This window comes from Leptopilina heterotoma, unplaced genomic scaffold (assembly GCF_015476425.1).
Source record: "Leptopilina heterotoma isolate Lh14 unplaced genomic scaffold, ASM1547642v1 Lhet_405, whole genome shotgun sequence".
In the NCBI taxonomy this organism is placed as follows: Eukaryota; Metazoa; Arthropoda; class Insecta; order Hymenoptera; family Figitidae; genus Leptopilina; species Leptopilina heterotoma.
Window position 1 is genome coordinate 16,896 of NW_025111068.1, and position 72,089 is coordinate 88,984.

At 33.4% G+C, this 72,089-nt stretch overlaps 1 protein-coding gene and 1 long non-coding RNA gene across 7 annotated transcripts in view; both read right to left on the minus strand.

The window, feature by feature from the left end:
- Positions 1–33,410: 33,410 nt before the first annotated feature.
- On the minus strand, positions 33,411–35,782 carry LOC122506304. The gene is made up of 3 exons (XR_006301992.1): positions 35,680–35,782; positions 35,292–35,447; positions 33,411–33,683 (listed from the first exon to the last, which is right to left on the minus strand). It is a non-coding gene; the product is annotated as an uncharacterized LOC122506304 (long non-coding RNA).
- A 32,066-nt stretch (positions 35,783–67,848) lies between these two features.
- The window catches only part of LOC122506302, a 16,960-nt gene continuing 12,719 nt past the window's right edge, over positions 67,849–72,089 (minus strand). For all 6 annotated transcript variants that reach the window (XM_043618415.1, XM_043618416.1, XM_043618413.1 and 3 more), the window contains 7 exons: positions 71,712–71,915; positions 71,523–71,621; positions 70,252–70,455; positions 69,264–69,482; positions 68,595–68,790; positions 68,354–68,513; positions 67,849–68,233 (listed from right to left, as the gene is read on the minus strand). In XM_043618415.1, coding sequence (XP_043474350.1) covers positions 68,121–68,233; positions 68,354–68,513; positions 68,595–68,790; positions 69,264–69,482; positions 70,252–70,455; positions 71,523–71,621; positions 71,712–71,915 — 1,195 coding nt within the window. In that variant the 3' untranslated portion in view covers positions 67,849–68,120. The remainder of the gene's footprint in view (positions 68,234–68,353; positions 68,514–68,594; positions 68,791–69,263; positions 69,483–70,251; positions 70,456–71,522; positions 71,622–71,711; positions 71,916–72,089) is intronic.

The following is a 72,089-nucleotide window of genomic DNA, read 5'->3' on the forward strand; positions in this document are numbered from 1 at the left end:
ATATATTAAAATGTGTAATTCTAGCTTTGTGTATAAAATTATTTATAACATTTATTGAAATAATTCTTTTTTATTTTGTACAAAATCAGAATAAGAAATCTTAGAATAATAATCTAATAATTTAATACAGGCAAACCTCTCTAAGGCGGACTTCTATACAGCGGAAACTCGCCAGGTAGAAATTCAGGGCCGAAAAGTTTCGAATTGTAATTTTTATACGGATTTTTTATTTAAATTATTTAATTTATATTTTATATTTATTATAAATTTATATTTATTTTTGTTTATTTTGTGATATATTTTATATATTATAAAAAATAAACATAAAAAATTATAAAATAAATAGAAAAACAAATCAAAGTATTTTTTAAAAAAATGAATATATTTAAAATTCATCGCAAAAATTAAATTATTTTTTATAAATAATAAAATTCTCCTGAGGAATTCAATTATTTTCGATACAATTTTAATAAACTTTAATAATCAAATATTTAAAATTATAAACAGACACGATTATTTTAAAAAGTTTAAAAAATTCTTTGTATTTTTTATTTATTTATTTATTTAATATTACAGTGTTATAGACCTGATCGGTCTTTACAGGGGAGTATCACAAATTTTACATATTTTTCTTCATTCATCATTTCTTTTTTTTTTATATTTTTATTTTTAACAATCAAACAAAATCCACTGAGGTCTAACCTGCAGCATTTCTAGTATAATATTTACAAATTTCCTGATAAGAGAGGGTTCATTGGAATTCAATTTAGATAACCATAATTCTATATTATTTGATTCGTCTTGAAACATAGTTGGGTGTTTATATCGTATTGCATTGTAAGCCGGGCAAACAGAGAGCATATGAATAATATCTTCTGGTCCCAGTCTGCAAATCGGGCAAATATCACCGGTTGGCATCGCCCATCTGTTTTTTCCAACCTTAATTCTAGGATTGTAAATGTTTAAAAGTCTTGTTTGTACAAATATACGTCTATAAAATAAAGGTAATCGGGCGCAGATGTGCAATCCACCCAGTGACTGCACCTTAACGTTTTCACGAAAGTATAAGCTACTTGAGGTATGAATATACTCTCCGTCTTGCTCTCTCATTGACTTCTCAAAAGTAGAACGAAGAGAGTCAGAGTTTTTCGCTATATAACTAAGTGAAAACGAATTCCATATCCTCAGACAGTTTTCAGAGTTAAAAGTTTTCCTAATTTGGGTATACCAATTATGTTTTGTGTTAAGTGAGTTTGATTTTGCTAAATTTAATAATTCGTTTGCACATACCTTAGGATAGCGTGACTCTTCCATCTCATCTAATTTTTCAATCCAAGATAAAATTAATTTGAGAATAGTACATGACACTGGCAGAATATTTGCTTCTAGTCTAATTATTTTATGGGGAGTATTCCATGGTAAGCACAGCAACCTTTTAAAGAAGGTCGATTGAATTTGATCGAATTTTTCCAAGAATTCAAGCCCCCATATATGAATCCCATATAAAAAAATACTTTTAACTAAACTTTGAAAGAGTTTCTCATATGTTGGCCACGTGTCTGCCTTAGATCTATTTATGATTTTTATACAAGAATCCATGGCAACATTTGCCAAACTGTCAACCCTGTCAAGCATATTCGTGAATTTGAGAGAGTCAGAAAGAACAAGACCGAGGTAACTGAATTCCTTAACCACTTCGATACTCTTATCCTCGTATTTGAATGCCTTTAAACCGATATTATCTTTTTTAGAGATTTTGAATAACATTATTTTTGTTTTTTCAGTATCTAATACTAATTTATTTAGTTTGCAGTATAAAGAAAGGGACCTTAGCGCTTGAGCGCATTCCATTGGGGTGTCAGCTAAAATCACTAAATCATCCGCGTATGCCAGCAAGAATATTTGTAAAACTTTATTAATAATAATACCTCTACATCCCTCTCTTTTCAAGAAATCTTCTATATCACTTATAAATAATAAAAACAAAATTGGGCTAAGGACCTCTCCCTGCATAACTCCTCTAGAGACAGGCACTTCCTCTGTATTACCCTTATTAGTTTTAATACTTATTCTTGCTTTAGAATAAAAATCTCGCATTATATTTAAAACTTTCGTGCTCATACCCAGTGCGTACAATTTTTGCCATAACAATTTGTGATCTATCGATGGAAAAGCACACTTGAAATCAACAAATATTGCATATAAAATCTTATTACCCCTACATGCATGAATCTGTATTATTTACAGCAGAGTGAATAAATTGTCTATGCAGCCCCTTCCTTTTCTAAAACCGGACTGGTGTTCTGGGAGTAAATTATTTTTATTAGCCAAAAGAGTTATTCTTTCGTTTATAATTTATGTAAATATCTTAACTATTGTTTTTACCAGACTAATAGGACGATAGTTAGCTGGGACTAAAGAGTCGCCCTTTTTATGCAACATAAACATTTCAAATTCTCCCCAATTGTCTGGGACTATTTCTTTCTCCATAATTTTATTAAAAAACCATCCCAAATATCCCACCCAATCCGGTGGGAGATTTTTATAAAAGCTACCCTTTATTTTATCTTTTCCCGGTGCCTTATTGTTTTTACATTTCCGAAGGCTCTCTATTACCTCATTTATACATATCGGAGCGTCTAAAGTCTCATCAGTCTGGTATACAAATTCTAAAGGTGTAATTTTCTGAGGGGGGAAACTATCCATTAAATAACGGGTCGATACAGATAAATCAATATTATTTGATTTAAATTCTTTTGGTCTAGATTCATTAATAATTTTCCAGAACTCATTAGAAACTTTTGCCCTTGATAATTTTAATATTTTATCGAGTTCGTAAGATTTTTTCTTTTTTAATAATAGCTTTTTATAATATTTTTTAGCTTCTATAAACTGTATTTTATTGTTTTCCTGAAATGAATCCTTTTTAAATTGTAGTAAAGAACTTTTTACCTGCTCTTTTGCTTCTTTGCACTTACCATCAAACCAACAGTTTTTTAAATTAAAAGATTTATGTTTTATTTTTTTCATATTTAAAGAAGTGGCTGCATTTACAATTGCTAAATTTAAGACATTATCAAGTTGATTTACATCATTTACAGTTTTTGATATATCGAAAAGTTCTGTCAACAAATGGTAGTAATCATTAGCTTTATTTACATCGAATATAAATGTGAAGTCTCTAACGTTTTTATCATCATTCACAAAGTGGGATTTATTTTGATTCGAAATCATATCTGAGAAATACACACATACCGGGAAATGGTCTGACTGTGTGATTATGTGACACACTTCTAAATCTTTAATTAAATTTACACCATTTAGTCCGATCCAAACTGAGTCAATCACACTTACTCCTACCGAGCTAACAAACGTAAAATTTCCGGGCGAATCGCTTATACTTCTACCATTCAACAAAACAAATCCATGTAATTCTAATTGTCGTACCAAAATGCTGCCGTTATTATTATTAACTTTATCCAACGATGATCTGCTTTTTGTAAAATTGGAGTCATTTAGTATAAAATCATTACATAGCTGATTAAGACGAGACACTCTACAATTAAAATCGCCTCCTAATAAAATCACAAGGTCCGGAAATAGTTCAATTACAGCTTCCAAGGCATGTATAAAATTTTTCAAGAAGTTCATAAAATTTGCAATAGGCGAGCGATATACTACACCAATTATAAACTTAGCATTCTTTGAATTGATTTTAACAAATATAAAGCTATCGGAATCTAAAATTCTTTCTATAGTATAAAAAGCTGCGTTATATAAAATTATTAAGCCACCACTGGCTCTACCAAAATTATAATTTTTTTTCGCAGGGATATTAATATAATTATAGTTCCAAACATTATGTGGAATATTTACCTTTTCGGTTTGTATCCAGGTTTCATATAAACACACAATGTCACTGTCTTTTAATACACAACTAACATCTTTAAAATTTCTGAAACCATAACAGTTCCAGAAAATACATTTCGGAGGTGTCTGGGTGATGTCTCCTCTCCGCTTCTTATCTAGTGCAGGCTTCCTATGTTTTTTTAAAAACGATTGCTGCTATTGACTTTCTGACCCTGGAGAGTTCAAAGTTTTTCCGTCCTCGATTCTTTTCCGTTTTGGTGTCTTGAAGAAGTCTGTCGGTAATTGTTTATTTATTTCCTTGGACTCCTTCCTAGGACGACCCCTCTCTTTTTTCTTTGATGACGTAGATGGTGATGTTGTAAACACATTTGTTTCCTCGTTATTCATTGAACGTTTATTGTTTTTCTTTAGCATAGCGTCGACTTCATTCATAGAAACAAATTTGTTATCAATGAGGATTTTGTTGTTTTTAATGGTTGCATTGATGTTCAAAGCTTTCAGTAGGCGTATTCTTTCATTTAACAGTTTCCATGTAGATCTTTCTTCGGTTGATCGGTCCTTTGCGATGATTTAATTCCGTTTTTTAAAATCCATTGCTTTTGCGAGAACCATTTTTGACCTATAAATTTGATAAGAACAGGCCGGGATAAATTTAAGGCATTTTTCTATACATATCCTCCACTGCATAATCAGGAATTTGAAGATCGAGATTTGTAAAAATCTCTGCCACCATTTTAAAAACCTCAGAGTTTTGAGTTTCTTTTTCCGGTAATTTATATAAAACGACGTTTTTTGATCTTATTTGATTGTCGATAAAGGAAATTCTTGTTTTGATGAGATTTAGATCATTTTCAAGCACTACCTGTTTATTAATTGCTGCCAAGTTATCCACACGTATGGAATGAACCTCTTTTTTTAACTCTTTTTGAGCCTCCGTAAGTTTTGCTATTAAAGAAACTCCATTATTTTTAAAAATTTTAAAGATATTCTTCAAAGAATTTAATTAGGATTTTTATAAATTTTAATTAAATTTTTCGCGAGAGTTCGATTATTTTCATAAATAATAACATTCTGTGAAGGAATTCAATGATTTTTAATACATGTTTTAAAATAAGGTTATTAATAAATTATCATAACTTCTATAGCTATTTCATATTTAAAGATCATATGATTTAAAATGGTTGATACATCCCTGAACGTTCACTCACTAATAGTATGTTAACGAACCTCTCTACGGCGGAATCGTAGAAAGGTTTGTCTGTAATTAAATTAAGTAATTTTAAATTAATAATATACTGTCGTTAATTATTATTGATGTTTATATTTTAATTCAGTAACTTATCTAAATAAATAAAATGTATGATTCACTTTATCAAAAACCCATGTAGCACGTAATGTTACAGTAACATTATAGTAATATTACAGTAATATTACAGAAACATTACAGTAATATTATTGTAATATTTTAGTAAAATTTCAGTATAATGTTAAAGTAAATGTTTCAAAGCAAAATTAATTTAAAATTACAGTAATATTACACGAGAATGTAAAGTATATGAAAATGGCTGTGAAATGCATAAGTATCTAATGAATAAACAAGAAATTTTTTTCTTATTTTATCATTAGAAAATAAACTTTTTGTAATTTTTTCTCAAGTGTGTAATGTTACAGTAATATTACCGCATGATATTATTGTAATATTACTGTAATATTGATGGGTAATATTACTATCAGGCGGACATTTTAATATATAGCCATAATATTACAGTAATTTTACCGGGTAATATTATTGTCATGTTATGTGCTACATGGGAAAGGGATATATGCGGGTAATCAAAATGTTTGTCCATAGCGATTGCGTAGCCGATAGGCTTAGTGTAAATGCGTGCGATTTTAGGTTGCGTTAGATATAAGTTAGGTAGGGTTCGAATCTGTACACAGAAAGAAAAAGTCTTGAATAAAGTCTACAAACGAGCTAATTTTAAGATGTAACAATGTTAGAATATTAGTCCTTTAAAAAGAGTTATTTGGCAACCATGTAGAATAAATATTAATTCTAAATTAATCCAAGCATATAAAAACGTCGCAACCCTATGTTTGAAGATATTTGATACCCTGATAACGTCAAATATCTTCCCAGGAGAATGCCTTTAACTAAGAAATGCTTACAACATAGTTGTAAAGACAAAGGAAATTATTATTTCTTTTCTCTTTTACTAAATAATAAATACAATAATTAATTATTAATAATCGTACAGGCGCAATAAATGCTGCCCATATCCAAACATTATGGTAGTATCATGTATCAAATAATGAATATAAAACTTTTTCTTCAACTCTGTAAAACATAAAAGAAGGCGCAATGTTGCAGCCAAAATACGTAGGGTAGAGTGGGGTAAAAAAGCCATGATGTAAAAAAGCCATTTGAGTTTTATTTAAAAACTATTAAGCCGATTTATCAGCTGTTTAGAATATAAATACTATTAGGTAATACGCAACTTTTGAATCTAATTTGAATGTTGTACCTAGATTAATATTGTTTTTATTGTAATTTTAATTTTTTGTTGCTTTTTTGAAAACATTTTGGTGAACTTTTCAAACATATTACAATTTGATTAAGTGAACGAATAATAAAAGTAAATGTTTGTAGAAAAGTATACCGAAAACGTATACAATGTTAATTTTTGGAAATTGAACTGAATTAACAATTTATTTTTGCTTTTTTTAATAACTGGTCTTGGGTGTGAAAAAGCCAGGGCAAAAAATCCATTGAATATTTTGTGAAATTCACTTGTTTTCTATTTAAACTAACCTTCTTATTTTACAAAATGTCTCGTGTTTATTTAATAAAATAAATTAAACACGACGAAAAAGTAGTTCAAAGTGCATTTAAAAAATAAACAATGAATAAACGGTTGCAACGAAATATGTTATCTGTGGTAAAACTTAAAGAGAACTTCTAAAAAAGGTACGAAAAATTGGCAGTGCAAATGGAAAACAGGTAAACTTAATATAATTTTCAATTTTGCTTGCTAAAAACTCTTTCATAATTATTAGAATATTTTTCAAATAAGACTATTTGTCATATAAATAAAGGGAAACTATAAAAATACCTAAATTGATAACATGTTTTGCTAAAATCGTAGGGTGGCTTTTTCACCCCACCAGGTGGTGCAAAAAAGCCACTTACAGTGCTTTCGTAAAACTCTTATAACTTAGTCCTTTCATGAGATAAAAAATATTTCCGTCAAGAATTTTCAAGCTTAATAACTAAACTTTCAATAACAATTGGAAATTTGAGAAAAAAATTTTAAATACAGATTTTACAACATCAAAAGTAAAAATGTGGCTTTTTTACCCCACTCTACCCTACATAAACCTGAATAATTAAATTTAAAATTTTATGTTAACAACCGAAAGCGCAAGCGTAATTCTAAAATATTGAAACATCAACTAAAAATTGCATTGAGAGATTGTACGTGTGTGTGGAGGGACGACGACAACACACACAATAAAGCAACGCGCATGTGTCTGTGCGTCCGGAGGTTATAAGCACCAACACAAGCAACGACTCCCCCGGCTACAGTACTAATACTGTCACAGCTTCCATGCTACGGGCACCAACATAAGCGCGCTATGCTTGCCTTCAATCGCTACCTTGTTGTGCGTAGAACATTCCTCTCCCCTCAGGGCCCATAAGCTGTAGACTACAGCTTCAAAACAATATAATTATTATTTAAATACTAAGTTATTTCAAATAATATCTCAAAAAGTATCATGTTAACAGACTGCTTCCGTTCTCACGGACCTACCGTGAGATCCAAAACGTCAGCAAAAATGCATAGACCAATGGGCCCATGACTTACTCCTACTGTTTACTCCTACCCCCAGGTAAGGGTTGGAGGCTTGTCGCGAAATTTCAATCATCGCAGTACGAATTCTCGCTTCTTCTCCAAGACACCTCTCCTGGGTCTAACCTAGTAAGTGTTTTGAGACAGAAAAATTTCGCGATTCGCCCGTCCGCGACCCGGAACAAAAAATTTCTCGTTGAAATTTAGGGCAGACGTTAACTTCTTAAATCCTCTAAGTCGGTGGAGTCCAGTGCGGGCTGATTTTGGTGAGATTTTTGGAATTGTTAATCTATTAAACAGTTCTAAAATCTTGTTATTTATAACCGGCCGGTTGCATAGATATTGCCCGCGTCCGTCTCAAATATCGGTGGCCCACGAGCGCGATCAAAACTAATTATCGAATTATCGGTTGCATAGATATTGCCCGGACTAATTCGGTAAAAAGTAGATCCGCAGTGAGTTCTACACAGTTGTGTGAGACGGCCGGTTGCATAGATATTGCCTGCGTCCACTCACCACAAGTGCAATCTCGCAAACAAAAGAAAATTGCGCGAATCAGACGTCGCGATTTTCAGTTTTTTTTTTTTTGTTTTTTTTTTTTTTTTGTTTTTACAAAAGCAAAAGAATTTTTGCCCGACGGATGTTTTGTGATTCGAAAGAGGAATAGCTCCGCCGGTAGTTTGTAAGTAAATAAGTATCGTTTCAATCACATATTCTAACACACACACACTTTCTATTTGTAACACACTATAACCATCCTGTATTCAAAAGGTATTTTGTTATTTAAAAATAAATCATGTATTCATAAAATCAATTTCTTTACTTACCTAACTAAACCTAAAATTCAAAATCATTTCAAAAATACTGCATTTAACGAATCAGAAAAGCAACTTTTAAAAGTAGGATAACGGTCCCGCAAATTAAACAAGGTCCTTCAGACCTTGGCAGCTTGGAGCCTCCCCAAATAAGAATTTAGAGCCATCTCAAAAGCTCAATATTTAAAACAATAAATTCTCGTTTGTAACAAGCTGATGGTGGCAGCGGTGGGATTTACCTACGCGTTACCACCCTGCTTCGTTACCTGGTAACATTTGTTACCAGTGGCACCCTTTTCCTTTTTTTTAAATTTAACATTTTAACAAAAAATCGCTAAATCAAGGGTCGCTGTTTCCTCTCTCATATCTTGCCTTTCTTTCCTTTATTAAAACAGTAACATCAAAACAAAACTACTAAATATAGTTTTCTAAGCTATATTTAATTCAAATTTTATAATTTATTAAACACAAGAATAATAAATATAAAATATATAAAGGATCACTGTCTTAGAGAAACTACGAATTTGGCTCTCCAACCGAAAGGTTGTTGATGATGACTTTTTCTATTTTTTCGATTTTGGCTCTCCAACTGAGAAGTTGTTGATGACGACTTAATCAATTAAGACATTGACTTTTAGTATTTTATCTATTTTATTACTCCTAATTCCGATCAGAAAATTAAGGCTTCTTGCTTTAAACGAAATTGGAAATTTAGCTCTCCGACTAGTCGTTGATGATGACTTAATTCTAATTTATTCCTGAAGCATTAAGTGTAAACAATTGATCGAAAATAGAAACGAGTTAAACTAAAGTAGAAATAAATTTCTCTTGTGATCATGAGTCGGGTTTGGAATGCCTAGCAAGTTTAAACGGCGCGGTAATCGTTCAAAAAAACGAAGTCACGTTACTAAACCTCTAGTTAATAATCCAGAAGTAGTAATTTCCGAAAAATCGGTCCAGGAAAGCGGAATTGAGAGTGTTCTTGGTAATTTACAAGAATACTTAAAGAAACCTTTAACTTTAAACTTTGAAGTTTCTCAGACAATTACATCTGGACGTCTCCTTGCTCGAACAAATATTTCCCACCAAAACAACCCGAGTTCTGAAGGAGAATTTCCAAAGAAATTACATTATTTTGTAGTGTTTAACCCAAAATTCCCGTTTCATAAGTGTTCAGTTGTGAATAATCACGACTTGAAAAGGCTCTCCTTAACGTTAGTACAATCTGCTGACCTTCTTACGGATACCCCCACCTTACAATTGAGGGTTAGACGTATTGAGAATGTTAACAATGAAAAAATAACGTTGAGGCAAGCCCCACGAGAACAAGAGAAGAAAGTTAAAAATTAGCCCTAGAGCTACGCGAATCAAATAATTGAATTTTGCTTGTGTATTGTTAGTTTATTTTACATCCGTATGACAATCCTGCAAAATTCTAATGACTTCGGAGTCATCGTTATTAATTCCGAGTTCTAACAAAACGAAGTAGTGAATGTATCACTAAACAGTTTCTACAAACATAACTACATTTGTCAAACTACTTTAAAACTAGACTGCTCCATTTTAGGATACCCGACTGCAGACTATGTTAAAGACAACTACGTAGACATTTTAGGCGTGGTATATTTTCACATTGAAAATCAAGAAGTTTGTTTCTTTGTCGTGGACTCATTCTATTCAGATACCTGGCAAATCGCCCCGGCTATCCTTGGGCGCACTAGTTGCGTCGATTTGGGTTTCTTCTAAAATAATCCCTAAAAAGAAAAGTCCACCACCTACTACACCCTAATTCCTAAATATCCATCAGAATTAACTACTGACAGTGTTTTGAAAGCGTAATCGTTGGGACTAGTTTCGACTAATCTTAACGACTAGCAATACAACCTCGCCGTTTTGTGGGTACAGGGCCGCAGGATTGGAAAAACTTCTGGTCGAATCCTGGTGAGTTCCAATTGGAATTCGGAAAGCAGGAAATTTATTTTCTTCTTTCCCTTACACTAGGAAGCGCCGTTGTGAGTACTGATCGTCCCGCCTAGGAGAGCATCTCTGGCTGAACTTGTATTTTATCGCACTATTATAGTATAATCCAAATAAAATCAACCAAAATGACGTCTTAAATGTCTTCCGATCCAAAGAAAACAAAAAGAGGAAAACGTACCGGTAAGCGACGCATTTTGATCAAACAAGGAACGACTAGGGCACCAGAATCTGAAATCTATTACAGTCTCACGAAACCTTTAATGAAGTTCAGACCTACGTGCAAGGTTGCACCTACCCCTAGACAACCAGAGCCGGACCAACCACCTCCGGTACAATTAGCACAAATTCAAATTATCGAAATCGACCTCGATATCGAGGAGGCGTTAGCACAGAGACAGATCGCTCGCGCACAAGAGAATCTTGTGAGACTTGTCCCCGTACAGCAACAAAACGTCCATCAACCTGACGGTGACTCTGACAGCACACTCGATTACGACAGCGATGTCATGATTATTGGCTAAATAAATTAACGAAATTCAATTTAATAAATTTTAAAGTAAATGTAACCTTTTTTTGAATAACTCATGTTTCCTCGAAGGAGCGCAATTGTTACTGGGTTCTCCCAGGACCAATGGTCCGAGTTAATCGAGGGAGTTGAGTTGATCGAAGAAAGATATAGGTTTCTTGTTTTAGAAAATTCGAGATTGTCCAAACAAGAGTCCGAGTTAGAGACTCAGGTAACATTCCTTAATAGTTCCTTAGCCGCGTGTACACAGGCTACTTTTGCACAATCCTTACTAGTTTCTAGCTTCGAAAAAAGAGCAAGAAAAATGAAACCTATCATAGATCTCTTAACTAAAAAACTTGAGGATCTAAAAATCGAGTAGGTTTTAGCGATGACGCCTGAATGGAAGAATATACTCTTTAACAATTCCGAAGAACAAGTACAACGCATAAACAGATTCCTAACATTCCATTTTCATGAAAGTAGAAATTTGAGAAGATCAAACTCTGAATTGAGAACTAAGATAGAGTCACTCAAAACTAGGATCGTACTTCTGAAATCCCAAATAATACAAGCAAAACGTAGGCAATTAGACTTTTGTAAATCCTTAAGCGAATTAGAACAACTAACGCAGAATTTAAATTTGGAACCTTAGAATGTGGATCTAAATACAAGAATTACAGGCCGTTCCCCTTTTTCTATACCCTTAGTTAAAGTTGTTAAAAAAGAAAACGGTAGATTGATTGTCGATTTCACGGAAGTTAATCCTGAATTTAGCAAAGTACATTTCTTGGTCAGAAACCGCATCCTTAATGAGAAAAAATCTAATTCCTAAAAGGCTCAAGTTGCAGGAATTTTCTGCGGTGGCGAATTTTCTGCTCTTTTAAAAGTTGCAATCACAGTTACTTTTAATACATACATATAACCACTCACACTTTTCGTATAAATATAGAAATCGTAAGTATAAAAATCTGTATATATATATGACGGGTTCCACGTCAAGTGACCCAGGTCAAAAATTTACATGGAATATTTGAAAAATTTGTAGTTTCTTTAAAACAAAACGAAAATACGTTTTCTATTTTGGGTTTTGCTGCTGTTTTTCAACACTTTCTAATAGTGTGAACAAATGTAGAGAAAAAAAATTGTTTGACCTTGAAAAATTAAATTAAAAAATAAAATTTCATTTTTTTATCAAATGGGCAGTTTGTATTTTTTTAAAAAAAATTTTATCATAAAGGTGAGGTTTTTTCCTAAAAAAATGTATAGGTCAAAACGTGGGACAACAACTTTTAACTAGTCAAATTAAGCATTTACTTCTGCCGTGCACCGTCCCACAGTGGAATTTTTTTTATAATTTACTATTAAAAAATGTCTATAGCTTACAATTTTTAACCGATTTGAGTGTTCTTTGTCTTAAGTTAAAGGGAAATAAATTCTTAAGACATCCCTCGAGGCAGATTTTGGAGATTTTAATTATTTATAATTTTTTTTAAATCAAAGTTAACAAATTAATACACTTTTTTAAAAAAAGGAGGTTTATTTTCTTATTTCGTTGATGCACATGATCTAAATCAATTTAAATTCATCCAATATGACCACCAGATAATTAATATAGCATAAAATAATTTATTTCAATTGTTATAAACAATATATAGCCCAACAACGAGCAGGGGCGGTGGATTGCAGAAGTAAATGTTTATTTTGACCAGTTAAAAGTTCTTGTCCCACGTTTTGACCTATACATTTTTTTAGGAAAAAACCTCACCTTTATGATAAAAATTTTTTTTTAAAAATAAAAACTGTCCATTTGATGAAAAAATGAAATTTTATTTTTTAATTTAATTTTTCAAGGTCAAACATTTTTTTCTCTACATTTGTTTACACCATTAGAGAGTGTTCAAAAACAGCAGAAAAACCCAAAATAGAAAACGTATTTTCGTTTTGTTTTAAAGAAACTACAATTTTTTCAAATATTCCATGTTAGACCAAAAATTTAAACTTTGACCCCCTCCAGTTTTAATATTTGTTTGAATAAATTAATAATATTTGGTATTTTTAATTGTATCTAATAGGACTACTATTTCTGCAAAATTTTAACCCGATCCCAAACATTTAAAATTTTGACCTGGGTCACTTAACGTGGAACCCGTCATATATCTAGTTATAACACTTTTATGCACCTGAAATATCCTTGCATAGACATGGCAAACCAAAACCCTAACGGTCAGCAACCTGCGGCGAACCTTGACGTTAGTGTGGCAAACGCTTTAGATTGATTAAATCTACGAACAAGCGCAAGTGACATCCCTCTGTTCGACGGTCGAAACCCCTCGCTAAAAGAATTCCTGCAAGCCGTACAACGTGCGGGAATTTTCGTTACGAATACTGCCGAACCCGAATTACTTAGGGCCGTTTTAAGTAGATTGCATGGAGCAGCATGGGACAGCTGTAAAAACAAAGATTTTGATCAACTAGACGACCTACTTGATCACCTAAGGAAGCGATTTGCCCCAAATAAAAAATACCAGTGGTATTTCGAAAGCATAATAACCCTTAGGCAAAAATAGACAGAAACTGCGAGTGATTATTATGATCGTTTGCAGGGCCTAATCGCAGGCGCCCGTCATGCCCTAGAACCAAAATATAATAGGACGTTCAGGGAAGTTAGAGAGGGTAACAACGGTGTAGAACTCACAGAGTTCAATATCATCTTGCAACCTATTCGCGAATGCGCCCTGGATTCGTTCGTAAGAGGGCTTTTCACGGAAGTATCAAAATTCGTCGATGCCAGAAATCCACGCGACCTGGACGAAGCCCTAGAATTTGCGAAACATGCTGAAGATCGCAAAAGCTACAGCGAAAGATCGCGTTCGTCATCTTATCATATATCCAAGATCGAGGAACGAACAAGATCACCAAGCCCGTATTGGCGACAAATTGAGAAACTTAACATGGCGACGAGACGTAGAACGGACTCTGACAGAGAGCCAAATAATGCTAACCATTCCTCTAAGCCTACTTCCTCTGACATGTTGCACCTCACCCCAGAGCAGCTTGGGAATTTCTATCGATCCATCATGCCCCGTATCCTCCTCCTTTAACATATCCTACACCATCTCACATGATCCCACCTCAAAACCCGCAATATCCAACACCATTTGCATATCCGCAAATGATGCCCCACCTCCTCTTAATCCCACACCTATTTAGAACCAATATCCTAGACCGACTCAGAACTATCGGACTAGTACAACCCCACCACGGGCTGTGTCTCCAGCACCTGCTAGTAACAGAGATGCCATTGGGCGGAGGAATTTCATCCCCACTCTTGCACCATTTTACATTTAAGTCAATGTAAAATGGCGCAAGAGTGGGGATGAAATTCCTCCGCCCAATGGCATCTCTGGCTAGTAATTTAAACTACCAGCAGACTCGCCGTCCGGACGCACCAGCCTTGAGATTACTGGAATAACTAATCACGCTGTTAGAACAATGGGAACACCCTTGTGACCATATCTTCCCCAGTGACCCCTATCAATTTTGTTGATAAGGAATTACTGGAGGCTAAAAAAACCTTAAGGTCTGAAATCAAACCGTTTGCTCGAGTCCTACGCATCAAATCTCGCACAAAAACCCCAGTCGCGATAATAAACACAGGGTTAAAAGAAGGATATTTTCCTCGAATCGAAACCCCAGAAGGACTTTACATGGGTGAGGCCATTGTCACAAATAAGGATGGTGTATGCCACGCCATGGCAATTAACACTACCGAAAATGACATTGACATAACCCTTAATCCTCAGGAGTTAATCCCGTTCGATTTCTGTAAATTCCCCGGTGAAGAATTTACAGATTCTGAGGCAGAAGGCACCCAATTCGATTCGCAACAAACCTATTCTGAGAGAGCCATCAAGGTCAAGAATGCGTTATACTTAGCTCATTTGGCCCCAGACGAGCGAAAAATCGTATTCGGATGGGCGGAAGACTATGCTGACTTTTTTCATTTAAATGGTGAACTACTATCGTGCACTAACCTTATCCAGCATAGAATTCTGACCAACGACGATAAAGTCATTCACAAGAAACAATATAGGTCCCCTGTCGAGGCCCTTGAACAAATTGACGTTCAGTTATTAAAGCAGTTTAATAGCGGAATTATAGGACATTCTAATTCCCCATTCAACTCGCCACTACTGATCGTCCCAAAGAAACTTGACGCGTCGGGTGAGAAAAAGTGGCGGGTTGTGGTAGACTACAGAGTCCTAAACGAAAACATCATAGGAGACGCTTTTCCACTGCCCAACATAACCTCAATATTCGACCGGTTGGGCACCGCACGCTACTTCACCGTTTTTGACCTTGCCAGTGGTTTCCATCAAGTGGAAACTCACCCAGACGATAGGCACAAAACTGCCTTTTCATCTCGCAATGGTCACTATGAGTACAAGCGGATACCCATGGGCATAAAGAACGCCCCGCCTACATTACAACGACTACTAAATAATGTTTTAAGTACTATGCTCGATGATGAAGCGTTTGTGTACTTAGACGACATTATAATTTACTCTGACACTCTTGAAGAACACGACATACGAGCACGTAGACTCTCCAACCGACTTAGGGATGCCAATTTAAAACTACAGCCAGATAAATGCGAGTTCTTAAAAACCGAAGTCGCGTATCTTAGACATGTAATAAGTGAAAAAGGAATAAAGCCGAATCCAAATAAAATCACAGCAATTCGAAAATTCCCTCTCCCAAAAGCCCCTAGGGACATTAAAAGTTTTCTTGGTCTTTCTGGATACTATAGACGGTTTATCGAAAACTACGCTAAGTGGGCTAAACCTTTGACTGAACTCTTAAAGAAGGACACCGAGTGGAAATGGGAAAAACCCCAGAAGAAAAGTTTTCGTTATCAAAGACGATATTTGTGCCGTGAATCTATTCTGCAGTATCCGAACTTTAGAGAAACCTTCAAATTAACGTGCGACGCTTCGGAACACGCTGTAGGCGCAATTCTAACGCAAGCAATGGACGGAAATAATTTGCCTGTGGCATATTACTCTAAAGTGCTGAACAATGCGGAACAATCTTACCCCAAAGCTGAAAAGGAGTGCTTAGCCATACTGTACGCGACCGAACATTTTAAACCCTATTTATATGGTCGCGAGTTCGTTCTAGCCTGTGATTTTGAGCCGGTACACTGGATGACCTATATCGATAATCCGGGACCACGAATTCAAAGATGGAGAATTCGTCTTCAGAATTATCAATATAAGTTCGAATATAAGCCCGGAAAAATCAATAGGATTGTTGAAGCGCTATCAACAAATCCTGTTGACGAAGAAAACGGGTCGAATTCAGATTCCAGTTGGTCAGAATCATTCTCCTCGGATCTCGAAAAGCCCAAATCTCGGAAAAGGGCAATCACTCGAAAAAGGGAATCCAGTGATGTCGAGCCAACCGAAAAGGTGAAGACATGTCGGGCATTACCTATAACGCGTTCCTCAACCAGCGAAGCGAAAGAAAGTGCGCGAGTGAACCCAAAGGATAAAGAAGGAAAGTCCGATGGAACTGAAAAAGCCAGCGCGTCAACAACCCGACAGCGATTTGGTAGTTTACAAGAAAAACTCAAACGTTGATGGAGCCTGCTGCGAAAATGGAGGATCCAGTCCAAAAGCAGGAATTGGCGTGTGGTTTGGTCCAGACCATCCTTTAAACATTTCTCGACGTTATAACGGGCGTCAAACGAATAACGCTTCCGAAATCGAAGCAGCCACTACGGCAGCTCGACAGGCCAAAAAGGTGGGCATCAAGAAACTAAGAATCAAAACAGATTCCCGATACTTGGTGCAGAGCGTTGAGGAATGGATACCGAAATGGAAACAGAACGATTGGAGGACAACAGAGAACAAACCAGTAAAGAATAGGAAGCCTTACGAACGATTAATTAAGGCTATTGAACCTCTTGACGTTGTTTGGGAGCACATTCCTGGACATGAGGGCATCATTGGCAACGAGAACGCAGATCGTCTTGCTAGAGAAGGAGCTCTGAAAAACCCAGAACCGGATTCATCGCCATCATCGGAATCGGAACCTGAGGAGTTACCTCTAGAAAAAATGATCATCGAAGGTCGACGCAAAATTGATAACAGCGATGACGAAACCAGCGAATCAGATGATCAGAACACAGGACAACGATCACCGTCCAACGCTAAACAGCTGATTCAGGGTGTATCAGAATCTGTCAATAGATTTGATCGATCGATTGCAAACGCCGAATTAAATCTCTCCAATCCAACAAACAATACTCTACTTTGGGATTATGAAGGCCTAGACCGTAGTCCACAAAGACAATAAGTTTCTGATGGTGAAGAAGATCAAAAAAATCTGGACTATTTAGAAACTCTTGATCCTGCCGTTGGAACCGATGATGAACTCTCCAAAAGAGTAAAGAAATTTCTGGACGACTTCGATCGGAGTAGAGCGAAAAAATTAACTGAATCGGAAGAGTTTTCAAGTGAGCAACCTGAATTGCCCACCACGGTGGAAGGATCACAAAAGGAAACTCCTCTAACTAGCAAATCCACCAAACCAAGGAGACAAAGTACGGTAAGATTCAAGGATATCCCAGAAGTCTTTGAACATTCTATAGATGATCAAACGCTCCGAATGGAAACCGAACTATCTACTCCAGGGCCATCAACTATCCCATGTGCACAATCCACCCCATTCACGAAATTCAAGGATGAAAGTGTCAACACTAACCAGGAGATCACTGCGAGGAACCAGGGCATGAAACCCAGACGAATACAGGATACAGACAATGATGTAGCAAAGAAGTGCGCGCCTCTTAGCTCTTCGTTCCTAAACTTCAAGAATTCATATTTTGATCCTCCATCATCTTCCGGGACATCCTGTGAAAGTGATCGTGATTGTGATAGTAGTGGTGTGTAACAAATCAATGGACAGAACCTTTGACGTACAGACGAGACAACTATGCCCATTTCCTTTCAGAAGATTGTGAACCGGTCGACCCAATCTCGAAATTATTAGTCGCCACAGAAAATATTGACTTGCAGGATATTAGGGACAATAGACCCGTCAAAGGACAAATTTTCATTTCCCCTAACGGTAAATACAAAGTCTTTTCGATCATTGTTAAAAGACGTCATTTTGATGAAATTTGTTGGAAAGATGTTATAATCGGACTAAAAAATTTAAGAAAAGCCTTAGCATCTAACAATCAAAATTCTTGTCGAATGGCAAATTCCGGAGACCTGCTAGGTACACTTCCTCAAAATAAAATGTCGGAACTTGTCGCAGGAATTTTCCGCGGTGGCGACGCAACCATCACCCTGTGCCACGTAAAAATCGAAGTACCTCCTGTTGAATTACGCGGTAAAATCGTTTCCGAATTTCATTCCAGTTTGATAGGTGGACACAAAGGTATAGGCAAGACCTACCGACGAATAAGGGAAAGATACTATTGGCCCCGGATGCGTGACGACGTTACCCAATTTATTCGAGGATGTAAGAGTTGTTTCGAAAACAAACTTGCTAGGGCCCGTACAAGAGAACCAATGATAATTACCGATACTCCGGCAATGCCTTTTGACAAGGTGTCTCTAGACACCGTCGGGAAATTGCGAACCACCCCCAACGGAAATTGGCACATCCTCACAATGCAGGATAGTTTCTCTAAATACTGTATCGCGGTCCCCATTCCGAATATAGAAACAAAAACAATTGCCCATGCGGTAGCTACGAACTTATTCTCAGTGTTTGGAGCACCCCGTTGCATTCTAACGGATAGAGGAGCAAGTTTTGTTAGCACCCTGATGCGTAAGTTAGAAAAAATCTTTGGCGTTAAACAACTTACGACATCTGGTTACCGCCCACAAACTAACGGGGCACTTGAGAGAAGTCACATCGAACTGACGGATTATATTAAACATTACGCGAAGGATTTTGACGATTGGGATCGTTTGCTTCCGTTCGCGATGTTTAATTATAATACGTCCGTTGATGAGGCAACCAATCTTACCCCATACGAACTCGTGTTTGGACATTTGGCTAAAGCACCTAGTTCGTTACCTCAAGGACCCGAAGTCGAAACGTATGGATCCTATCTGAAGGACTTAATTACACGGATGAACGAACTACAAAATTTAGCTGCTAAATATTTAGTTGGATCAAAACAACGGTCAAAAGAAATCTACGATCGTAAGGCACGACCTTTGAATGCCAAAATAGGCGACCAGGTGTATGTCTTTAAAGAAGTCCGGTCTAATAAGTTCGACAAGCGAGCAGAAGGACCATACACCCTTGCAGGATTCACAGAAAATAACAATGTGATCCTTGAAACCAAAAACGGTGAAAGATTCGCGAAGCATAGGGACAAGGTCAGAGCCACCAGATTATAAGACCTAGACCCTAGCTCTAGATTCGCTATTAACTTATTTTCTCATTTTAGACTAACTCAAGGAAAGATGACGACTACTGCCATAACCATGGTATGCCTATTCTCCATCCTAGTGATGACAACGAAGCAGACCTATTTCCACGATGTGGAGATGACTACCGCCAGTGATCGTTACCAGATCACTCCTTTCAAGTCCAGCAGCGGGATATATTTCGAATATATCGGAGAAGTCCAGATCGAAGAATTGAAAAATACTAAAAAGACCTTACCAACCAAGATGACCACCCAACTACGAGCAAGGCGTTCAGTCCCACTATTGGAATTCCTGGGAAAGATTGCAGGACCAATCGTCGGCGTTTTGACCTATGATGACGGAGAAAAATATAGTGCTGCCATCCAAGATCTCAACGAAGCCCAGGCCAACTTGTCACACCTGGTGGGAAAACAAACCCACGTAATGAGATCACAACTCGATTCGCTGCACTCCCAGGTACAACAACATAGATTCTTGCTGAAGGATCTACAGGAACAACTCCAAGTCCTGATTGCCGTAGGGAGTACTAAGTCGAAGGCCGAAATGGAGAGAAGAAATCTAACATATGCCATCGCCAAGGCATTAAGATTAGGCTTCGATCACAACATGCAGGTCACTACCACTATGTTAAAAGCAGTTCATGAAGCCAGGAAAGGATTTCTACACCCCGGCCTTATAACATCCGAACAACTGGAACCAATTCTGCGAGAAGTGCAGGATAACCTCAAGGATGTTCAGTTTCCATTGACCGGACCTAGGATCAGCATCGACGAACTGATGCGAATCTCCACCATCACCATCTTGTGCGAAAATCACCAACTTAAGGTCCTCATCGACATACCACTCCTAGAAAAATATAATTATCAAGCCTTCAAATTACTCTCACTTCCGACCACTCAAGAAATGCTCGAGAATGGTACCGGAAGAGCATACATAAAATCTGAATATGATTACCTTATTATTGACGAGGATCAGCGAACATACCTCTTGTTAAAGGAGCAGGAATGGAATTTGTGTAAAACAACAACATGTTTTCATGCCTGCCTTCAAGGCGCCCCAATCTACGATCTTCGTGAACGATCATCCTGTGAAGCCTTATTATTGATCAAACCCAACGTGGAAGCCTTAAGGTTTTGCGATGTCAGAGTAACCAGCGAATCCAAGTCTTACTGGAAGCCTTTGACCACCATAGGCGGGTGGATCTATTCCTTTGCTGCACCAGAAAAAGCGACAATAGCATGCCATTCCATGAGTCCAATCAAGATAATGCTGAGCGAAGTTGGGATCCTAAAATTGGGTCCAGGGTGTTCCCTCAAAACCAAGGACGCCATAATTTCAGCAACCACCTCACAAGCTGGTCAATCAGAATTTATTTTTGAATCAGATCTACATTTAAACTTAACAAAACTTTCCCCAACACTACTAAAGTATAATCACCTGCTTGAGAATACCAGAGTCCTAACGAAGTCTATCCTCGAGATTAACCTGAAGTTATCAGCATTCGAGTTGAATTCCAAAACCCTAGACGAACTAGAACAACAGCTTCAAGAGTTCGCCTTACAACAACATAATCAAGGAAGACACTCGACCTTGATTTACGGATCATATGGAGAAATTATTCTCCTATGTGCATTTTTGCTTATGTACATGTGTCGATCACCGCTGAAAACTGGGACATACAAATTGTCTCAATCAATTTTCTCAAGGCCAAGAGATGAGAATATTCAAACGCCACAGCGAAGGAAACCGTTAACTAAAACTCCAACATCTAAAGATATTGCTGGATTATACGAGGATATCCCTTCTACTAGTAAAACCGCTGCTAACAAGGAGGTGACCGTACAATCAAGCACAACTTTAACCGAACCAACAACTACTCCAAAAAAGGAGATAAAGTCTGCAACGCCCGAAGATAGACCATCAGTGAAGATCAGATGACTAACCGAAGGGTTAGGTTCCAAGCTGCGTGGGATCCAGGTAGAGGAGACTACATTGGGAAAGAATCACCAACCACCTTTTCGCCAGTAGTTCCCGCCAAATATAACCCCGCAAGACAACACGGAAGATCTTCAACTTGAAGAGGTTAGTGCTTACAACGACCCTAACAGACGTTCAAAATCGCCACCCAAAATAACCCGATTTCGCAGGTTTATCATGAAAAGAAAATATATATAGAGTTTTTTTACACATACACGGAGAGAAATCTGTTAGGATTAATGCTCGAAACTTTTCATATACTTTTTCCATAGATTCTTTGATGCTAAAATCCTAACAGAGAGCCTATTTATTGCTCGAGTCCGCCTGAATATTAGGCGGAGTCAACTGATATTCAGGCGGACCTCTTATACTTTTCGCTAGTAAGTGCTTATTCTATATTCATAACTTCTACTCTATGCATTATTCGCAACAGAATTCTCTCCGTGTATATATCCAAAGAAAATTTTTTTTTTCTAATTCAAATTCAAAAAAATTATGCCTGATATAAATCCAATATTGAAATCTTTTCTCATTCTAATAATATAAAGATTTTGTTTTAATTTTATTACTACTTGACTAAGAAAATTCCTATTTTATATAAAAGAAGATAGTTTAAAGAACTTATTTATTTAAAAAAAAATTAATTAAAACTTTAATTATGTCAGATTTATTTTTATTTTATGTGTTTGTGCAATTACAAAAAAGGGGAGAAGCGTATCCTAAGTAGTCGTATAGTTAATCGACTATTTAACTTTAATCCACAAAGGTTTCACGCAACGCTTTTGCCCCCTTATGCAATGGCCACTCTTTAATCCAGGCTTCCGAGAGTCAGTCATCCGTAGAATGTATTTACAGCTCTTGCACTTCCACACGTACAGACGCAATTGGTTGATCACCTTCCGCGGAAGGTTGTGATAAGCGACCACCTAAAAAGGAAATTTTATGCATGTTTAACACCTAATAACTCTTGATAAAATACTGGAAACAACCTAGGTAGTTAATATCATACCCGGTAGGGTCCAATTTCGTTAATGCGTTTCATCTCCTTCCGAAATTCGCCGATGTGACGGAAACTATCAACGTCGTTCCTGTGATAGAACAGTTTAACATGAATCATCTCATGAAGTATTGTTCCAATCAGTTCTTTCTGAGGAAGAAGCCTATGGATCTCCCAACTTATCCGAACTATGCGTAAGGGCAAGTCGGTATACCCAGAGGTCTCTTTCATTTTCCGTCCCCATGCTATCGTATATCCTGCAGCTGACAGTTTTCCATCAAAATATTCTTGATCCAATTGACCGTATAGACCTATTAGGTCAGGCCGTCAATTAGTCGTGCGCGAACGCTCGAAAAAGACTAATCCCTCCTCTAATGGTAATTGTTAGGATCGGGTTGATCTGCCACTCATTTTGAAAACACCTGCGTATAAGTTAATGTTATATTAAAAAAAATATTTTCTTTAAATTTATACATTGTTTTAATCTTGCAAAGATGCCTGATTGAGATCCCAAGAAAAGGCTGAGAAAACAGAATTTTACTTCTAATACCATTAAGGTCAATTTCAGGAGTGCCCTACTTTAAAGCCAATTTTGGGGTATTTGCGATAAAAATTCGTAACAATTGACCTTACAGAGAAAATTGTAGCTTTTGCTCTAGAGAACAATTACACAGGCCTGCAAATTTTTGGCTTAGTTCTGTTACAGAAAAAGTGGTAGGTGATTCTTATAGCTTTTTTGACGTAGAATACGAATCCGATTTCCAAAATGGCCCATCACGTCAGGATTTCTTGTAATATTGCCTTAAATAGCCAAAAAATGGCTATTTTGGCCACTTTTCGGAATTTTTTTTGGTTAACCAAAATTTTTTTGTTCAATTTGCAAAATTGCATCATATAGTACTATATATAAGCTTTAAAACCCATTTTTCAAAATTGCTTTACGATTTAAAAAAAAAAAATTATGTAGATTTGAAATTTTTTTATTTAGGAAAATGTAGGTATAAAGAAGTTCAAAATAGCATTTAATTTCAAATCTAAATAACTTTTTTTTAAAAAATCGTAAAGCAATTTTGAAAAATGGGTTTTAAAGCTTAGATATAGTACTATAGGATGCAATTTTGCAAATTAAACAGAAAAATTTTGGTTAACCAAAAAAAATTCGGAAAAGTGGCCAAAATAGCCATTTTTTGGCTATTTAAGGCAATATTACAAGAAATCCTGACGTGATGGGCCATTTTGGAAATCGGATTCGTATTCTACGTCAAAAAACCTATAAGAATCACCTACTACTTTTTCTGTAACAGAACTAAGCCAAAATTTGCAGGCTTGTGTTATCTATGTCCTAAAAAAATTGCATTTATTTTGGGGGATTTATTAACAATTTTCTCAGTAGCACCACTCTCCGAGCGCACGAATACTCAACGAAGGTAGCCGCCGCCTGACGAACGGCCTTCGCGTGGTGACTGAAAACATAAACTTGTAGACTTTATTAATTTTACACAGGGGCCTCATTCAAAACTAATTCAACTAAAAGAAAAAGGGGGTTACGTTTACAATTTCCATAAACAAATTAACTTCAAGCGGATTCAATTTGAAATTTTTATCAAACTTTAATTTTGAATTAATTTAATTTCAAACTGATTAAATTCTCAGAACATATTTAATTAATTATTAATTATAATGGATTTATGGAACAGTTTTATAATTGAAAACACTAAATATATTGAATTTGTAGAAGTTACAAAATAATTGCAAGAATTTAATTGTTTTATAAATGATTAAATTCTCTTACAAGAACAAAAAAAGAAGGAAAGTAAATATTTTGTTTTTGTCCATTAAACTAACCAATTTCCCTCAGGCTGAGCAATTCCTGAAGTATGCTGCTCCATTAGCTTTAAGGACGTGTCAGCGACTAATAACGGATGTTTGAAATGTTTCTAAAAGAAAGAAAAGAAGAAATTTTGAGATACCCCGGAATGATTGAATTTTCGTGAATTATTTTCTGGTTTGTTGACATGGTTGAACTCTTGGAAAGATTAGTTAAACTTGTACTTAAAACAATTGAATTTAAATAATTATTCAATCCATTCTAAAGTTATTAAAACGTTAAAAAAACAAAAGAAGGGGGCCTGAATCAAAATTTACGCAAAATAAGCACGATCATGCTACTCACGGTGGCCCAGAATCCGCGCACATAATACTTTCGTTCGGACCCATTCCAAAAATACTCCTGGTGCCAGCATCCTCTGGAATAGGGCTTGGATTCAACAGTATTCTGTATGAATTTACTGAAATACCAAGCATCGTCCTGATTTTTCCTAAAAGGAGCCTCCTTCCACGGTCCAAATCTAATCATAAAACTAAAAAAAAGGGGAAGCTGAATTTATAACCAAATTCGAAAATTTGCTTAAGTCCAAAGTTTAAAAAAGGGCGAAGAATAGAAAATCTTTCTTTCGAATGATAAGGTGAAGTGGGGTGAAAAGCCACATTTTTACTCTTGATGCTGTAAAATCTGTATTCAAATTTTGGGGTGGCCACTACTTTAAAAAAAAAATAACTATAAAAATGATTGAAACTCCAAAATATGTTTAAAATACATTTTTTTATATCTTTAATACTAAAAATAATTTTGAATTTAAATGGATTTTTTAAACAAATATTTAATTATTATCCATTATTTTTCCGTATAATTGTTCAAATTTCAAATCCTGTAAATTCGAATCATTTTGAGAATTGCTACTGTCACTTATTAAATATTATTTTCAAAATTTTAATTCAATTACCTTCTAGAAATTTTAACTGAAATATTTCTAAAATCCACTTGTTTACAGGACAATTTCATGAAATTTTAAATAATTTGAAAATGTTTAATTAAATATATAATTTGGGTATTTTTTTATAATTTTCCTTTATTTATATGACAAATGGTCTCATTTAAACAATATTTTAATAATTATGAAAAAGTTTTAGCAAGCAAAATTGAAATTTATATTGAGTTTACCTGTTTTCGATTTGCACTGTCAATTTTCGTACCTTTTAGAAGCCTTCTTTAAGTTTCACCACAGATAACATATTTTAGTAGCAATCGTTTATTCATTATCTATTTTTTTTATGCACTTTAAACTACTAAAATATTAAATGTGTTTAATTAATTTTACTAAATAAACACGAGAAATCTTGTAAAATAAGAAAGTTAGTCTAAGTGGAGGACAGGTGAATTTCACAAAAATATTCAATGGAATTTTGCCCTGGCTTTTCATCCCACTCTACCCTGATAACCGAGAATTTTGTTAAATGAGAACAGTAGGCACCCTGTTAGCAAGAACTTTAATCCTACTTACCCTCTCTCCGATCCGAGTTGCTGGAAATGAATTTTGTTCCGAAAGTATTTTTTGACCTTTTCAACAAAGGATATAGAATACTCCTTCGTTTCGCCAACAAGCAACCTTGTCAAAAGATGACCCCGTATAGCAACATTCCGGTAACCCGGGATTAGGCTGCAAATTTCCCTTCCCCTTCTAACCAGGTCAATAGCCTCTTCATCTATACCCTCAGAGGTCCAGGATGACCAGGAATAGGAGCACGAGGAAGAGTAGTGACCTGGCTCCTTGCTATCGTCTAACACGACACTATTTGAAGCCATTTTTATTTTTTTGTGAAACGAAAAAAGAGAACCTACACTTTATTGTATAGCTTAGTTGCGCAAACTAATTCTTCATATGCACTCAAATCACAATTTGAACTGTCAACCGCACTAATCGTCGCGAAGATCGAAAGAACACTGAACTACTGGAGTAAGGTACTGGACCGCTACGCACTGACACTACGTGACTAATCTGACGGTTCCCAATTGCGTTTGTACTACTTGAAGATGTGCGGGCGCAGCGTTACAAATACAAATGCCTTATTAAATTAAGCACCACTGAGACGGTTTGAAAAAATGTACAATGCTGCGATCAAAATGCCACGTATTTCAAAAAAAAAAAAAGAGTTTCGGCAGTAAGACGGAAAACTAGATTTTGGCTCATATTTTAGTTGAAATTACCGAGAGCCATTTTTGCGCTCCTTAAAATCTTGTGTAATAGCAGAAAATTAAGAACACAAAAGTTATCATATTAATTGCTCGAGAAATTTTCTAGAAAATATTTCTTTGAAAATTTCCCAAAAAAAACAAAAAAAAAACAAAACAAGAAAAACAAAAAAAAATAATATATATAATAATAATGATTAAACAAATAAGGCATGCTACCTGTAAAACAGTTTTCAAAATATATGCTTTCTGCCTTGCATTTGAAATTGAATTTTGAAAGCTGTTTTATGTTTTGTATTCAATTCTCTACGAAAATATTTAGTATTTAGTAGATAATCGGGTTCGATGACCAATATATTATTGCTGTATTCTAATCTTAATTATATAATCAAAATTTTAATTGATAATTTGACAATAATGATAACCATGGAATTAAGACTATTACCAAAGCCACTACTACTTTTACTCATATTATATATACAGTTGTATAATTCTTTTCGAAATATTGAAGAAATTTTGTTAACACATCGTCCTACTACATGCATCTCTAAGTTCAAGGCATCAGGGTTTTCGGGGACGAAAACTGGAATTTTCACGGTAGATTGTTAGAATATTAGTCCTTTAAAAAGAGTTATTTGGCAACCATGTAGAATAAATATTAATTCTAAATTAATCCAAGCATATAAAAACGTCGCAACCCTATGTTTGAAGATATTTGATACCCTGATAACGTCAAATATCTTCCCAGGAGAATGCCTTTAACTAAGAAATGCTTACAACATAGTTGTAAAGACAAAGGAAATTATTATTTCTTTTCTCTTTTACTAAATAATAAATACAATAATTAATTATTAATAATCGTACAGGCGCAATAAATGCTGCCCATATCCAAACATTATGGTAGTATCATGTATCAAATAATGAATATAAAACTTTTTCTTCAACTCTGTAAAACATAAAAGAAGGCGCAATGTTGCAGCCAAAATACTTACATAAACCTGAATAATTAAATTTAAAATTTTATGTAAACAACCGAAAGCGCAAGCGTAATTCTAAAATATTGAAACATCAACTAAAAATTGCATTGAGAGATTGTACGTGTGTGTGGAGGGACGACGACAACACACACACAATAAAGCAACGCGCATGTGTCTGTGCGTCCGGAGGTTATAAGCACCAACACAAGCAACGATTCCCCCGGCTACAGTACTAATACTGTCACAGCTTCCATGCTACGGGCACCAACATAAGCGCGCTATGCTTGCCTTCAATCGCTACCTTGTTGTGCGTAGAACTTTTCTCTCCCTTCAGGGCCCATAAGCTGTAGACTACAGCTTCAAAACAAACGCACGTGCGTTACAGCTGACGCAAACTACAAGGCTTTCATGCCTTATGACACTTGAATTTATGAATCAAGTCGGATGCACATACAAACAATTATTATTAACAATAGTTAAACATTTTGTTGTAAACATTGTTGTTACAACAAAATGCCGGAGGACATTAGGTTGTATGTATATGTATATATTATATATTACTCAATATGTAAAATGCATATACAAGCAACCTGTAAAAAGTAGGAACAATATAATTACAATAAATAAATTATATACATTATTATAACTAAGGTAAATAATAATTTTATTAATTAAACAATATAATTATTATTTAAATTCTAAGTTATTTCAAATAATATCTCAAAAAGTATCATGTTAACAGACTGCTTCCGTTCTCACGGACCTACCGTGAGATCCAAAACGTCAGCAAAAATGCATAGACCAATGGGCCCATGACTTACTCCTACTCTTTACTCCTACTCCTAAAATCTTTCCCCGCTTTGCACCAAAGGTAAGGGTTGGAGGCTTGTCGCGAAATTTCAATCATCGCAGTACGAATTCTCGCTTCTTCTCGAAGACACCTCTCCTGGGTCTAACCTAGTAAGTGTTTTGAGACAGAAAAATTTCGCGATTCGCCCGTCCGCGACCCGGAACCCGAATTTCTCGTTGAAATTTAGGGCAGACGTTAACTTCTCAAATCCTCTAAGCCGGTGGAGTCCAGTGTGGGCTGATTTTGGTGAGATTTTTGGAATTGTTAATCTATTAAACAGTTCTAAAATCTTGTTATTTATAACCGGCCGGTTGCATAGATATTTCTCGCGTCCGTCTCAAATATCGGTGGCCCACGAGCGCGATCAAAACTAATTATCGAATTATCGGTTGCATAGATATTGCCCGGACTAATTCGGTAAAAAGTAGATCCGCAGTGAGTTCTACACAGTTGTGTGAGACGGCCGGTTGCATAGATATTGCCTGCGTCCACTCACCACAAGTGCAATCTCGCAAACAAAAGAAAATTGCGCGAATCAGACGTCGCGATTTTCAGTAAAAACAAAAGCAAAAGAATTTTTGCCCGACGGATGTTTTGTGATTCGAAAGAGGAATAGCTCCGCCGGTAGTTTGTAAGTAAATAAGTATCGTTTCAATCACATATTCTAACACACACACACTTTCTATTTGTAACACACTATAACCATCCTGTATTCAAAAGGTATTTTGTTATTTAAAAATAAATCATGTATTCATAAAATCAATTTCTTTACTTACCTAACTAAACCTAAAATTCAAAATCATTTCAAAAATACTGCATTTAACGAATCAGAAAAGCAACTTTTAAAAGTAGGATAACGGTCCCGCAAATTAAACAAGGTCCTTCAGACCTTGGCAGCTTGGAGCCTCCCCAAATAAGAATTTAGAGCCATCTCAAAAGCTCAATATTTAAAACAATAAATTCTCGTTTGTAACAAACAAAAAGTAGTCATCCTAGACTTAAAATTAGTTTGTAAAAAAAGTCTTAAAAAAGGCCGGTACTTAGGCTTAAATGAAGTCGCTATGTAGTCTTAAAAATAGCCGATAGCCAAAAAGTGGACTTAAAAGTAGTTTCCTTTTAAACTTCAATTTACTCGCAAGTCAATATAGTGACTAAAATAAAGCTTTCTTAAATACTTAAAAGTAGTAAGTAATACAGTTCAAATTTATTTTTCTATTGCATATAAAATTATAGTTATTAACTACACAGGGAAAAAAAGTCTGACTCCGTTTACACCTTAAATTCAGCCCATGTATTTCACATCCCCATTGAAAATCCCCATATGGGAAACCACATGGGAAACCACATGGGATCCTATGTCAAAAACCATGTAAAACCCTACTTCTGTGAAGGAAACTACGTGGTTTACCATGTGGTTTCCCATGTCAAACCATATGGGAAATTGAGACAGGATTTTAGTTAGGAATAGACATGGGAAATTTGAACAGTTCATCTATGCATAAAACCATATCAAATCCCACATGTTTTTCCTAGTCAAATCCTAAACCGAATCCCATGTGAAAAACAGTATCATTTATTTATAATTATTTTCCCATGTCAAATCCTAAACCAAATCCCATGTGAAAAACATTATCCGCCTTATTGAATATCCCTATATGGGAATCCACTTGGAATTTTACAAGGGATTTCACATAGGATTTTATATGGGAATTGACATAGGATTTCATGCAAGATTTCACCTAGGATTTAATATGAGATATAACATAGTATTTTATTAAAGATCCAATGAAGAAATTTTCAAAGGATTAAAAATTATTTAATAAAAATAACTGGCAACCTCGAATGCACAGAAGCACAGAGATTTAATTTTCTAATGCTGCTTATTTTTCTGTATTATAAAAATATTAATTCCTGAAATCGCGAAAGCGCGAACCGATATGTTCATTTTGAAAAATTATTTTTTAAACGGCGAAATAAACATTCATTACATTCTTCTAACGCACAAACCGATATTATTATTTTTCATAATTACTTTTATGATCAGCTGAGTAAAAATTACTTCCTGAAAACGCGAAAGCACGAACATATTTTTTCAGTGTCTTAATTATTTATACGGTCGCCAAAATAAATATTACAACTGGCAACCTCGAATGCACAGAACCAAAGAAACTTGATTTTCTAAAGATGCTTATTTTTCTGTATTGTAAAAATATTAATTCCTGAAATCGCGAAAGCGCGAACCGATATGTTCATTTTGAAAATTTTTTTTTAAACGGCGAAATAAACATTTATATTCGCACGAACCGATATTATTATTTTTCATAATTACTTTTACGGTCAGCTGAGTGAAAATTATTTCCTGAAAACGCGAAAGCACGAACATATTTTTCAGTGTCTTAATTATTTATACGGTCGCCAAAATAAATATTACAACCGGCAACCTCGAATGCACAGAACCCAAGAAACTTATTTTTCCAAAATGGCGTGTTATTTCTGTATTATAAAAATATTTATTCCTGAATTCGCAAAAGCGCGAACCGATATGTTCATTTTGAAAAAAAAAATTTAAACGTCGAAATAAACATTTATATTCGCACGAACCGATATTACTATTTTTCATAATTACTTTTACGATCAGCTGAGTAAAAATTACTGCCTAAAAACGTGAAAGCACGAACAGATATTTCCAGTTTCTTAATTATTTATACGGTCGCCAAAATAAATGTTACAACTAGCAACCTCGAATGCACAGAACCAAAGAAACTTAATTTTCTAAAGATGCTTATTTTTTCTGTATTATAAAAATATTAATACCTGAAATAGCGAAATCACCAGCAAAAGAAACTTGTCTTTTAGAATTAATAATATAACGATTGACAAATATTCTAACAAAATCGCGAGCCGATATGTTTATTTTTCAAAATTGATTTACGATATTAACACCTTAAACCGCGAAATCATGAGGCGAAAATGCTTATTTTTTCTAAATTGATATTACGGCTTATAAAGAAAATATTATATACTTTAAATCTCGAAAGCAGGATCCAATATGTTCATTTTCTATAATTATCTTCCGGGAAGCGAAATAAAAATTAAATTCTACAAACGCACGAACAGATATTCTTTTTTTTACAATTACTTTTACGTACGGCGAAGCAAAATATTATAACGTACAAACGCAAAAGTACATCTTTTAAACAGTTAAAGATAAACAAGTTGAGATATTAAACAAGTTTCAGCATTTGCTGTATCTTATAAATAAACAATTATTTGGCCTTAAGAAGTTGATTTTATGAAACCATTTAATTTTAAACTGGAATCTCATAAATAAGGAAAAAACTAATACTTAAAACATACAGTACCGTCCGAAATTGTCAGTCCACCCATTTTTAAAAGAATGAAAAAAATTTTTTAACATAAAATTCATGAAAACTAAAATTTTTTTTGGTTTATATTTTGAAAGAAGATAAAATTCTGGAAAGAATAAGACCTTACAGAAGTCATTTGGCCAATATTTGTAAAAGATATTCTTAAAAATCGTAATTTTCAATGTTTTACAAAAATTTCAATAACTTCTAAAATAATGAACGCTTTTTAATAATCTTAGGCTTATTTTAAAGGTCATGTTCTACGAAATAAGAATTACTTATAGGCATTAACCTGTAATTTTTTATTTGGAATAAGCATGACGTCAAAGTTGAACAAAAAAATTGGAAAAATTTGAAATAAATTTTTTGTACTAAAAACTATTCTAGAACATATGAGGCATTCCATTTCAAAACGACCCCCTTCGTAAACAATTGCCAATGTAAGACAATTTTTAAATGAATATTTCTTCCATTCTGTAGAACCAAATTACTTTTTATATTAGTGATTTCGAAAGTAGAATTTCTGAACTTTCTGATAATAAAAAAGTATATTTTTTTAATAATTTAATTTAAATAGAAAATTGAGTTAAAAAGTTAAACTTTGAAAAATCTCAAAACACGTTACCTCCGATTTTAATAAAATTCATATCAAACGAAAGCTTGAATATTCTTCTTTTTATTTGTCAAACGATAATAATGGACATCTCAGTAGATTTTAAGAAAATAATTAAATTTCACAAACATTTCGAAGGTTATATTGAGAAAACCATTTATTAAGTATAGGGCGGCATTTGTTTTTCCCAATTTATGCATAATAACCTTCTAAATGTCTGTAAAATTTAATTATTTTCTCAAAATTCACTGAAATGTCCATTATTATCGTTTGATAAATAAAAAGAACAATATTCAAGCTTTCGTTTGATATGAATTTTATTAAAATCGGAGGTAACGTGTTTTGAGATTTTTCAAAGTTTAACTTTTAAACTCAATTTTCTATTTAAATTAAATTATTAAAAAAATATATTTTTTTATTATCAGAAAGTTCAGAAATTCTACTTTCGAAATCACTAATATAAAAAGTAATTTGGTTCTAAAGAATTAAAGAAATATTCATTTAAAAATTGTCTTACATTGGCAATTGTTTACGAAGGGGGTCGTTTTGAAATGGAATGCCTCATATATAAAACATGATATGGTGTAGATTTTTCAAGAAAATTTAATAAAAAAATATGTTTGGATTTCAAAAATTATTTTTATTTTAATAATATTATTTCAAATTTTTTGAATTTTTTTGTCCAACTTTGACGTCATGCTTATTCCAAGTTAAAAATGACAGGTTAATGCCTATAAGTAATTCTTATTCTGTGGAAAATGGTCTTTAAAATAAGCCTAAGATTATTAAAAAGCGTTCATTATTTTAGAAGTTATTGAAATTTTTGTAAAACATTGAAAATGACGATTTTTAAGAATATCTTCTACAAATTTTGTCCAAAAGACTTCTGTGAGGTCTTATTCTTTTCAAAATTTTATCGTCTTTCAAAATATAACCCAAAAAAAATTTGAGTTTTCATAAATTTTATGTTAAAAAATTGTATTCATTCTTTTAAAAATGGGTGGACTGACAATTTCGGACGGTACTGTATATGTAATACTGATTTTTTTAAATTAATCTAATTTTTAAGTTTTATTATTAATTAACCTTTAGAATTAGTTGGAAATTTGAAAATAAATTAACCTTAGATTTTATATCGTAAAAAACAAAATATGTCTTTTTTAACTTATGCTACTTAATATTTTTCCTATCACTTATGTGATTTAAATTAAATTTTTTAAATCATAAAATAATAGTATCACCTTTGCATTTGTATCCCCTCCAATAACAAAGTTTCAGTTTGGTTGAAAAAATCCTAATTTATACCGATTTTGTCCAGAGAATTGAATTATCCTTTCATTCATCTTCAACAATACGTGAAAAGTATGTGGAATATTTTGAATTGATCTCTGCAAATTTAATAAGATTTTTATTAAAAATACATTTTACGGTTTACTATATATATATATATATATATATATATATATATATATATATATAGTAAGTATAGTATTTTTTCAGTCTTGGAAACACTAAGATCTTTTTTTAAATTACTTACTACTTTTTAATACACTTAGATACATCGATATACTCTGCATTCAATTTATACCCGTTCCATATACAAAAATGGTCATAAAAAAATAGTTTGTGAATTTTATTCTACAAAAAAAATTACTTATAATACATCCAGACTTTTGTGTTATTTTATGTGGATGTCCGCATAAAAAGGAACCACTTTGGCACTATTAGACTTATCTATACGATGAAACTGAAGTTACCAATGTTGATTCAACGAAAAACTAAAAAAAAATTCCTCTCTAAAAAGATCAGAATACAAATTTTTCGCAATAAAATTTGATTATTTTGAACCCAAGTAAACTCTCAAAACGCAAAAATAAAAAAAAAGTTGTAAAAACAGTAGTTCTCAATTTTTGATCCCGGATTTTACAAAAATTCGAGAATTTCGAGTAAAGTGTTAATTTCTCCCCCCGGTAGTTATTTTTTTCTTCTGATATTTACGTATTGTAATATCAAAAACCATTTTTAAAAAAGTTCAAAAGATTTCGAGTCGACTAAAGCAGTGATTTATGAAACTGAAGTTACCAACGTTTATTTAACGAAAAAAATTTCTCTAAACAATTAAAGATACAAATTTTTCTTGTTTATTTTTAACCCAAGTAAAGCCTTCAAACCCTAAAATAAAAAGGTGGGGAAACAGTAATTCTTATTTTTTTCACGGATTTTCCAAATATCACGAAATTTTAACTAAATTAATAATTCCTGGCACCGATAACAACTTTTTTCTTTTGATAATTATTTATTCTAATGTCAGAAGCTATTTAAAAAATTTCCAAGTAATTCCAATAAGGGGAAAGCAGTGATTTTGATTTTTTTGTCATAGATCTTCCAAAAATCCCGGAATTTCATTTAAAAAATCAAAACCACTACTTTCTCCGACTTCGCAGAACTTTGCATTTTTTTAATTGCTTGTGACATAAAAATAAATAATTATCAGAAGAAAAAAATTTCTTCCGAGTCGAGGAATTATTAATTAAGTTGAAATTTCTAAATTTTTGCAAAATTCGTAACACAAAAACAATCAAAATCACTGCTTTCTCCGACTTGAAATCACTTGGAATTTGTTTTAAATGAGCAGTGACATTTAAATAAATAGTTATCAAAAGAAAATAATTGTTATCTGGACAAGAAATTATTAATTCAGTTAAAATTTCGTGGTTTTTTTGGAAAATCAGTTTATTATAAAATGGACAAAAAAAAATCTCTTGGCGATCGTCTTTTATGAGCAAAATGGTTTAAATTGTAATTACCCATATGACGTTCAACGTTAAATGAAAGAAAAAAGCTAATAAATTGTCATCGGAACTGCGGTAGAAAAGTTATTAACATTTTAAATATTAAAAATTTCTAAAATTTTATTTTTATCCGGTTTTTGTGTATTAAATTTTCATTAAAGATTTCAAATATTGTGACTGCAATAATAATGTTTTTAATCTTACCAAATCAATGACGGATTTGATTCAATAGTCCTCTTTTATACCACTTTTTGATTATTGTCCAAGTATTTTTTCCCTTGATTTAGGCTAATTCCAGTCCTGAAGTAAATAACTCATTTAAAAGTTTTTCTGGTCAACATGCCTCCACATCAGTTGTTTCTGAAAAATTTAAATTACTATTTATTATACCTTTAATAATAATAATAATTAACTTATGATTACAATTAGCTAATAATTAATTTTCCTATTCTTTAAAATTTTTGACTATTTTTATCTCACTGTAAGAAACTTTTTCTATTACATATTACTATTTTTATTCAATTTATTTAAATAAATACATTTTTTTATTGGATAAACATTTTCCTTAAAGTCATAAATGGTTTTTTCTTACCAAGTCCAATTCTCTTTCACTCCAGTGATTTGTACTGACTATGAATTATTAATCAGCAATAGATTTTTCAACACTGATGAAAAATGTGGGTTTATCAACATAGTCTACATCCTGCAAATTAAACTTTTCATCAGGTCTTTTATATACGAAGTTGAAATCCACAACGTTGACAAACGAAAAAGATTTATTTAATGCAATGAAGTATAATTTTTAATATAATATTTAATTGTAAAATAATCATTATCAAAAAATAAACATCAATCTTTTCTTTCTAAATATTGTTTCGTCAATATTGCTGCGTAATTTTGAATTAATTTACTTAGTGAACAATTTTTTTTTCTTTGATCAACGTTATGGACTTCAACTAGGTTTTTATATTTATTTCAACGATTCAAATCTTTTTGTTTTTACAATTGCTATCATGTGAAGCATTTAAGAATGAACAAAAGTTTTGGAAGATAAAATCTATAAAAACAGTTTAGTAAAATTAATCATTCTATTTATATAATTATGTTTACTACTAATATGAGTAGTTTTTAAACTGGACACTTTTATACTTTGATTTGTCAATTAATCAATTCACTTTTATTATTCAATAATTTTTTCTACATTCAAAAATGAATTTAAAAATGTCGCAAAAGTTATTTTAAAAAATATTAAATTTAGAAACGCATTCATTTACTGTAAGTTGAACTTAAGAAATTGAATAGGTAATTTCTGTTTTTAATAAAATTCACTAATGTTACTAATGTCAGTTTACTTAAAATAATGCACTGTTTGAAATAATTAAAATTTTTATATTGTAATATGTACCAAAACCAATTTACTTTAATTTTAAAATACGTATACCTGTAGTATATAGGTTATGTAGCTTTTATTTCTTCCCCAACAAAACAAGAGCTAAATAACTGTGTATTTGGGGAGAAATATTCTTCTGTAATTAATTATTATATATACAATAAAAAAACAAAAGTTTTAGAGATGAAATTGAATTTAATTTATTTTAATATAAAATTAAACTTATTCTCATAATAAATTTTTATTATTTACAAAGCTAATTTAAAAAAGTCACCCTTACAAGGAAATTTTATAAATATTTTACTTACTCCATTATATCTGCTGATAATTTTTTTCAATTTGACGATAAAATGATTCCCTTTACAGGTTCTCTTCTTTCTTCAATTTTTATTTTTATAATAAAAAAATACCACAGCACATGTCACTCGTGAGGCTAATTAGAATTTTAAAGCAATTTCTAGTTAAATTACACTTTCTTAAAAAAAGTTATGCCTCTTGACACATTTAAACAGTTTTTTATCTAAAAACAAAACTATTTCACTATTATCCGTTAACTTCGTCACCGCAAAAACAGGCTCTATAACTTGTATTTCTGTAAATAAAATACATAATTTTGTTAAGTTATTTGTTTATGTTCAAATTGTGTACTTCAAATAATTGTTTAAAAAACCTTTTTTTCCATAATTTTGACTAAATAACAGTCATCAACCCAAATTTATGTTATTTCCTACCTACCAACAAATTTCCAAGCAAAAATATAAAGTCCATTCACAAGTAGGTTTGTCCCAACGGAGTTTATGAAACGGACAAAATGCGCTTTTGTGGCGGGCTAATTCAAATTTCATTTTCGAAATTTAGAGAACAATCTGAGTTTGTCAAAATTTTTTTACATTTAAAACAAATTTTTTATGAAAAAATAAAATAAAATAAACCAGAAATATACGTAGTTCTTTGAACATGCGTTATGTGCTGAAACTAATTTTTTTATAAAACAAAATGTTTTTATATGTCCAAAACGATGCGATCTCAGCGATCTTTCTTCATAGGGGCAATTAATGCAACTTTAGTTTACTATGTGTCCATAATGTTTACGAACATTACAAACAAATGACAACTTTTTGATAGAGTTAATTGTATTGTGAAAATTGACATTGTTATTTGTAATATCAGTTATTTAATTGAAAATACTGAAAAATTACGATGCCTATAACGAACAAAACTCGAATTAGAAAAAGTGGCCGACAACAAACTTCTTATATACCTCGTTCTCGGAAAAAAGTGCTATTAAAAGGTAAGTAAATGATGCTTTTTTACATTTTTGTATAATTTTAAAACATTTTTACCTAAAAATTTGCACTTGTCTGTGTTACATATTAAAAATATTTGTTTCTTTTTAAACTTTGGTCACAAATCTTAGAAATATTTACACCATCCAAAACCTTTAGAGAGAATACCCGACATGGAAATCAATTCAATTTTATTGTAAATTTACAAACATGTTAATTAATAATTCCTCGCCAAGGTATCAATTTTTCTTTTCGATAATTGTTTATATCAATTTTAGAAATTATTTAAAAAATGCCAAGTAATTCCAAAGCAATAATTTTGTATTTTCTGTCGAATTTTTCCAAAACATTACGATTATTCAACTAAATTAATAACTCCTCTCCTCGTTATGAATTGTTCATATTGCTAATTATTATTTTAATATTATAAATAATTTAAAAAATACAGAGTAATTCCAAAGCAATGATTTTGAATTTTCTGTCAAATTTGTTCAAAAAATTACGAAATTTCAACTTAATTAATAATTCCTCGCATCGGTATTAATTTTTCTTTTTGCTATTTGGTAATTTCCAATATAGAAAATTACTTAACAATACCAATTAATTCCAAGGGGAAAAGGAATGATTTTGTATTTTCTGACGAATTTTTCCAACTCTCTAAATTTGAATCAGTTAAAAATAACTGATTCAGAAGCAAAAAGTCAGTCACTAATTCAGATAGTAATATTTCCACTGACAATAAGTTAAAAATAACTGATTATTAGTTAAAAATAACTGAAGTTTCAGTAAATTTTTTTTGATTGATTTAATGAGTCAAGTTTAACTATTTTTTCAGTTATTTTTTTACTGATAATTAGTTATTCTTTCACTGAAAATCAGTTATTTTTAACTGTTTCAGAAGCAAAAAGTCAGTCACTGATTGTCAGTTAAAACCACGATTTTTAACTGATTCAAATTAAGAGAGAAAACATTACCTACGATTATTCAACTAAATTAATAATTCCTTACCTCGGTATTAATTTTTCGTTTTGCTAATTGTTCAATTCAATATTAGAAATTATTTTAAAGTATTAATTAGTACCAAGGCTGAAAACAAGTAAATTTTAATTTTTTTCTCGAATTTTTCCTAAAAATTACAAAATTTCAACTTAATTAATAATTCCTCGCCTAGGTATCAATTTTTTTTTGCTAATTGGTTATTTCAATAATATAAATAATTTTAAATATACTAAGTAATTCCAAGGGAAAAACGCAATAATTTTAAAATTTCAGTAAAATTTTTTAAAAAAATTACGAAATTTCAACTTAATTAAAAATTTCTCGCCTCGGTATCAATTTTTCTTTTTGCTAATTTTTAATTTCAATATTGTAAATGATTTAAAAATACCAATTAATTCTAATGAGAAAAAGCAATAATTTTGAACTTTGTGTCGAATTTTTTAAAAAAATTACTAATTTATAACTTAATTAATAATTCCTCGCCTCGGTATCAATTTTTTTGCTAATTGGTTATTTCAATAATATAAATAATTTTAAAAATACTAAGTTACCAAGTACCAAGGGAAAAACGCAATAATTTTGAACTTTCTGTCAAATTTTTTCAAAAAATTACGAAATTTCAACTTAATTAATAAATTTTCGCCTCGGTATCAATTTTTCTTTTCCTAATTTTTAATTTCAATATTGTAAATGATTTAAAAATACCAATTAATTCTAATGAGAAAAAGCAAATAATTTTGAACTTTGTCTCGAATTTTTCAAAAAATTACTAATTTTTAACTTAATTAATAATTCCTCGCCTCGGTATAATTTTTTTATTGCTAATTGTTAATTTCAAAATTGGACATTGTTACGTAGAAAAAATTTAAATGTTACGCGGCAACATCGCATAAAGATTCTTTTCTTTCAGCGTCGAGGCTAGCTACAGTGTAGCGAAGTTTCGACGCCGGACACTTGACACCCTGACAGGAATTTCTTTGTCAGCCTTAATGCTTTCAGCTGAATGTTATTAATTTCCTGAATATTTAATGTTATAATGATATATATATATATATGTATTGAATTATGAAGCAATTGTACATCTTGATAAAGCTCGCGGCAATATTACGAAGCAAAATGAGCGATAAGTAATATTGTGGCATGTATTGAATAATCTTATATTCCTAATTGAAAATATAAAATGGCGCAATATTGCAGCCTAATTGTTGGAAAGAAAATTAAAATCATATGAATAAGAGTGAGAGCATTCATCATAGTGTTTGTGCATGTGCCCGGATGGCTACGGCAACACATACACAGACGCGGACTTGCTGGTTACGAGAACCAACACATTCATGGACTTGTCGGTTGTAGGTAAACTCCGCCGCCGACCACGTGCTACAAACACCAACACATGCGTGTCTCACTATAGTCTCCACTCGTTGCTTGATCCTCCAGTAAACCTTCCTTTTCCCGCGGGCCCATAAGCTGTGAGTCACAGCATCACAACAAAAGCACGTGTGCTTCCACAGCTGACTCAGTGACATAAGATGCTTAATGCACCTTGCTCTTCTGTATACGAACATTACAAAATTAAAAGGAATAACTATTGGTCTTATAGCTAAACATTTTAATTCGGCTATGCTGTTTTTAAAATGACGGAGGACTATAAGTTGCAATTATATATGTATTATATTTTAATGCATTGTACCTGCAACTTATGCACACTGTAAAAAAATCTGGTGTAAAATAACACGAAACTTGTAATTTCACACATCAAAATTATAGGTTGTACGTAGTAAATTTATTTCGTTCCAAAAGTAGTTTTACTATTTTTAATAATTTTACATTATACGACTATGTAATTTAATAGTTTTGTGTAAATTTACTACGTCCGACGTAGGAAAATTTGATCACTATGTCCGACGTGGTATTTTTACATTGCGTGTATTTCTACACTTTGACGTAATATTACGTCGCACGATCTGTACAATTACATGGCGAATGTAATTTTCTTATTCCTTTAAGATTTTCAAAAAATTTTCAAGTTTTTATAAATAACTCTAAAAAAGTGTATATAATGTACATTTATAGAAAGTATATGCTAATTTATAAGTAAATAATAATATAACAAAAAGTTTTGGGCTATATTTCATAAATACAAAAAGTTACGACTGAAAATATTATTTCAAAAAATATTTGCAGGTTATGTAGATTACAGTCGGCGTGTAAAAATACCACGTCGGACATAGTGACCAAACTTTCCAACGTCGGACATAGTAAATTTACAGCAGATTTTTTTACAGTGCATGTAGGGCTAATATAATTACAATAAAAAAAAGGATTATTATATTGGAACGTCATAACTAGGAATTATAATTATATTATTGAAATTAATATAATAAAATAAACAATAATATGGTTATAAAATATTTCTTAGTTAAGAACAAAAAAAATAATAATTTACGAAAATGATCAAATTTCAGACTATTTCCGTTCTCACGAAACTGTCATGAGAATCTAAATTGTCAGCAAAAACGCAACGTCCAATGGGCCGCGCATTCTTTCCTACTCCTAAAGTCAGAAAATTCTTAGTTAACAAAATTATCCCACCTTGGAGGCAAAGCGAGGACTAGAGGCTAGTCGAAAATTTTCAATCCACGCAGTACTACTTCTTGACTCTTCCGAGCAACACCTCTCCTGGCTTTAGCCTAGCAAAGTGTTGTGAGAATTCAAGAACGACAAGACTAAGCCCGTCTGCGCGTCGGACCCCCGTGTAGAACCAGCGAAATATCTGGTATAACACGAAAGGCGGACGATAAATTTAATAGAACCTTCTAACCGACGAAGTCCATGTGAAGCTATAGTTGGGTGAAATTCGGGATAAATAAATTAATTTTGCTTCTCCTGATTTTTGTCTCTGACCGGCCAGTCCGTGCGTGTAGCACCTGCGCCGTCCCGGTATAGTAGCTCGCAACCTAATTTTCAAACTTGAAAATTAGAACAATAAGAACAAAGTTGATTTTGAACAACGAATAAAAATTGTTTTGCCAGACGTCAACCAGAGTACCTCAACGTGGCGGCGGTAGTTGTAAGTAGAACTGTATCGTTCCATCGATATTAACAATATTCATTTTTTCTTTCTTTCCAACACACTAAATTGTATTCTACACATTTAATTAACTGAATAAATCACACATTTTTGGGAATCAATTTCTTTTATATACTTACCTTTAGTCAAAACTCCTTTCTTTCGCAAAATCACAAATACAGAAGCAGAAACGGTAACTTTTAAAAGTAGGATCACGAACCCACACAATTAAACAGGGCCTTAAAGACCCTGGCAGCTTGGTGCCTCCCCAAACCGAATTTAAATAAGAGCCATCTCAAAAGCTCGAATAAAGGAACAACATTAATTTATTATTCTGGTTTGTAACAAGCTGATGGTGGCAGCGGTGGGATTTATCCACGCGTTACCGCCCTGGTTCGTTACCTGGTAACCTTGTTACCAGTGGCATCAACTTATTTTCTTATTACAAAACCTTTGCAAACACTAGTCGCTGTCATCGGTTGTCTCCTTTAACAAAACGCAAAAAGTTGCTATTGGAGGAATAGTAAAAAAAACTATAATTAATTTATATTTTTTTTATTGGTTTTGAATAGTCCGTGATGACAAGTCTCCGTGATTCGCTCACTGGATGACATGTCTCCGAAACTTCATTACTAATGATTGGTACTAATTCCGACTAATAGCACATACGTCTTTGAACGTGGCGTGAATTCCCGTCAGTTAACAAAGCTGTGCAAATTATTTGATTAATATAGTTAATTGAATTTGATTTTCTGTAATTAGTCCGTGACGACAAGTCTCCGTGATTCGCTCGCTGGATGACATGGCTCCGAAATTTCACAGTTAATTGTCCTGCATAGCCTTGTTTAATGGACGGAAATTGTAGTTGTTACTTCAGGGGATTTACCTTAATTAATTGCAACATGAGTGACAATACCTGGTAACCTTATTACCAGTGGCACCAACTTATTAACTTACAGTTCATTTTTTTTATTATGATTTTTGACTGCCTTTTCTCCGTTATACTGTTTTCGATTCTAGTAGCCAAATTTTCGGGTGTTCTGGTTTTTGAAATTTTGTCTGCCCTTTCTACTTTAGTCGCTGTCATTGGTTGTCTCCTTTAATAAAACGCGAAAGAGAAATTTGCTATTGGAGGAATAGTAAAAAAAAACTATAATTAATTTATATTTTTTTTATTGGTTTTGAATAGTCCGTGATGACAAGTCTCCGTGATTCGCTCACTGGATGACATGTCTCCGAAACTTCATTACTAATGATTAGTACTAATTCCGACCAATAGCATATACGTCTTTGAACGTGGCGTCAATTCCCGTCAGTTAACAAAACTGCAAATTATTTGATTAATATAATTAATTGAATTTGATTTTCTGTGATTAGTCCGTGAAGACAAGTCTCCGTGATTCGCTCACTGGATGACATGGCTCCGAAATTTTACAGTTAATTGTCCTGCATAGCCTTGTTTAATGGACGGAAATTGTAGTTTTTACTTCAGGGGATTTACCCTAATTAATTTCAACATGAATGACAATGCCTGGTAATTTCCGACAAAGAGGAAAAAGAAATCGTAGAAAGGATAGACCCAAAAGAATCCGAATTACAGAACAGAAAGAGAAAATTGAGGCGGAGGTTAGTACGCCACAGGAAAATTTTAAGAAGCCATTAACACCCCCGTCTAAGGTAGCGAAAAAATCCCTAAACCTTGAAATTTCTCATACAGTTTCTTTCCAACGTTCCTTAGGACGAACTAATATTCCCCGACAAAACACTTTAACTTCTGAAAGAGAAATTTCAAAAAAATTACATTATTTTGTTGTATTTAATCCGAAGTTTCCGTTTCATAAGACTACAGTCGTGAACAATCAAGAATTGAAAAGGCTTTCCTTAACGTTAGTACAATCTGCTGACATTCTTACGGATACTCCCACCTTACAACTGAGAGTCAGACGCATTGAAAACTTTAACGGCCAGATAGTAAGAGTAACGAAACCTTTAACAAAATTTCAACCCAATTGTAAGATTACACCCGTCTCTCGACAATTAGAACCCGTTCAACCGTTACCAATTCGACCACAAGTCCCTATTGTAGAAATTGACCTTGAACTTGAAGAAAGCGAATAAACGTTGCGAGATTAAAGGGCATGTCAATTTGGCATTGGAAGAACGGAAATTAAAAGAATACTTTTATTTTATTGTTTCAATGACTATTTCCGAAAATTCCTATAATTTTGGTAGTACCCTTGCTACTTCGGCAATTTTGCAGGGCGAAGTGGTTACCGTCTCCATAGATTTTGGTTATAAAAATAATTACATCTGTGAAACTGCTTTGAGACCACATTCCCCTCTTCTAGGTCACCCAACTGCAGACTACGTCAATAATACCTACGTGGACATTCTTGGAATAGTATATCTTCAGGTTGAAAACCAAATGGTGTGCTTTCATGTCGTAGATTCTTTCCATTCTCATACTTGGTCAGTGGCCCCCGCAATACTTTGACGAGTGAGCTGCATCGAGTTGGCCGTCCTCTAGTTTGCCCACATTGTGACCGTAGGTTCCGAAATTAAACCAAAGATCTCAAAAATAAAAACTCAAAAATTCAAAATTATTGTATAATCATTTCATGTTTCCTCGAAGGAGCACTGTTGTCACTGGATTTTCCCGAGACCAGTGGTCGGAGTTGGTAGAGGTAGTGGAAGCCGTTGGTGAGAGGTATAATTGCCTTGTGGCCCAGAATTCTGATTTGCTCAAACGATTAGGCGACTTGAAATCACAAGCGGAATTTCTGAACACAACCGTACTTACCCTTGCTCAATCTGCGCGCGCCCACTCCTTACTTGTCTCTGATATAGAAAAACGAGCTCGGCAGATGAAATTTGTAATGGATTTCCTAACCCAGAGAACAAACGAAATAAAAATTAAGTAATGACACCCGAGTGGAAAAATATTTTGTTCGATAATTCAGAGGAAAAAATTCTAGAATTGAGAACACGTTTAACATTCTACTCATTCGAAAGTGTGAACCTTAAGAGAACGAATTCCCATCTGGCATCGCGAGTAAAAACTTTAGAAATTAGAATTGAATTTTTACGCTTGTTTATTTCCGAAGAGCTAGCTAGGCACACTGCGTTCGAAGAATCTCTAAAAGGATTAGAAAACTTAATGCAAGAACTAAAATTGTAAATCTCGAACTAGAAAAACGAAATGCCAAAACCCGATTTGACCCCATCCTCTTATTCAACATCTCTGCATAGGGTAGAAAAGGGTAAAGACGGAAGATTCCATATTAACTTCCAGTCCATAAATAATCATAGACAATCTAACTAAGAAATAGTATTAAAACGACCAGCATCCGCACATGTACACGAATCATTAGCAAGTTCCATAAAAAAACCCAAGCTATAAGTAGATTGCGCTTGCACCAAGCTGCAGGAATTTCCGCGGTGACGACATCTACAGTATCGAATAACCATTCTCCTCTCTTCGAACTAATTAAATTTCCTCTTTACATATTTCTCTCTGCCTATTTTTCAATCCAATACTAACAACAAACACACAGACATCATGTCTGAGCACGGTGAATCTGATCCGGACGATATACAGGATAGGAACAACAAACGACGTCCGGGTGGAGGTCCACCCGGAAATGTCGTCCTAAACGGAACTATGAACCCTGCGGGTGCAGACGCGAGTTCGGCTATAGACCGATTTACATTGCTCCCCAGTAGTCCAACTAAAGGCTCCGGAATTTAATCAAGACAAGGTCCAGTTCCTCGTAGACCCAGGGTCTGATTCGAACCTCGTAAAATTAGGTGTTTTGAACCCGGAGCTCACACTTGACAAGGACAAGTGTATTGAGATTTCCGGAATTACAAATCACGCAGTAAAAACACTGGGAATCATAAACCTAACCATCTCTAGTGATCCCGTGGAGTTTCATGTGGTTCGAGATAGTTTTCCTATTTCCACACATGGGATTCTCGGAAGACCCTACTTACGAAAGGAACAGGCGCAAATTTCCTTTAGGCACAACACTCTAGTGACAGTGTCCGACCCAGTGACCCCTATCCGCTTTATTGATAAGGAATCACTGGAAGCTAGGAAAGCCTTGAAATCGGAAATTAAGCCTTTTGCCCGAATCCTGCGCATTCAATCTCGGACTAGAACCCCAATAGCTATCTACACTAAAAATCCTGAACTCAAATTAGGATATCTTCCTCGATTGGACACTCCCGAAGGTCTCTACCTTGGAGAAGCGGTTGTTACCAACAATAACGGCGTATGTCACGCAATGGCGATTAATACTACCGAGCAAGATATCGATGTGACGATCAACCCACAGGAATTAATCCCCTTTGATTTCAGTAAATTTCCGGGCGAAGAACTTACAGATTCCGAACTCGAAAATGAACCCCAAAATCCTATTCAAACATATGCTCAAAGAGTCATCAAGGTTAAGAATGCGCTTTTCTTATCCCACTTGGCTCCGGATGAACGGAAAATCGTTTCTAAATGGGCGGAAGACTATGCGGACATATTTCACCTAAACGGCGAGTTGCTCTCATGTACCAACTTAATCCAGCATAGGATTCCGACTGTCGATGACAAGGTCATCCATAAAAAGCAGTATAGGTCCCCATTTGAAGCGTTAGAGCAGATAGATACGCAACTCACAAAACAGTTTGACAGCGGTATAATAGGACACTCGAATTCCCCTTTTAACGCACCCTTACTGATTGTACCTAAGAAACTTGACGCATCAGGTGAAAAGAAGTGGCGTGTTGTAGTGGACTATAGGGCCCTAAACGAGAACATTGTGGGAGACGCATTTCCGCTTCCCAGCATCATTTCCGCATTCGATAAGCTAGGCAGTGCGCGATACTTTACTGTGTTTGACCTCGCAAGCGGATTCCACCAAGTAGAATCGCACCCCGACGACAGACACAAAACTGCTTTTTCCTCGCGAAATGGCCATTTCGAATATAAAAGGATGCCGATGGGCATTAAAAATGCTCCCCCACCTTCCAGCGATTGCTTAATAGCGTCCTGAATACCATGTTAGACGCTGAAGCATTTGTTTATCTGGATAACATAATAGTCTATTCCGATACCCTGGAAGAACATGACAAAAGAGCCCGTAGGTTATTTAATAGATTAAGAGACCTGACAAGTGCGAGTTCCTTAAACCAGAGGTAGCCTACCTTGGACACATAATAAGCGAGCAAGGCGTGAAACTTAACCCAAATAAAATTCTAGCGATAAAGAATTTTCCACAACCAAAAACGCCGCGAGACATCAAAAGCTTCCTCCCCCACCCCACAGATAACACCTTGTTTTGGGATTATGAAGGTCTGGATCATGCTCCCAGAAGACAGTATGTTTCTGATGGCGAGAGCGATCAAGAACACTTGAGTTACTTGAAAACTCTAGATCCAGCAACAGAATCTCAAGATGGACTTCCTGAGAGAGTAAAGAAATTTCTGGATAGTTTCAACCGCAGTCGTGCTGAAAAACAAGCTGCAAGAGGATCAGAAATCTACTCTGAAAATCAGTCAACGGCTGTCGTCACAGCCACTTCAAAAGAAACTCCACTAACAAGTCATCCTGTGTTACCAAAGAACAGGAGAAGTGTTGTAAGATTCAAAGAAGTTCCAGAAGTTTTTGCACAGTCTGATGACGATTCCCAAACAGCGCGAAACATGTTTACTCCTGGAATTTTAGTCGCTCCTTACGCACAATCTACACCATTTACCCCGTTTAGAATACAAAAGGGTAACGTTGAAAATCAACCAACGAACAGAATGGCAGCTATGAAGCCAAGAAGGATACAAACAATCGATGAAAATACCTGTATAAATGATCAGCCCTTTAAAAGGACACTTATGGACATTAAGGAGCCCTATATTGACCCTCCCTCCATTCAAACAGAAAGCGATGAGGAATCAGAAGGCGGCAGTAGAAGCAAAAACGACACTGGTTTTCAGAAGCTCAAAAATCCCAATGACGAAACAACTGAGTGTGTCAAGAATCAGTGGACAGAACCTCTGACTTACCAACGTGACAATTACGCACATATCATTTCTGAAGACTGCGAGCCTACTACCTCAATATCCAAGCTTTTAATAGCAACCGAGTGTATTGACCTCCAAGATATAAGGGATAGTAAACCCGTAAAAGGACAAATATACGTTACGCAAAACGGAAAATACAAGGTTTACTCCATTATAATAAAGAGGTGTCATTTTGACGAGATTTGTTGGAAAGATGTGTTACAAGGACTGACAAATTTAAGAAAAGCCTTAGAATCTGACCATCAAAAATCTTGTAGAATGGCAAACACCGGAGATTTGTTAGGTGCGATTCCGCAAGGAAAAATGTCTGAACTCGTTACAGGAATTTTCCGCGGTGGCGATATTACTATCACCCTTTGCCACGGAAAAATAGAAGTACCCCCAGTAGACTTGCGCAGTAAAATCATTGCCGAATTTCATTCTAGTTTAATCGGTGGACACAAAGGTATATCCAAAACCTACCGTAGAATTCGGGAACGATATTACTGGCCACGCATGCGCGATGAAGTTACGCATTACATTCGCGTTTGTAAAAGTTGTTTCGAAAATAAATTAGTTAGGGCGCGAACACGGGAACCTATGCTGATAACCGACACTCCAGCAATGCCTTTTGACTAGGTATCGCTGGATACAGTAGGAAAACTACGAACCACCCCGAACGGAAATCGACATATCTTAACGATGCAGGATAATTTCTCTAAGTACTGCATCGCGGTTCCCATCCCCAACATTGAAACCAAAACGATTGCCCATGCAGTGGCAACGAATCTTTTTTCTGTCTTTGGAGCACCTCGATGTGTGCTAACTGACAGAGGAGCAAGTTTCGTGAGTTCGCTGATGCGTAAATTGGAAAAAATTTTCGGCGTTAAGCAACTCACCACTTCTGGATACCGACCGCAGACAAACGGAGCACTTGAAAGGAGTCACATTGAATTGACGGATTATATTAAGCATTATGCTAAGGACTTCGACGATTGGGATCGTTTGCTTCCGTTTGCCATGTTTAATTATAATACGTCAGTTCATGAGGCTACGAACTTTACTCCGTATGAACTGGTGTTTCGTCACTTGGCAAGAGCGGCCAGCTCTTTACCCCAGGGCCCAGAAGTTGAAACGTATGGTTCCTACCTAAAAGACCTTATTACTCGGATGAACGAACTACAAAACCTTGCGGCTAAATATTTGGTCCGATCCAAGGAAAGGTCAAAACAGATCTACGATCGCAAAGCCAGACCACTAAAGGCTGAAATCGGCGATCAAGTTTACGTTTATAAAGAAGTTCGAGCAAACAAATTTGATAAACGGGCAGACGGACCATTTATTATTGTAGGGTTCACCGAGAACAATAACGTGATATTAGAAAACGAAAACGGCGCGAGATTCTCGAAACACCGGGACAAGGTCATGGTTTCTAAGCGATAACACCCTTATGTCGTATATTAACAGACTTTTCTCTGTAACAGGTTAAAAGGGAATACCATGCCAGCCGATGCGATGTCACGCACTACAATCCTGTTGTGCCTAATTTCCAGTTTGAGGGAGTTAACGGCGCAGCCTGGGACGGACTCCCCAGGTTCATCCACGGACTATTCCAGTTACCAGAACATCCCACTTAGGACCAGCAGCGGAGCATACTTTGAGTACGTCGGTTTAGTAAGGCGGTCAGTCAGCAACTGGAGGATCGCCATATTTTTGGACATTGGCAAGCACTCCCGATTCTTCGACGATCTAAAGGCTAGATTGGTGCGCCTACAACAACAATGCAAACCTGAGGAAGAGTGGTGCAACGAATTAGTAAACAACTATGAATGGGAAGACCGATGGGAAATGGCCTCGGAACTGCAAAAACAGTTTCGAGCCCAAATCGAGGAATTAGAAAACACCAAAATGACCTCACCAAGAAAAATGGCCTCGCAATTGCGAGCCAGACGAGCTGTACCATTACTGGGATTCCTTGGAAAGATTGCTGGACCCATAGCTGGAGTTTTGACATACGATGACGGAATAAAATATGACGCAGTTATTCAAGATCTCAACCAAGCTCAAGCTAACTTATCTCATCTGGTTGGGAAGCAGACTCATATCGTAAGATCACAGCTGGACTCTTTGCACTCTAAGGTTCAACAACACGGCGTCATGTTGAAAGGACTGCAAGAAAATCTTCAAGCCCTGCTGGCAAAGGAACACCTCAAATCCAAAGATGATTTAGTACGGATGAATTTGACATACGCTGTTGCAAGGGCATTGCGATTAGGTCTGGACCATAACATTCGGGCAATAACTACAATGCTAGATGCAGTCCACGATTCCAGAAAAGGCCAACTACATCCGGGCCTTGTGACCTCTGAACAATTGGAGCCAATATTACGGGAAGTTCAGTACAACTTAAGGGACGTCCTTTTTCCACTATCTGGACCAAGAGTCAGTATAGATGAACTGATGCGAATTTCCACCGTCTACATCCTTTGTGAAGGCCACCAGCTCAAGGTTCTCCTCGATATCCCACTCCTAGAAAAATACAACTATCAGTCTTTCAAAATACATTCTCTTCCGACTATACAGACCTCAATTGGTAACGGCACTGGAAGAGCGTATGTTAAATCTGATTTCGATTACCTTATTGTGGATGAAGACCAACGAACATACTTGTTGATTAAGGAAGAAGACTGGAATTCATGCAAGGCCACGGCGGCGTACCACGCATGTTTAAAGGGTGCCCCAATCTACGATCTCCAGAAGCGGCCATCCTGTGAAGCTCAACTATTAACCAACCCCACCATCACCACCTTAAAAAGATGTAACATTAAAGTAACGACGAATACAGAGTCATACTGGAAACCATTAACAACAATAGGCGGATGGATATACTCACTTGCTGAATCAGTATCAGTAACAATGGCATGTCACTCCACTAGCCCTACCAAAATTTTGCTAGAAGGCACTGGAATTTTGAAGCTAGCTCCTGGATGCTCCATAAAGGCAAGAGATGTCATTATACCAGCCACTACGTCAGAAGCCGGGATGTCGCAGTTCATATTCGAATCAGAATTGCTCTTAAACCTCACCCGACTGTCCCCACTGCTCGCAAAACATGGACATCTACTGGATCAAACACGGATGTTCGAAGAAGTTGGAAATAGAATCGATCCAAGATTCTCTACATTCGAGGCCAACTCTAAAACCTTGGATGAACTAGAGCAGCAACTACAAGACTTCGCATTCGAACGACATCTAAGAGAAAATCATCAAACTATGATTTACGGTTCTTATGCAGGAGTGGGCCTCCTTAGCATGATTTTCATCCTATATTTTTGCCGTACATCAATCCGTGCGGGAGCTAACAGGTTGTCCCAGTCACTGTGCAAGGAATCAAAATGGAAAAGTTTTGACCTACCAACGCATGGACAGTAGAGTGGTCGTTAATTTGCGAAATTTTGAATTTCTTTCATTCCACCCCCTAATTCGCTTCCAAATGTGATAAAAATGAGCTACGCGAAAGAAGAGCTCATTTAATTAATATTAACCCGTGCCTGTAGAGGGTTAAAGTTTAAATGGGGTTTAACATAGGTTTAGTGCATTTATTCAGACTTTATATTCTAACTTTTGTTTTTATTGATTTTTTTGTTTACAACTCTGCATATTTACAGTTTAGGATGTGCTAAAACCGAATATGTAGTCAAAAATAAGTTTTGACAGGTGACAGCTGTCAAAAATGCTGTCAAACTTTTTACAAGGAGTATTTAAGTATTTTATTTAATTATTTTACATTCATTTAAATAAGTTTAAGTATTTTCTAGACAATTGAGATCAACCTAAGTGGCAACATGTCTTTTTGACAGTTGACAGCTGTCAGAAAATGTCAAACTTACAAAATTTTAGTTTTTTTAGAAATTTTACCTTTCTTTTTTCAAATAAAATTATTCTTTAGACTACTGAGATCAAACCGAATAATGGAATATCATTTCAACAGATGACAGCTGTCAAATATGCTGCCAAACTTTTGAAAATGAGATTTTTTGAAGTATTATGCAATATTTTACTCAATTTTAATTTTTTTTAAACACTAAGATTTATTTAAATGGCAACATGTTATTTTGACAGATGACAGCTGTCAAAAATGCTAACAAAGTTTTAAAAACGAGATTTTTAAAAGATCCTTAGGTCAAATAGACAGTAATTATATTTTGCTATTTATTTATACTTGGGTATATGTTGACAGTGGAAAATAAATGAAACGTAAGTTAAATATGATTTATAGTTTATTAGAAAACTTTACTAAAATAATAGAATTACATGGTATTGGGCTGCGCTATTTATGGTTAGTATTAATAGACCTAGCTATCAACAGTTGAGCCTTTTTTTTCTTTTAAAAATCTCGTTTTTAAAACTTTGTTAGCATTTTTGACAGCTGTCATCTGTCAAAATAACATGTTGCCATTTAAATAAATCTTAGTGTTTAAAAAAAATTAAAATTGAGTAAAATATTGCATAATACTTCAAAAAATCTCATTTTCAAAAGTTTGGCAGCATATTTGACAGCTGTCATCTGTTGAAATGATATTCCATTATTCGGTTTGATCTCAGTAGTCTAAAGAATAATTTTATTTGAAAAAAGAAAGGTAAAATTTCTAAAAAAACTAAAATTTTGTAAGTTTGACATTTTCTGACAGCTGTCAACTGTCAAAAAGACATGTTGCCACTTAGGTTGATCTCAATTGTCTAGAAAATACTTAAACTTATTTAAATGAATGTAAAATAATTAAATAAAATACTTAAATACTCCTTGTAAAAAGTTTGACAGCATTTTTGACAGCTGTCACCTGTCAAAACTTATTTTTGACTACATATTCGGTTTTAGCACATCCTAAACTGTAAATATGCAGAGTTGTAAACAAAAAAATCAATAAAAACAAAAGTTAGAATATAAAGTCTGAATAAATGCACTAAACCTATGTTAAACCCCATTTAAACTTTAACCCTCTACAGGCACGGGTTAATATTAATTAAATGAGCTCTTCTTTCGCGTAACTCATTTTTATCACATTTGGAAGCGAATTAGGGGGTGGAATGAAAGAAATTCAAAATTTCGCAAATTAACGACCAGTCTAATGGACAGTCCAACCCTAAGGCCCAACCAAGACAGAACGCTCCAGTCATATACGAAGACATCTCCCCATCTACTAGTAAGGCAATCGTCTGTAAAAAAGAGATATCGACGAAGCCCAAGAAAATGACAACATCCGATGTTCACCAAGGTGAGCAGAAGTCTGCAACGACCGAAGATAAAACACCACTGAAGATTAGATGACTAACCGAAGGCTTGGATTCGCTAATTGTTGGACCTCAGGAAGAAAACGAACAACTTTTCCAACGACCAAAAGCACCATTGATCTCAATCAGAAGACAACAATGAAGACCCTCATGAAAAGGCCAGTACTAATCACCTTAAGAACTATCAAAATTGGTTTCTGGAGTAATAAAAAAAAAATTTTTTAAATAATAATAATATATAATAGTAAAAAAAATTATATATAAAAAGAGGGTATTTATTGTAACTTGAACTTTAGTAATTTAATTTTAAAAAATGGTGAACTTTAACTTATAAATATAAAAGGGATTTCTTACTATTTGTATAAATAATGGTCACCTATGACAATTAAGTTAGTTTACTATCACTTTAAACGTATACATTAATCGAACAAGTACACTAAAACTAGATAATAATAATTTGCTTATAAAATACGATTTGTTGCAGAACAATTCCGCTAAGCGCACATACAGGTCTTACACATAAACTACTTACAGTAAATTATACTTATTTTGGTTTTAAAGGGCTAATTTCAAAAAAAAAATAAAAAAAAATATATAAAAACAAAAATTTTTAAATAAAAAAAAATCTTATTGAATCCTACTCCATAAGGGAGCCCTACACTCTCGTAGCCCCCTCACATAGTGCCTGTTCCTTGGCCCACGTACACGACGATCGGCCAACCGCAGAATGTGTCTGCAACTCCGACACTTCCACACGTACGGTCTCAATCGATTTATCACTCTTCGTGGAAGATCCTGATACACGTCCACCTTAAGGAACAAAGTTAAAGATAAAAAAAAGGGTAATATATATTGTACTAAAAGAGGAATATTAATACAAATCAGTCCTTTATACCATACCTGGTAAGGACCCATTCTGTTTACTCGGTCCATCTCTTCTAAAAATGCTCCGGTGTGGGTTACACTCTCAGCATCTAGTCGATGATAAAACAATTTTACATGTATCATCTCATGCAAGACTGTTTCCATCAGCTCTCGCTCAGGGAGCAAGCTGTGAATCTCCCAGCTTAGTCTGACCTCACGTCGGCGTAGGTCTGTAAAACCTGACGTGGAAGTCATCTTTATTCCCCACCCCACCACATATCCTGCTCCTGCAAGCTCTCCATCGAAGTACCTTTTATCCAAATCCTTAAATGTTCAGGTCGGGTCTTCCATCCGTAGAACGCGAGGGCTCGTAAAACTGCAGCCCTGACTCCAGGGGTTGTTGTTGGGACCGGGTTACCCTTCGGCTCATCTTCAAAGCGTTTGTGTACAAGTGGCTATTGCATTATTAAAAAAAAAAAAAAAAATTTTATGTATACATGTGTATAACAGATGATTTAAAAAAAAAGTTAAAAAAAAAGATTTTTTTTACCAAGGGATAACTAGCTAACAGGGAGATAAGAAAATCAAGAAACATCGAATAGAAACAAAAAATTGTATAAAAAATTTTCCATTTCTTGATTTCCCACTTCAAAGCCTGTTTTGAGGCATTTCTAGCAAGAAATTGGCATGTTTGTGCAATTACCTAAAGTTGTCGCCAAAACACCAATGCACAATCTGGCATGGTCTAAATAAGAATTCCACCATTTTTGTTCATGTAATAAACAATTATCTCGAATGTTGCTACTCTCCCGGAGCCCGTTGCGCTTGTCAAAGTTACCACCGCCGTCCATATCGACAACCGCTGGCCAATACCCCAGCAAAGCAAAATTAAAGTTCCCAAGAACCAATAACCATCGCAACCAAACCCTTTTGTTAAAATCATTTCCATTCAATAAAATAAAAACGGGAAATTTCCGTTTTAAACCTACATTATAATGTACCAAATTTTAATTTAATTTAACCTTAATTTTACCTAACTCCCTGATGTTCAAATAAAACGACCATTTTCCTGTTACGTTACATTTGTCTACGAATTTCTTTAATTATAAAATTACTCGAAGGCATCAACAGCTTCGTTTTTGAGTGGATGTTTGATCATTATTGATCTTTACAGAGGTTAATATTCAAAAAAAAAGGGGGAAAATAAGATTTTCTTTAGTAACATATAAAGATATTATTATAAACATAATACTATCATTATTTTATATTATAAATGTGGTTACTGTAATTTCTTCAGAACTACTTTAATTTCAATTCAATTTTTTTATCTAAGATTTTAACTAAGATTCTTCCCGAAATCAACTTTCTTAATAATTTCGAAAGATCTCTTTAAAAAAAATTTTTCAAATCCATTTCCTTACAATTTCCAATTTCACGAAATTTCAGTTATTTGTAAATTTTTCAATTAAATATGTATTAGAAAATAAAAACTTCAATTAAAAAAAAACAACAACAAAACAACAAAACAAGTTATTGAGAATTTATTGAACGATTACATATGTTTCCTAAAATTGAATTCTTTAAAATTGTATTAATCAATTTTCAAATAATTCGAATTCTTTTGCAAAATTTTATTAAAATGGTAGATCAAAAAAAAAATTAATTAAATTAAGGAAAATTATTGAAAATAATTGAAATTTTGCCAGGAAATCTATTAAATTTTGAAAATAATTCAATTTTGGAGAAGAGTTTTATTATTTATAAAGATAATTAATAACTTACGCAAATTACTGCTTCAAAATTTTGAATGCAATAATTTCACTGCAGGGAGAAGTGTCCCTTAAGTTTTTTTAGATAAAGGAAATATCTAAGACGTATAAAACATCTAAAAAAAAATTAGTAAGATACCATTTTTCCATCTTGCATCTTATTTTAAGATATCAAATGGGACACTTATTTTTGCAGTGTTTGTTCTTTAAAGAAGTTTTATAAAAAAAAAATTTTTATTATATATTAATCCTCAAACTAACGAAGCGACTCTGTTATAATGCAGGATTAAGCACGTTCGGTTCAAAGTTGAGCACATCTAAGATGTTATGTTTCCGTCTAATAGCGATATAAAACTTTCGAGCCAAGCGTTAATGATACGGAATAAAAGAATGGTAAAGCTGAGCATAGAAAACTCTGACAAATTATAACGCCTTGAAACAAAGGAAAGGGACAAATTAATACTATCAGTATTTTATATTAAAAAAAATTGTTACTGTAACTTCTTCAGAATTATTTAATTTTAATTCAATTCTCTATTTCTGGGATTTGACTGAAATTCTTCTTGAAATCAATTTTAAAATAATTTTTGAAAAAGTTCTTTGAGAATTTTCAAACCCTTTCGTTTACAATTTGCGTAATTTTGATTATCTTAACATTCTTCTTATATTAGAAAATAAAAAACTTAAAGAACTAAAGAAAATTTAATTAATTGAAAATAATTAAGGATTTTTTAATTCTACAGAACTAATTGTTAACCCGTTGCCTGTTTCCGACCCACGGGTGGGTCGTGAAAAAGTATGGCCATAACTGTTTCCGACCCACCCATGGGTCGTGTTCACTATCACTCAAAATAAATATAATTTGTATATAAATTGATAGATATTTTTCTTTATATCAAAATTATAAGAAATTATAAGGGTCATTAATGATATTTTAGAAAATAATTGAATAATTAGTTATAATTTAAATATATTATGCTATTTGAAAAAGTATCAGATTCCGCTGGGCAGTTTGGGACAATCATGTTGTATATTCCTCAAACAGTTAAGGGGTTAATCAAAATTACGAAAGGTTAAAGTTTTTAAAGATTTTAATTTGAAATCTTTGCATAAAATTCATTAAAGTTGTGGAAATAATTTAATTTCTAAGAAGATTTTACTACTTTGAAAATAATCGAATTCCTGCAATTATTTGTAGTTGTTCAAAATTCAATTGCTTTAGTGTTTTAATTGATATTCTTCTATAAAATCCATTATTTTAATAATCAATTAAAGTGAATTAAGAATTTAACTAATTTCAGAGAAATTGGAATAATTCAAAAGGGGACATATATATATTTTTCTCTTCGTATTTAACATTTAATTTCTCTGATAAGTAACAAAACTTAACAGGAATGCAGTTATTTACAATTATTTTTTTTTCACTATGATTCCATTACTTCACAAACAATAGAGCTTTTGGGAACTCAATGATTCTCATAAAGGAATAATTAAAATTCTTGAAACTGATAAGTTGAGTTGACGTGATGGGAATAATTCTGAAGAAAATATTTACACTAATAATTTCCAATTTTATCACTCGGTCATCTTTTATTGCTATAAGCATGGAGTGATCGAGTCCTCATGTCTTGTAGCAATGATTGTTAAGTTGTTTAAATTTCGAAATGGTTAAAGAAATATAAATATATATGTATTGAAGAATTTGATTTCCAGGAAAAATAATAATGATTGAATATATATTTTTAACGAGGGGTTGTTGAGGCCTTCGAATAATCTAATTTTTAATTAAAAAAAAGAGGTCGACAAGATCGCCCTTGGTTAAAAGTTTAAAAGGTCGCATAATCCGAGCCCTGCAATGGCAGCAACGATTTAATAATTAAATAAACATTTAGGCAATTAATTTGACTAAATAACTAATTAAATAATCTAAATTTTCATGAATTCTAGGTTAAATTCTACTTTGAAATATCTAACCCTGAAACTCAAATTAATAATGGGGAAAAGAGAAATATTATATACACTAACCTGTAGAAGATTGTGAAGAACTTTATTACTGGCACTGGTTAAATTCCCTGCGAGTACAGTAAAAAAAAAATAATAAACACACACCCGCACACACCTAGATAAAAACACACCTAGACAAAAAATAAAGCGTTGAAAGAAAAAATCTTTTACTAAATATTTAAAACACAAGAGTTAAGACAAGTTTATCGCGCGACAGAGCCAAATTTGAAATAAAGACTATTTGTCCGATTAACACAGAGCTAAGCACGCACAAGTTGACGCCCGGCTTATCTACGGCGTCAGGTTACCCTCTCGAGATGCCACAAAATCTTCGCGCTAAGGTCTCGGCACCAACTAATGGAACATAACAACTCTTATGAAGAGAGAAAAGAATAATTTTTATTGAAATAAAATTTAACGACAACCGAGAGACGCCTGTACAACATTTTGTGGTATTTTTGGGTTAATTGTAAAAGGAAAAAGGGCAACCATATACTGCTGGAGAACTTTTTTTATTTCACAAAAGGTGTTTTATTATAGAAATAAAAGAAAAGAGGTATATATATACATATATATATATATATTTTTTCTTAAACAATAATAGACAGCAGTGTTGGCTAAATTTCTCTTTTTCCGACTCGTTGTAGTTGAGTTACTTATTGCATAAAAGTAACTAATCTACAGTTAGGCTACTTACTGAGTGACTGAGATACTTTAAAATTCACCTTTTGCATAAAATATTGTTCTAATTAAAGTAGATATAAATTTAAATGTAAAATGGCATAACTGTAATGATATGTGAAATGAAAAGGTATGAGTCCTGAGTATTTTGAGCTCCACTTAAGCTAAATAATTAGTTGACACCATATCATCAATGGTGAAATCTTATTTTACTTCAAGAAAGTTTTAATTTTCTAAATTATTTTAAAGGGAGAGAGGAATTAAAGGAAGCTGTAATAAGTAATACGTGAGATAAATTAATAATAAGAAACTATTGTACTTTCAAGGCAATGATACAAATGTGTTTTGAATGCAATGAGCGCGGCCGCCGCGCGTTTTGATTTCCTATTTAACAGAAAGATGTGTCAACTATTAACAATGATGAAAAAGACCATGAAAAAAAAGAGAGAGAGAGAGGACAGACAAATCTTATTTTGTATAGAGATATTATTGTATTAAATTTGTACAAAAACAAACAACTTTTCCTTTAGATACTTTTTTGTACAACAAAAAACAAAAAAGATTTAATTTTTTTTCCAAAAAAGTGCAAAAAATTGAGATTTATACTGAGTGAAGCATTAGCCGAAACATTAGAAAACATTAAAAAAATGTCAAAACTTTCATTTTTTTCTTTTAAATGCCAAATTTAGGTAAATATACAAAATTAGGAACAAAAAAGAACTCAAAATATCCGAAATTTTTGCTGTTTTTTAATTTTTTCGTAATATTTGTTTTTTACATTCTCATCAAAAATGAGAAAGTCTTGGATTTGTGCGATTTTGATAAATCTTCACGTTTCATGACCCCCTGATTCCAAAAAAATGGTTTTTAGAGAAGTGTCTGTCTGTCGATCTGTCTGTCTGTCTGTAGAAAATTTTGTCCCGACGATAACTCGAATAAATTTTAATGAATCGACTTACAATTTGGGGTGCTTTTTTAGTCCATCAAAATGAAGCCTGAGTTCGTTTAACAGCTCATTTCGTCAAAAAACGACAAAAATACAAAACTTTTAAATTTTCAAAATTTTGTATTTTTTACAATTTTCAAAAAAATATTTTTTTCTAATGTTTTCCTTAAAATTTGTACAAAAGCAAACAACTTTTCCTTTAGACACTTTTTTGGATAACAAAAAACAAAAAAGTTATGAATTTTTTTGAAATTTTGAAATTTTCAAAATTTTGAATTTTTGACAATTTTGCGTTTTGAGGTTCCCTGAATTTAAAGAACATGGTCCGGCGATTACGTCTGTCTGTAAGCCTGTCTGTCTGTAGACAAAAACTTTGTTCCGACGATAACTTTTGAAAAACTTAATTTTTTTAAAAAGTTTTTCGAATTTTTGACTTTTTGTCTCATCTCAGTGGACGTTCTCTTAAAAAAATCGTTTTTTTAAAATAAAGCTGAGATACCAGAGTAACTTTTCTAGGAGATGTCCGAGTAAATCAACAAAGAGTGAAAAGTTAGCCATTACGCTCCGGTCTACACTACACAAAAAACTTATAAGAATACTAATACTTTAAGAATATTTTAGCTGCTTCTGCAAATCAAGTTTCTGCTAAGAGAGTTAGTAGAATTAAAAAAAACTTCACAATTTTAATCATCAAGACCAAAAATATACATTTAAATGCTTTTAATCTCGCAATCATCAGCAAACAAAAACATGTGATGAGAGTGTAATCCTTAAAGTCGTAGTAACTTTAAGAAAAAAAATGTTTTACGAAACATATAATAGGAAACAAGAACAAGAACACAATATAATAACGCACAATAATTGCAGACCACCGCGAGTTATTTGCGCGCGAAGCGCGACGAATAATATTCGCGCGCCCCGAGGCGCGCTGAAACTTGCGAGCGAAGCGAGCCCCCGCGCGAAGCGCGGAAGAGAATGTGTCCGCGCTTGCGCGGACAGATTTTTTTTATAGTTAAATAATTAAATTCTCGTAGAATTTTCAAAGAAAAATTGATTTAAATAATGCATTTCAGTTAAAATTTTAGATTATAATTGAATATTGAAAGCATTATAATGTGGATTTTTAGAAATAATTTATTTTCTAAAGGTTTCCAATTAAAATCATTGAAATTCATAATTTTTCATATTTTTAACAAACAATTCTGTATAATTAATTCTTTTGAAAAAGATTAATTTAATATCTTTTTATCTTTTATCTTTTTTCCGAATAACTTTTTCAAAAGTTATTAAAAATAATGGATTTATAAAAAAATTTTAGTTAAAAACACTGTAAAAAAAATTTAATTTTAGAGAAGTTACAAATTATTGTAGAAATTCAAATATTTTCAAGAGTAATAAAATTCTTCTTAAGGATTCAATTATTTTTACTAATAATAAAACTCATAGCAGAATTTCAATTATTTCTCATACAATTTTAATTGAATTCCTTGGGAAAAAAATTATTTTCATGCAAGTTTTAGTAAAATTCGACAAAAGAATTCAATTATTTAAAAATTTGTTGATAAAATTATTTATGACGATTCAATTTTGAGAAACAGTCAATAAATTATTTACTTCTGTATTTGTATAATGTAATTCTCGTAGAATTTTGTAATATAAATTTATTAAAAAATGAATTTTCTAATATGCTTTCAATTGAAAAATTTAGGGAATAATAGAAATTTCGTAAAATTAAATTGCAAACAAATGGATTTGAAAATTTAAAAAGAACTTTTTAAAAAATTATTTTAAAACAATTAACTTAAAGAGGAATTTTACTTGAAAATTCTAGAAATGAATAATCGAAATCCCAGGTGCGATTTTTTGGTCGGCCCATAGTTGGGCTAACTTTTACAAAGTCGGTCCAACTTCTCGTGCCAGAGGTTGGGCCAACCATACAGATGATAACGGCGACCGCCTAATGGCGACGATGGTTGGCCCGACAACTCATAAGGAAGTTGGCCCAACTTACAATGCATATGTTGTGCCAACTATACATTTCAATGGTTGGTCCAAAGACTGACGCCAAAGTTGGCACAACTTTAGATGCGTAAGTTGGGCCAACCACAATTTTCAAAGTTCGGTCAACTTCAACAGCCAAAGGTAAAAAATTATTAAAAAACTAAATTATTTAAACAATTATTATTAGCGGGAACATCAGATATAACCTTTACCTATTATTATTAAACACAATCTCATACATACATTTTCGAAAATATCTATCGCTCGCTGGGATCGAACCCCTAACCTAACGCACCGAAGACTTATACACTGACCACTACGCTACGCTCACATGGGAGTGCATAACGCAAAATGTATATTTAAGCTGCAACAGTCGGGCCAACCGTGGCCCAGAGTTCGGCCAACCAAGAAAAATCAAGTCTATTAAACTGCGTTTCACAAAGTTTTGCCCACTGTCGGGCCAACCGTGGCCCAAAGTTCGGCCGACCAAGAAAGTTTAAGTCAATGAAACTGCGTTTCTAGAGTTTTGCCAACCGTTGGGCCAACCGTGGCCCAGAGTTCAGACAACCAAGAAAGTTTAAGTCAATTAAACTGTGTTTCACAAAGTTTCGCCCACCGTCGGGCCAACCGTGGCCCAAAGTTCGGCCAACCAAGAAAGTTTAAGTCATTTAAACTGCGTTTCTAGAGTTTTGCCAACCGTTGCCCAGAGTTCGGCCAACCAAGAAAAATCAAGTCAATTAAACTGCGTTTCACAGAGTTTTGCCAACCGTTGGGCCAACCGTGGCCCAGAGTTCGGCCAACCAAGAAAGTTTAAGTCAATTAAACTGCGTTTCACATAGTTTTGCCAACCGTTGGGCCAACCGTGGCCCAGAGTTCGGCCAACCAAGAAAGTTTAAGTCATTTAAACTGCGTTTCTAGAGTTTTGCCAACCGTTGGGCCAACCGTGGCCCAGAGTTCGGCCAACCAAGAAAGTTTAAGTCATTTAAACTGCGTTTCTAGAGTTTTGCCAACCGTTGGGCCAACCGTTGCCCAGAGTTCGGCCAACCAAGAAAGTTTAAGTCAATTAAACTGCGTTTCACAGAGTTTTGCCAACCGTTGGGCCAACCGTGGCCCAGAGTTCGGCCAACCAAGAAAGTTTAAGTCAATTAAACTGCGTTTCACATAGTTTTGCCAACCGTTGGGCCAACCGTTGCCCAGAGTTCGGCCAACCAAGGAAAATCAAGTCAATTAAACTGCGTTTCACAGAGTTTTGACAACCGTTGGGCCAACCGTGGCCCAGAGTTCGGCCAACCAAGAAAGTTTAAGTCAATTAAACTGCGTTTCACATAGTTTTGCCTACCGTTGGGCCAACCGTGGCCCAGAGTTCGGCCAACCAAGAAAGTTTAAGTCAATTAAACTGCGTTTCACATAGTTTTGCCAACCGTTGGGCCAACCGTGGCCCAGAGTTCGGCCAACCAAGAAAGTTTAAGTCATTTAAACTGCGTTTCACATAGTTTTGCCAACCGTTGGGCCAACCGTGGCCCAGAGTTCGGCCAACCAAGAAAGTTTAAGTCATTTAAACTGCGTTTCTAGAGTTTTGCCAACCGTTGGGCCAACCGTTGCCCAGAGTTCGGCCAACCAAGAAAAATCAAGTCAATTAAACTGCGTTTCACAGAGTTTTGCCAACCGTTGGGCCAACCGTGGCCCAGAGTTCGGCCGACCAAGAAAGTTTAAGTCAATGAAACTGCGTTTCTAGAGTTTTGCCAACCGTTGGGCCAACCGTGGCCCAGAGTTAGGACAACCAAGAAAGTTTAAGTCAATTAAACTGTGTTTCACAAAGTTTCGCCCACCGTCGGGCCAACCGTGGCCCAAAGTTCGGCCAACCAAGAAAGTTTAAGTCAATTAAACTGTGTTTCACATAGTTTAGCCAACCGTTGGGCCAACCGTGGCCCAGAGTTCGGCCAACCAAGAAAGTTTAAGTCAATTAAACTGCGTTTCACATAGTTTTGCCAACCGTTGGGCCAACCGTGGCCCAGAGTTCGGCCAACCAAGAAAGTTTAAGTCATTTAAACTGCGTTTCACATAGTTTTGCCAACCGTTGGGCCAACCGTGGCCCAGAGTTCGGCCAACCAAGAAAGTTTAAGTCAATTAAACTGCGTTTCACAGAGTTTTGCCAACCGTTGGGCCAACCGTGGCCCAGAGTTCGGCCAACCAAGAAAGTTTAAGTCAATTAAACTGCGTTTCACATAGTTTTGCCAACCGTTGGGCCAACCGTGGCCCAGAGTTCGGCCAAATAAGAAAGTTTAAGTCATTTAAACTGCGTTTCTAGAGTTTTGCCAACCGTTGGGCCAACCGTTGCCCAGAGTTCGGCCAACCAAGAAAAATCAAGTCAATTAAACTGCGTTTCACAGAGTTTTGCCAACCGTTGGGCCAACCGTGGCCCAGAGTTCGGCCGACCAAGAAAGTTTAAGTCAATGAAACTGCGTTTCTAGAGTTTTGCCAACCGTTGGGCCAACCGTGGCCCAGAGTTAGGACAACCAAGAAAGTTTAAGTCAATTAAACTGTGTTTCACAAAGTTTCGCCCACCGTCGGGCCAACCGTGGCCCAAAGTTCGGCCAACCAAGAAAGTTTAAGTCAATTAAACTGTGTTTCACATAGTTTAGCCAACCGTTGGGCCAACCGTGGCCCAGAGTTCGGCCAACCAAGAAAGTTTAAGTCAATTAAACTGCGTTTCACATAGTTTTGCCAACCGTTGGGCCAACCGTGGCCCAGAGTTCGGCCAACCAAGAAAGTTTAAGTCAATTAAACTGCGTTTCACAGAGTTTTGCCAACCGTTGGGCCAACCGTGGCCCAGAGTTCGGCCAACCAAGAAAGTTTAAGTCAATTAAACTGCGTTTCACATAGTTTTGCCAACCGTTGGGCCAACCGTGGCCCAGAGTTCGGCCAAATAAGAAAGTTTAAGTCATTTAAACTGCGTTTCTAGAGTTTTGTTAACCGTTGGGCCAACCGTTGCCCAGAGTTCGGCCAACCAAGAAAAATCAAGTCAATTAAACTGCGTTTCACAGAGTTTTGCCAACCGTTGGGCCAACCGTGGCCCAGAGTTCGGCCAACCAAAATAATGTAAGTCAATTAAACTGTGTTTCACATAGTTTTGCCAACCGTTGGGCCAACCGTGGCCCAGAGTTCGGCCAACCGAAACTGAAAGTCTTTTAAACTACGTTTGGATAAGTTGTGCCAACCTTTGTCGCCAAAGTTGTCCCGACGGTTGGTTAAACTCTGCATTTAATGGTTGGCTTGCAAAGTCGGGCCAACTGTGGGCACAAGTACTTGCCAAAGTTGGGCAAACTCTGGCAACCAAAACTTTGCTTGCCAAAGTTAGGCCAACCTTGGGCCAACCTTCAAACTCTGGCGGCCAACCTAAATTCGCACCTGGGATGATGAAAATAATATTTGAAGAAGTTATAGTAACAAAGTAGCAAGTTTTAATTGTTATAAAAGATGAAGAAAGTGATCACTCCGAGTCGTCGACTCGGAGTGGTCGTTTTCTTCATCTTTTATAATATACTAGCTGTCGTACCCGTCTTCGACGGGTTTTAGTTTCTGCCAATACATTTATAACAATGTTTCTACCAATCTGGAAAATCAGAAAATAGCCGGAAATTTAATTTCACCGGAAAATTAATAATAAGTTACCATTCGCTACTTCGGTAGTATAATATTACTATTTGAATAGTCTCCACCCTTTAGCAAAAAATCAAAAATTATCAAAAATTCGAAATACCGAATTTCTTAAAATTTAACATTTTTTCTTCTCTTTTATATCATTAAGCTTCATTATTTTTGTGCTCTTCAAAAATACTTTACTTATTTAATTGTCTCCACCCTTTGGTAAAAAATCCAAAATTATGGAAAATTAGCAAAAATTTAAAAAACTGAATTTCTTAAAATTCAACATTTTTCCTTCTTTTTTATGGCATTTAGCTTTATTATTTTTGTGCTCTTCAAAAATACTTTACTTATTTAATAGTCTCCACTCTTTGGTCAAAAATTTGAAATTATTGAAATTTATCAAAAATTCGAAAAACCGAATTTTTTAAAATTTAACATTTTTTCTTTTTTCTTATGGCATTTAGCTTCATTATTTTTGGGCACTTCAAAAACACTTTACTGATTTAATAGTCACCACCCTTTGGTAAAAAATCTAAAATTATGGAAAATTAGCAAAATTCGAAAAACCAAATTTCTTAAAATTCAACATTTTTTCTTTTTTTTTATGGCATTTAGCTTTATTATTTTTGTGCTCTTCAAAAATACTTTACCTATTTAATAGTCTCCACTCTTTGGTCAAAAATTTGAAATTATTAAAAATTATCAAAAATTCGAAAAACCGATTTTCTTAAAATTCAACATTTTTTCTTCTGTTTTATAGCATTTAGCTTCATTATTTTTGGGCACTTCAAAAATACTTTACTTATTTAATAGTCTCCACCCCTGGGTAAAAAATTTAAAATTATTGAAATTTATCAAAAATTCGAAAAACCGAATTTCTTAAAATTCAACATTTTTTGTGCAAAATTATGCTAAAATATGACTAAATAACATGTATCACTCAATTCTATACAGAGTTTAAAAGCAATTCATCAAAAAATGTAAAATTTGAAAATTTGTGATTTTTAAAATTTTTTGAAAACATTTTTATACTTTAATCTTAGTTATAAGATACATTTTTTTGAAAAATTATGCTAAAATGTGACTTAATAACATGTAATGATTAATTATAGATAGTTTAAAAGCAGTCCATTAAAAAATATAAAATTTGGAAATTTGCGATTTTTTGAATTTTTCGAAATCATTTTTATGCTTACATCTTAGTTATAGGACAGTATTATTGGAAAAATTATGCTAAAATTTGACCTAATAACATGTAATACTCAATTATAGAGAGTTTAAAAGCAATTCATTAAAAAATATAAAATTTGAAAAATTTCGATTTTATGAATTTTTTGAAAACATTTTTATACTTACATCTTAGTTATAGAATATTATTTTTGTCAAAATTATGCTAAAATGTGACTAAATAACATGCTATACTCAATTATAGAAAGTTTGAAAGCATTTTAAAAAAAATATAAAATTGAAAATTTTTGATTTTTGAATTTTTTGAAAAAATTGCATATCTTCCGTTCTAATTAATATTTTTCAAATCTGTAAATTTATAAACCTACCCAGATAACAAAATGCGCGTTGTGTGCTACTAATATCATCTGCACGCGTGCCGATTTATCTGCACAATGTGCGTTCACTGGACCACTCAGATGCGTCATCATATGCGATCCATAACTGTCGCATATTGTGATGGGCACATGCGTGACGGTATAATGCGAATAATGAGCTTTAGAATTTAAATATAAATGCGCATTTTATGCTAGTAATATCACCTGCTGACAAGCTAATTAATTCGCACTTTACCTTCATATGTAACGCATAATGTTCGCATTATGTGACTTTTAATAGAATCTGTCAGAATGTAACTCAATTTTAAAAACTTTTTCGTATGAAAATTTTTTTAATACAAATTATTAAAGTTTGGATTTTATAATATTTTTACAACATTATAAAACTAAGTGATAATAATTCTTGTTAAAAAATTTTTTTATATGAAAAAATTTTTAAAATTGAGTTACATTCTGACAGATTCTACTGAACAGCCACTAAGAAGTTGCTGCAAACATATCAAGTAATGAAGCATGATTCTATCAGTATTTGAAATATTTCAGCATTGTTTAAGGAATGCAAACCCGCAAAAGAAACTAATTATTTAACATTAAAATAATTTAAATATTATTAATGATTGTATTTTCTCAAAAATATATATATATATAAATTTTTAAGAAAATAGCCAAATTTTCCAATAGCTTGATTGTTTAAAAATATCCACTGTCAAATCGCAGAGAAACATTTTCAAAAGAAAGTAAAACATTAGAATAAAATCAAATCATTTTTAAATATTTCTGTAGAAGCGATATGATAGAAAACTTTGATTTCATGCAAATTGTATAAAAGAATAATTTTTTTTCATAAAAATTGATAGTATTAATTATTAATATTATATATATATATATATATATATATATATATATAATTATATATTTATAATTATATTATAATTATTATATTATTATTATTATTATTATTATTATTATATTATTATATTATTATTATTTTATTATATTATATTATTATATTATATTATTATTTAGTATTAATTATTAATTCATAGTATTATTACAATTATTTAAATGTTAAGTAATTATTTTTTCTGAAGGTCTGCATTTTCATGGATGAGAAACCTTGAGATATGAAATCGTCACTACTGTGAGGTTTATAATCGCATATAGTAAATTACATAATTTTTATTTTAATTAAAATTTTTATTTTTTAAAAAATAGAAGACATGAATTCACGAAAATAGAATAATTTACTTTAAATTCTTATAAAACGAAGTTTCAAAGTGAAATGATTTACTGGTTTTATGGATCACGCTCATCACCACCATCATAGTTCTCATTATCTTCTCCTTCTCCTCCATATTCTTCGTCCTCCTCTTCTCCTTCTGCTGATTCTTCTTCTTCATGATTTGCAGCTTCTTCTTCTTCTAATCTTTCAATTTGCCGCAATATTTCGTCAGCTGTGGACGGAAGATTTTTTTAAAAATTTTTTCTAAACCGCTGTTTTGTATGCCGCAGCACTTCGAGCATATGAGTTTTAAATTCTTCCTTATTTAAAGGACCTTGAAAATTGATACACCGTTTGGAAGATTCTGGAAAAATAATTAATATATAATAGAATCAACGACAGAAAATATTAAATTGGCATAAATGTTATGGATTTTATAACACTTGTAGTTATTTGTAGCTAAAAATTAACTAGTTTTGCTTACGATAAAAAACATTCGCAACTTTTGTCTCGCTAAATTTTATGGTATCGTCTTGTCCATTCCAAGTAAAACTGCAAACTAGCTTATCTGATATTGTCTGACGCATTGCACATGACAAAAAGCTTCTCAAAGAAAACCCTCCATTGTTAAGTAAATGTTTATACTGGAAAGAAAAATATTAATAAATATAATCAAGTAAATAGTTACTTTATTAAATAATATAAAATATAAAAAAGTTCCTTACAAGTTTTGCGCGAGTCTCCTTTCCATCTTCTGATTCGAACTTATTAAATTCCTCAAGTTCTTTTAATGGGAATCCTTTGAGAGGTGATGAGAATGTTTCTGACAATTTCTCTGTTTCTTCATTGCTAGTTTTGTCTAATTTTTGAAATATCAAGACCAGTTGTTGTATGATTGTCTGATTTTGTGCCGTCAGAAAACTAATAAAATGCGAAAAAATAATATCTTGTTCATTGTACATGCAGAAACGTTTTAAAAAATTATCATATGAAAATTATTAGGATACCAAGTGATTTATAAACAAGATTTTAAAAGAAAATTTGTTTTCTGACAAACATATATTAGGAGTAATTTTTTAAGACCTGATAAATCCAAATTTTTTCATTTCGGGAAATTTAAACAAATGGTATTTCTCACATAATCACGAATGTTAACTTTAATTTAGAAAAATAGTAATAAATTTTTTATTTTAGCTGATTGATAAAAGTTGAAAAATGTTGTGCAACAGTTATTTAACATTTTGTGAACAATTCAAATCGCAAATAAAATCAAGAAATGTTATTAAATTCGAATTGCATTTTTTTCAGATTAATAGGTCTTAATTTTCAATGTATAAAGATTTCTTATATCATGTAATCATAGGACAATTTTAAAAGTAATATGTTTTACTTACTCCATTCTTTCCATCAACTCTGTATGCATACGATAAAAGGCTTCAATATAATTTTCTTCTTGTAATTTCATTAAATCGACATTCAAACTCGGATTCGATTGGGCAACATAGATTGCAGATTCTCCAAACCCAATTGATGCTTGTTTTTTTGAAAGTGCTTCTCCTGCATGAACACTGTCTACGGGAACTTGTATTTGTGTCTTTGTAGCCTCGTCATTCCTAAAAAAATATTGAACAAAATATTAATATTTCAAACCATACGCTATGCATCTTTTATATTTTTAAATTTATTATCTGATCATTACAAACTGACAAAATAATTGCAATGGAAAATTAAAATAGATGAAATGTATTTTAATGTATTAAATAATAAGGTAAATGTCCCTATTTGTGAACATTTGCTCATATATGTGCAAATTTAAATGAAAATCAATAAAATATAGTGTAGTAAGTAGTTACTTTTTATCGAGTAAAGTATTTTTTGTTATGAAACGGTATTTAGTTTTAGAGTTTAACAAAAAAAACTAAATATTTATAAATTAACGTGAGTGTTTATTAGATTTGATATTAATTTACCTTTTTCAAGAACTGCTGCATATTAAGCTTATTTGGCTATTTGGCGTATTTTGGCTTATACATAAAAAATATAAATTAGTTCTCAAATCGGTACATTAACCTTTTTTCATAAAAATATAACAATTTACTATACTTTGCCAATAAAACTTTATTTAAAGTCATATTTACTTTAAAAATTGATATTTCTTCTTATTAAAAGTAAAAATTTTTATAACAAGAAATATAAAAGGCATTTTTTCACTATTAAGTGTAGTAGAAATTTAAGTTGTCCATAAATTGGGACATTTACCTCATAACATGTTAATATTATATAAATATAATTATATTTTTATATTCTTAATGGATTTTAATAAAACATTATACATGTTTTATCAATATGTTAAAACTTCAATATTCAATAATGAATACGCACTTGGAAATCTCTTTTAAAGTTTGGCTATTAGTATCAGCATGCACTTTTGCTTCAAAAGTTGTTTTTAAAATAATATCCTCTTTCTCAGAATGCATCTGTGTTTGAGTAACAGATATAGGACCTAATATTTCCGTAGTCGAAGTTTGACCTCCAAGTGAAACTTCATTCGATTTTTGCTCAAGAGTAATGTGTACAGGCTTTTTGCTAAAAAATATAATAATATTGATAATACGTCGGCAAACATGGGAACTTCCTTTTTTTCATAATTGAAGAAAAGCTTAAAACAGGAAATAAAAACAACAAAAATTTTTCGTATTTTTTTTTGAAAACTAATGACATTATAAAAAGAATGATACCTGATCGAAAAATTTTTATTGTGTTTTTTGTGAGATACAAAAAAAAATGTATTTTGCATGCTTTTCATAATTTTTTAATTTTTCGGAAACTAATTAGCGTTTTTTAACGTTCTTGGACTTATTTTAGTTTCAGCCGTAAAAGTGAGATAAAAAAAATTCAAAATTTATCAAGAATATTAATGTAGAAAAAATGTCAGAGTAAAATATTTACATTTAAGATACACTAAACTTCTCATTGAAAGCTTTTTCACTATTCTTTATTTACTCAATTTAAAAAAATTATTTTTTTGTTGGAAAAGTGCACATTTATTTTTTGAAATTTTCTGATCCTATTTTCACAACAGGAAATTTTTTTGAAAAATATATATATATCAAAACACCAGTAAAAAATTAAACATTAAATAGCGAATAAAATAAGTCCAAGAACGTTCCAACGCGTTAATTAGTTTTCAAGAAATTAAATAATTAAGAAAAGCATGCAAAATACATATTTCTTCCAGTATCTCACAGAAAACATAACAAAAATTCTTCAATCAAGTGACATTTTTTCATTTTTTTCTGAAAGCTGATGATTTTATGTCATCAGCATTCAGAAAAAAATAGGAGAAATTTTTTTTATTTTTCACGTTATAGGAGGTTTTTATTCATTAAAAAAGGAACTTCCCCATACGCTAATACATTCAATAAATAAACTTTTAAGCATAAAATTAAAAATATTTCAATACTATTATAAAATATCAGGATAAATATTCTACAAGTTATTCGATACATGTAATTAATAATTGTGTGAATTTCGGCAGGAATAAATACCTCAATAATCAATTTTAAAAACAAACTGATAAAACATATTCGCAACTATCAATACATAAATATACAGTTGTTGCAATATGTCAAGCATAATAAAAAAATACTTACACTGAATTTTCTAGCAACTCTTGATTTAAAGCAGAATTAAATTCGAGTGGAGAACATCTAATGAAATCCACAATAATTGAGTTACTTTGAGGTGATTCACTAAAAAAATTATAAAAATAGTCATAAAGATGTATTATTATGGCAAGATGTACTCATTTCACTCTTTGAATTTAATAACTTACTACTTACTGTGAATTATTTAGCAATATTTGGTTCGAATTTTCAATTTGGGCTTTTGCAGAATATTTCTCTACGATATTTATAGGCGGGAATATTACTTCATTACTAGTTATTGAAGGACCTCCTAATTTACTTGATGAAACTTGCTGTGAAATTGAATGTACGTCTGAATGGTGAAGAATGGTTTTGTCAGCTGTCTTTGCAGGACTTTTCCTAAAAATGAAGTAAAATTAACTTTTTCATTTAATGACTTATATTTTGTTTTGTATTTTAAATTTATAAATTTTTGAAAATAGATCTGTAATATTTTAAATATTATTTCAAAATTATTAGTCAAATTGTTTTTGCAAATATATATTATAAAAAGTATTTTTTATGGTATACTAC